Source organism: Pristis pectinata, chromosome 35, assembly GCF_009764475.1.
Source record: "Pristis pectinata isolate sPriPec2 chromosome 35, sPriPec2.1.pri, whole genome shotgun sequence".
In the NCBI taxonomy this organism is placed as follows: Eukaryota; Metazoa; Chordata; class Chondrichthyes; order Rhinopristiformes; family Pristidae; genus Pristis; species Pristis pectinata.
Window position 1 is genome coordinate 11,017,147 of NC_067439.1, and position 63,627 is coordinate 11,080,773.

The following is a 63,627-nucleotide window of genomic DNA, read 5'->3' on the forward strand; positions in this document are numbered from 1 at the left end:
GTAGATTCCTAGATCAGTATATTGCAGGACAGACTAGGTAACAGGCTATTTTTGATCTAGTATTGTGCAATGAGAAAGAGTTAATGAATAATCTTGTTGCGAAGAGGCTCACATAATATGTTCAAAAGTAATACAGTTCAATCTGAAGCCGAGATTTTAAATTAAAACAAAGGAAAGTATGAAGTTATGAGGGGCAGTTTGGCTGGGGTAGGTCAGGAAATGGCAGGACAGTAGAGAGATAATGGTAGCATTTGTAGAAATAACTGGAGCATCGGAGGCTGAAGGGAGACCCGATAGAAGTTCATAAAATTATGAGAAATGTCAAATACTAGAGGCCCTACCTTTAAGATGTGAGGGGGAAAGTTTAAAGGAGATTTATGAGGCAATTTCTTTTTTACACAGAGGGTGGTAGGTGCCTGAAATGGCTGCCAAGGGTAGTGGTGGAAGAGGTTACGACAGCAACGTTTAAGATGCATTAAGACAGACACATGAACAAGCTTGGAACTGAGGGATATACGCACCATGTGCAGGCAGGTGTGCAGTTTAAATTGGCATCAAGGTTGGCACAGACACCGTGGGCCGAAAGGCCTGTTCCTGTGCTATACCGTTCTATATTCTAACACATGGTCTGTAACAAATATACATAATTTTAAGGCTCAAAAATGCAACAGGAAGAGCCAAACTTGGATTAGAGGAAAAATTACAGATAATATTAAATCTTGGAAATGGCTTTGAAAGTGCCAGAGAAAGCTGCGAGCTTGGGGTTTGGGAGCATCTTAGAAGCAAAGAAATTATCAAAGAGATGAAAACTATGTAAGAACAGAATGCAGCAGCTTCTGGAGTTGTGTGAAAAGGTTAAAAAAAAAACAGGGTCAAATATGAGTCCCTTACAGGCAGATGGGAGACGTTATAACAAGCAATAAGGAAATGACAGAGGAATCAAGCACATACTTTTCATCTGACTTCATGGAAGACACAAATAACCTCCCGGGAGTACTGGAAAATCGAGGGTGCAGCGCAAATGAGGAAGTAAAAGAAATGATTTCTGGTGAAGAAATGTTACCACAGAAGTTAGAACCATAGAACCATAGAACAATACGGCACAATACAGGCCCTTCGGCCCACCATGTTGTGCCGCCCTTCAAACCACACCTAAGACTATCTAACCCCTTCCTCCCACATATCCCTCTAACTTAAATTCCTCCATATGCTTATCTAACAATCTCTTGAACTTGTCCATGTATCAGCCACCACCACCACCCCAGGCAGCGCATTCCATGCACCAACCACTCTCTGGGTGAAAAACCTCCTTCTGACATCTCCCTTGAACTTCCCACCCATTACCTTAAAGCCATGTCCTCTTGTTTTGAGCATTGGTGCCCTGGGAAAGAGGCGCTGGCTGTCCACTCTATTTATTCCTCTCAATATCTTGTACACCTCTATCATGTCTCCCCTCATCCTCCTTCTCTCCAATGAGTAAAGCCCTAGCTCCTTTAGTCTCTCCTCATAATCCATACTCTCTCATCCAGGCAGCATCCTGGTAAATCTCCTCTGCACCCTTTCCAATGCCTCCACATTCTTCCCATAATGAGGCGACCAGAACTGGACACAGTACTCCAAGTGTGGCCTAACCAGAGTTTTGTAAAGCTGCATTATCACTTTGGGGCTCTTAAACTCGATCTCACGACTTATGAAAGCTAACATCCCATAAGCTTTCTTAACTACCCTATCCACATGTGAGGCAACTTTCAATGATCTGTGGATATGAACCCCCAGATCCCTCTGCTCCTCTACACTGCCCAGAATCCTTCCATTTACCTTGTACTCCGCCTTGGAGTTTGTCCTTCCAAAGTGTACCACCTCACACTTCTCTGGATTGAACTCCATCTGCCACTTGTCAGCCCAGATCTGCATCCTATCAATATCCCTCTGTAAGCTTCGACAGCCCTCCACACTATCCACAACACCACCGACCTTTGTGTCATCTGCAAACTTACTAACCCAGCCTTCCACCCCCTCATCTAAGTCGCTATTAAATATCACAAAAAGTAGAGGTCCCAGAACCAATCCCTGCGGGACACCACTAGTCACAGCCCTCCAATCTGAATGCACTCCCTCCACCACAACACTCTGCTTTCTACAGGCAAGCCAATTCCTAATCCACACGGCCAAGCTTCCCCGGATCCCTTGGCCTCTGACCTTCTGAAGAAGCCTACCATGCGGAACCTTGTCAAACGCCTTACTGAAATCCATGTAGACCACATCCACCGCACTACCCTCATCAATCTTCCTGGTCACCTCCTCAAAGAACCCTATCAGGCTTGTGAGGCAAGATCTTCCCCTCACAAAGCCATGCTGGCTGTCCCTAATCAGTCCATGATTCTCCAAATACTCATAGATCCTATCTCTTAGAATCCTTTCCAACAGCTTGCCCACCAGACGTAAGGCTCACTGGTCTGTAATTCCCTGGACTATCCCTACTACCTTTTTTGAATAATGGGATAACATTCACCACCCTCCAATCCTCTGGTACCATCCCCGTGGACAACGAGGACTCAAAGATCCTAACCAACGGTTCCGCAATCTCCTCATTCGCCTCACGAAGCAGCCTGGGGAATATTCTGTCAGGCCCTGGGGACTTATCTGTCCTAATATTTTCTAACAACTCCAACACATCCTCTCTACATACTGTGGAACATTACCCTCACCTACACTGTTCTCAGAATCATCAAGACCCCTCTCCTTGGTGAATACTGAAGAGAAGTATTCATTGAGAACCTCACCCACTTCCACAGCTTCCAGGCACATCCTCCCACCTTTATCTTTAATCGGACTTACCTTTACCCTAGCCATCCTTCTGCTCTTTACGTACAAGTAAAAAGCCTTGGGATTGTCCTTAACCCTACTCGCCAAAGCCTTTTCATGTCCCTTTCTCGCTCTCCTCAGCCCCTTCTTGTTCCTTCCTTGCTACTCTATATTCCTCACGAGCCCTGTCAGATCCTTGCTGCTTACACCTTATGTATGCTGCCCTCTTCTTCCTAACTAGTTGCTCCACCTCTCTCGTCACCCACGGTTCCTTCACCCTGCCATTCCTTCTCTGCCTCACCGGGACAAATTTATCCCTAACATCCTGCAAAAGATCCCTGAACATCGACCACATCTCCATAGTACATTTCCCTTCAAAAATGTCACCCCAATTTACACTCCCAAGTTCTCGCCTTATAGCCTCATAATTTGCCTTTCCTCAATTAAATATCTTCCTGTCCTCTTTGCTCCTATCCCTGTCCATGACAATGCTAAAGGTTATGGAGCAATGGTCACTGTCCCCCAAATGCTCACCCACCGATAGATCTGTCACCTGACCCGGTTCATTACCTAAAACTAGATCTAATGTGGCATTCCCTCTAGTCGGCCTGTCAACATACTGCGTCAGGAATCCATCCTGGACACACTTAACAAACTTAACACTTTTCAATTTTACACACTTAACAATTTTCAACAACCTCTCGCTCAACGCCAGTAAAACTAAAGAGCTGATTGTTGAGTTCAGGAAGGGGAAGGAGGGCAAACATGCCGAGTCTACATTGGGGGATCGGCGGTGGAGAGAGTCAACAGCTTGAAATTCCTGGGCATTGACATATCGGATGACATGAAACAGGCCCAGCACATGGATGCAATCACAAGGAAGGCGTGCCAGCGTCTTTACTTTCTTAGAAGGTTAAGGAGGTTCAGCTTGTCACCGAACACTTGAACAAACTTCTACAGATGTACTGTTCAAAGTATCCTGACTGGTTGCATCATGGTCTGGGACGGCAATTCAAATGTGCAGGAACGTAGGAAGCTGCAGAGAATAGTGGACTCAGCCCAGTTGATATTGGTATTGGTTTATTATTGTCACTTGTACTGAGGTACAGTGAAAAACTTGTCTTGCATACCGATCGTACAGGTCAATTCATTGCACAGTGCAGTTACATTGAGTTAGTACAGAGTGCATTGAGGTAGTACAGGTAAAAACAATAACAGTACAGAGTAAAGTGTCACAGCTACAGAGAAATTGCAGTGCAGGTGGACAATAAGGTGCAAGGTCACAACAAAGCAGATTGTGAGGTCACAGGTAGACAGGGTTGTAAAGAAGGCTTTTGGCATCCTGACATTCAAAAATCAAAGTATTGAGTATAGGAGTTGGGATGTTATGGTGAGGTTGTATGAGACATTGGTGAGGCCAAATTTGGAGTATTGTGTGCAGTTCTGGTCACCTGACTATAGGAAGGATATCAGTAAGATTGAAAGAGTGCAGAGAAGATTTACTTGAATGTTGCCGGGTCTTCAGGAGTTGAGTTATAGGGAAAGATTGAACAGGTTAGGACTTTATTCCTTGGAGCGTAGAAGAATGGGGGGAGATTTGATAGAGGTTTACAAAATTATGAGGGGTATAGACAGAGTAAATGCGAGTAGGTTCTTTCCACCTAGATTAGGAGAGATAAGTACAAGAGGACATGGCTTTAGGGTGAAAGGGGAAAGGTTTAGGGGGAACATTAGGGGGAACTTCTTCACAGAGAGTGGTGGGAGTGTGGAATGAGCTGCCATCTGACATGGTAAATGTGGGCTTAAAACTTAAGAATAAATTGGATAGATACATGGATGGGAGAGGTCTGGAGGGTTATGGACCGAGTACAGGTCAATGGGACTAGCGGAATAAAGTTTCAGCACAGACTAGAAGGGCCGAATGGCCTGTTTTCTGTGCTGCAGTATTCTATGGTTCTATGAGTCCATCTCATCGTTCTAGGGAACTGTTCAATAGTCTTATCACAGTGGGATAGAAGCTGTCCTTAAGCCTGGTGGTACGTGCCCTCAGGCTCCTGTATCTTCTGCCTGATGGGAGTGTGGAGATGACCCGGGTGGGTGGGGTCTTTGATTATGCTGGCTGCTTCACCAAGGCAGCGAGAGGTATAGACAAGAGTCCAGGGAGGAGAGGCTGGTTTCCATGACGTGCTGGGCTGTGTCCACAACTCTCTGAAGTTTCTTGCAGTCCTGGGCAGAGCAGTTGCCGTACCAAGCCGTGATGTATCCTGATAGGATGCTTTCTATCGTGCGTCGATAAAATTTGGTGAGTGTCAAAGGAGATATGCCAAATTTCTTTAGCCTCCTGAGGAAGTAGAGGTGCTGGTGAGCTTTCTCAGCCATGGCATCTACGTGATGTATCTATGTAGATGTCTACGTGTCTATGATCAATAGATCATAGACACATCCCTCCCCACCATCGGTAGAATCGCCAGGAGGCGATGCCTCAAGAAGGCAACATACATCATCAAAGATCCCCACCATCTGGGCCATGCCATCTTCTCACAGCTCCCATCGGGCAGGAGGTACAGAAGCCTGAAGTCCCACACCACCAGGTTCAGGAACAGCTACTTCCCTTCAACCATTCGGTTCTTGAACCAACCTGCACAACCCTAATCACTGCCTCAGTATAGCAACACTGTGATCATTTTGATCACTTTTTTGTTCTAATTGTGTTCTTTCTTGTAAAAATTGTGCATAATTTATGTTTAATTTATGATTTTCTTGTGAATGCTGCTTATCTGATGCCATGTGCCTGTGATGCTGCTGCAAGTAAGTTTTTTCATTGCATCTGTGCACACATGGACTTGTGCATCTGACAACAAACTCGACTTTGACTTTACATCACAGAGTTTTGAAAGAGGTGGTTATAGAGACGGTGGATCTCTGGTTATCATCTTCCAACATTCTATTCATTCCTCAAATGGTTCCTCAAATTGAAGGGGAGCTAATATGTCCCCAGTATTTCAGAAAAACTGGAAAGAAAATGCAGGGAACTACCAAAGTGTTAGTCTGATGTTGATAGCTGGGAAATTGTTGGATATGTTATCAAGACACTTGGAAAACAATTTGATTGTACAGAGTTCCCATGGATACAGGGTGTCTCCGGGTAAGGAAGCTGTTCAGTTTTTATCAAGTTGATTTTGTCTGTAAGTCGGAAAATACACAAAAATCACTCCATACCTCCACTGTGTTGTAATGAGAGGCATCGAAAGCACATAAGACTGATAAGAAAGAACAATTACTAAAAGTGGAGAGAGAGAGAGGAAGCTAGTTCTGTCGTTCATAGCAACGAGCATATGTACATACCAGACTTTTGAATGTAATAATATTATGAGGGGGAAGCAGTGGATGTGGTGTGTTTGAATCTTCACAAGTTTCCAGTAAGGTCTCACACAGAACGGTGGGAAATTTCTTCACTCAGACGGTGGAACCTCTTTGGAATTCTCTATGGTGAGGGCTGTGGAGGGTCCCTCATTGGTTATGTTCAAAGGACGTTGATAGGTTTCTGGATACTAGAGGAATAAAGGGAGGTGAGCTAGGGTAGGAACGCAGTGTTGAGGAAGGAGATTAGCCATGATGTTGTGAAAAGCCGAGGTTAAAGGGGCTGAGTGCCCTACTCCTGCTCCCATTCCCCATGTCCTTATGGAAGGCTCCACGCATATGGAATATAATTGGCTGGACATAGAACACTTCCAATGCATCCCCCTTCCAAAGAGGCACCATCATGGAGCCGTCGCCTTTAACTAGATGTTCTGCGGCACTGCATAGATGTCAGACCCGGGCCACAAAATGTGACCGGAGTCCAATCACACGCAGAGGCCTGAGGTATTTGCGACTTACCTCAATGCCTTTTCCGAGTCAAGAAAGGCAACCAACAGAAACGTTGTCTTGGAACGATGGATCAGGTCCAGCAGACGATCATGCGTGATTGGTATCTGTGGCCTCACGTATGTTCTCAGGGCCTCATTTGGCTGGCGGTGAGAGGGGTCCTCCCTGTCTGATCCTCCTACACAGTTGGTGTCTCACTCCCAATACACACTGCCCTTAGATGAGATGGTTGTTCACCTCTTTGTGGACCATGGATTTACAAAGAATAGGAATTGGAATTGGTTTATTATTGTCACATGTACCGTGATAGTTTTGCAAGTCATTCATACAGATCATTTCAAAAGATAAGTACATTGAGACAGTACAAGGAAAAAGCAGCAACAGAATGCAGAATAAAGTGTTACAGCTGCAGAGAAAGTGCAGTGCAGGCAGACAATAAGGTGACAAGGTAGATGGTGAGGTCAAGAGTTCATCTTTAACGTACAAGATGTCTGTCCAAGAGCCTTGTAACAGAAGGTCTGGAGAAGGATACAACAGTCCTTGTTGAGGTTCATCCCCAGCAGCTGCGTGACAGAGGACTCTCTGATCTACGGGCTGTTCCCGGGGACACACACTGAGACAGACATCACGTGCTGCTGGAAGGTCATCAACTTGGTGAAGGTCGCCCTTTGGTCTGCCCGAAACTTGTTGGTCTCCCAACACAGCGAGATGTCTGTGAGGGAACATGTCTACCTCTATCGGGTCCCCCTTCAGTCTCCTCTGCTCCATGGAAGACAGACCCAACCTCTCCAGTGTCTCCTCTCCAATAAATATCCTGCTGAATCTCCTCTGTATTCACTTCCTTCCTCTTGTGTGGTGACCAGAACTGCAGCTCCAGTCACTCAAAACCATCCTCGACCTCAGCAACCCAGTTGAACACCTTGAATCAGTACCATAGAGTCATACAGTGCAGAAACAGGCCCTTCGGCCCACCGAGTCCATGCTGACCATCAAGTACCCATCTATATGAATCCCATTTGCCAGCAACTGGCCACTCAGTAGAGGACACGTTGGTGTTCTTTGCCCTCTTTGACACGTCCCATGAGCAGATCCAGTTCTGACCATCAGTCAAAGTCCAGATGGACCTTATCGCAGTGACTCCTAGTCTTTTCCAGGAACTCTCGGAACTCCCCCCACCCGTGGAGTGAACGGACACTTGGCAGGGATGGGGGTCTACCTCACACCCCACACTCCCCCCTCTCCCATCTCATATCCCACTCTGAGCCCAGATTCTCCTCTGGGTAGTTACCACCAGCAGTTTTACTGAAGGGCAAATGTGCAAATGTCTCCATCACACAAGAACACAATAAGAGCAGGAGTAGGCCACTCGACCCCTTGAACCTATCCTGCCATTCAATATGATCATGGATCATCTACCCCAGGGCCTCAACTCCTCCTCTGTGACCGTTCCCCATGGCCCTCAATCCCTCAATCTCTCAAAAATGTATCTACCCCCTCTTAATGATCCGGCCTCCACAACCCTGTGGGGCAGAGAATCACAGAGGGAATTTCTACATACCTCAAGTTTAAATGACCGGCCCCTTATCTTGAACTGATGTCCCCTCATTCGAGATTCTCCCGCTAGTGAGAACCTCTGGACATCTTGTCTGGATTCCACCTTCAAACCAAAGGTGGAGCAGCCCTCTCTGAGCTAGTCCAGGAAATTTGGGCGGGAGGTTGGAATCTCTCCCCAGTCCTGCATTTGAAGGGTGGCCCCAGTACTGGCAGCTCCTTAACCCAGCAGGATCCAGGTCCTGAGGCCAAGAGACGATTCTCCCCTACACCGACAATGCAGGAAGGACGGGGGCTGCTTACGATGTTAATATTTACTCCACTGTGTTGGCAGCTCCGGGGTGACGCTGGGCTTAGATCTGACCTCTGCCGGCCCTGCCGTCTTCCACGCCTGACTTGCAGGAGTTCACAGCCTTCCCTAGCACAGGAACCCGTTCCCACCCATCTGTGGGAGGGATTGCCCTCACTGGAGATTTCCCAGACTGCTCCCACATCCCACGGGGGAGAGGACCCCTGCCCACTCTGCTGGTCCTCAAGGTGGTGGTGATTGGTGTGTGCAGAGTTGCTATTCTCCAGTAGATGGGCCCTGCTCTCCCTTTAGGCCGCACCCTCGCCTTTAGGGCCGCAGCGGGTAGAGCCGCTGCCTCACGGCTCCAGTGAGCCCGGTTCGATCCCAACCTCTGACGCTGTCTGTGTGGAGTTTGCACATTCTCCCTGTGACTGTGTGGGTTTCCCCCCACATCCCAAAGATGTGCGGGTCGGTGGGTTAATTGGCCGCTGTAAATTACACCCAGTGCATGGGTGAGGGGTAAAATCTGGAGGGGATGTTGTTGGGATGTGGGGAGAATAAAATGGGATTGGTGTAGATGGACGGTTAATGGTTGGCACGGACTCAATGGGCCAAACGGCCTATTTCTGTGCTGGATGATCCCTAACTCTTTAGGGATGGAACCTCTTCCTCTGTTACCTAGAGGTGTACAGAGGCTTGGAGACCACCATCACCAGTGGTCTCCACCTCTGCCTCCACACCCCCCTTGTGACCGGCTCCCTCAAGCCCTCGCTCAGCCAGGCTGCAGGGGAATCCCAGGGTCGGCCCAAGAGGTAACCCAGGGCCCCGGCTATCTCTCAGTCTGCAGGGGATGTGTTTTGTCTTCCACTGCACCTTCCTTCCACTCAGACCATCCCTCCCCTCCTTGTCAACCCCAGGCTCAACCCTCCACCTGCAGCTTGGGGCAGCTCTCTCCAAGTGTGTCCTCCCTCCTTGCGTGCATGGCACACGGATACCAGTCTCCTTCTGTGTCGTCCTCCTGTGCCAGCAGCATAAACCTCTGGCAGTGGAAGGCGAATACACGCCAGAGGCTGATCTCTCAAAGACCGAGCAGGACAGGAATGACCCCTGACCTCACCCCTCCTGGGTGATAGAGGTGACGGAGGGAATGAAGGACGGGTCATTTAACAGAATAACCCAGTGGACGCTGGCCTCTAGGGGGTCCACCAGTGGGATGGTCCCAACCACGGTGACCCCTTGCTCAGGGTCAGGTCAATCACCCGGTGTTCTCTCAGAATGAAGACAGAGCACTCGTACACTTCAGAGGCTGCACCCATGGATGGGAGACCTCGATGACCATGTTCATGGCTCTGAAACTCTCTGCCCCAGAGGGTTGTAGAGGCTGGATCATTAGAAGTATTTGGAGTGGAGGTGGATAAGTGCTCGAAAGGTCAGGGATTGAGGGTGCACAAGAGAGATTCTGCAGATGCTGGACTCTGGAACAACACACAAAAAGCTGGAGGAACTCAGCAGGTCAGGCAGCATCTGTGGAGGGAAACAGACAGTCGATATTTTGGGTCGAGACCCTTCTTCAGGACTGGGGATTCCTTCTTGAGGGATTGGGGAGGTGTAGGTCTTGAGTCCTGTTCAACTGGCCTTGTTGTTGGAGCTATGGGAGAAATGGAAACCATTGCTGCTGCATGTCAAGAGGGCCCAGCACTGGAGAAGGGCCCTGAGGTCCAAGGGCCGTGGCTACCTCTGGTTGAATTGATAACAAAAATAAGGTTGAGGAGAGATCGTAGAAGGCAAAGAAAGGAAGGGGAGGCGAATGACAATGGCTCCGGCTCTGACATTAACCCCCAAAGTTCTCGTGGTGGTTCTTCCACAGGGAGAGGCATCTTCCCAGGAAGACTGGAATCTGTCACGGTATAAGGAAAGATCTAGTTCACCCAGATAGTGCCGGGTGACCAGGCAATAAAAGAGGTGGTAAGTGGGTTCATGTTTGACAAGATGGAAAAAGAACAGGACACGCATCCCAACGAGAGTCAGGCAGACTCGTCTTCCTCCCTCAGTTGTCCGTACCCAACCACCAACCAAAGGATTTATATAAAGCTCTTCTCTAATCTGGAAATAAACTCTTCCCCTCTTTCCCTCAGCAAAGGGAGATGAAACCAAATGAATTTACTCTCTTCAGCTCCAGATTCCCCCACATTCTGCAGTGTGGCTTCTCCTCACTGACTGGAGTCAGGCATCTCCATTCACCTAACCCATGCAGGGAGTGTGTGATGGGACAGTGTAGAGGGAGCTTTAGTTGTTATATAAGCCATTTTGCTTCGGCTCTGGGAGTGCCTATTGGGACAGCGTAGAGGGAACTTTCTCTTTATCTGACCTATGTTGCCTTGATCCCTGAGTTGTAAAACATTCTTGCTACCTCTCCATATTAATGAGGAGAATGTTGTTATAAAAGTCACAGAGTTATAGAGTCATAGGCCCACCATGTCTATGCTGCCTGTTGTACCTATCTACACTAATCCCATTTCCCCTCATTAGGTCTGCAGCCTTCAAAACAAGTGCAGTTGACTCTCTTGTTCCTGTTAGTTTGAGTGTTCTCCATACTCTGAGGTTGCTGAAGTGCAGCCCTATCAATCACACACGATGGAGATCTGTACCACCTGTCAATCACACACAATGAATGTCTGTACTGCCTGTCGAGTGGCCCTTATCCTGATGGCTACCTGTGTGTGTGTCTGCATGGAACCTGGGTTTGCAAACACCAAGTGTCACTCCATACTGAGGTCCCACTTGTCCCCAGTGTTGCAAAGGGCAGGTCTGACCATGTTTGCCACAGAACATTCCTTTCAGTTGGACTGTACAATGCCTCCTGTTCCTTGTAGAAAGGTTTGCGCAGAAGAACACCTTTGTCAATCAGAATGTTCTCAAGGCCCTGTGGGAAGAAGAGCTGGATCCTGCTGGATATTTGCCAAGCAGACCATCAAAGTCATTTGACAGAATGTCCCACCACCAGAACTCCCAAACAAGCACCAAAACATCACCTTGTGGTGAGAAGGACCCTCCCTGTCAGATCCTTCACTCACAGCCAGACTCAGGACCACCGTTCACCTTCCTCGAGGCAGCTGCGCTGGGGATGGAGGGTTATTCGTCTCCTTCTGGGACGTCCGTTTGCCCGGAAGGGGATGCAGGGGTCTTGGTCGAGGTTCGTCCCGAGCAGCTGCGTAACACGAGACTCTCTGCTCTATGGGCTGCGCCCAGGGACGCACGCCGAGACAGACACCGACCACCACTGGGAGATTGTCAGCTCCGGGGGTGGGGTTGGGGGAAATGCTGTCGGGTCTTCCCATGTCAGGAGCTGCCCGCGAGTGAACGTCACAGGTGGGACGTTGCAAGGCCCAGGACCGCGCGCTGAGGGACGCACTGAAACTCCACGGGGAAAGGTGGTGGTTTAAGGCCCTCCCCCCCATCACACACTGAAAGGGGAGCGGAACCCGTGTAAAAACCTCTGGGACATTACCCCTAGAAAGGAAAGTCGATGTCCCACTGATATAATGTAAATTATGTACGCAAGCGGAACGGCATGTCTTGCGTTGTGGCACACACTGATGTAATGTGGTAGATATTTGCAAATTTTATGATTTAAGGAATTTCTTTGGAAAGGAAACAGTTAGGAGCTGTTTAGTGAGTGCCAGTTCCTGCCAAGGCTTCCAGTAAATTCCGTCACTGACAGGGAGTGGTTCTGCACTGGGTGGAGTCCTCACTGTTATAAAGACTTCAAATAGTGCAATGACTGGAGAGAGGCAGGCTGGTTATCTACATTGGAAGATCAGGCTGCAGTTAACTCAGCAGGTGCGACCTAGGCTGACTCAACACACTGTGGCTGGGGTCTCAGCTGAGTCAGTGGTGTAGAACCTGCCTCTACCTCTCCAGCTGAGACGGGACACTGTCTCAGTAACGTTTCAGTAACGCTCAATGCAAGCAGAAGGAGCAGTCCCTCACCTTCGGACTGGGCATGCTGCACCCTTTCAGACACAGGAGAGCCGCTGCCTCACAGTTTGCCTGAATCCCAGGTTCAATCCTGACCTCGGTCGCTGTCTGTGCAGGGTTTGCACGTCCTCCCTGTGACGGTGTGGGTTTCCCCCGGGTGCTCCGGTTTCCTCCCACATGTAAAGATGTGCTGGTTGGTTGATTAAATGGCCACTGTAAGTGTAGGTGAGGGGTAGAATTTCGGGGGAGTTGATGGGAATATGGGGAGAATAAAATATAGGATTAATCTAGGATTAGTGTAAATGGGTGGATGATGGTCAGCAGGAACTTGATGGGCTGAAGGACCTGTTTCCATGCTGTGTAACTCTATTTGTGAGCTGCAGAAATTCAGTTAATCAACATTTCTGGTACTTCAACATCACTTTGCCAGCAGTCACTCCGCATCGCTCTGTAACTTCAGGTAAACTCTCCTCATGGGTCCCTTTTGCTTCCTGATAACACATGCTTCACATGTAATCTCTCCCAACTCCCACTCCATCACAGACCTTCACCTTAGTTTATCCCCCCTTCTGGAGAGCTGGTTGACAGTCAGCGGGCACGGAGAAGAATTAACTGGGTCTTTTGCCAGGTGACAGGCAGTGACCAGCGGGGTGCTGCAGGGAGCAGTGCTTGGACCCAACTGCTCACAATATTCAGCTACGATTCCGATGAGGGAAGTAAATGCAACGTTTCTACATTTGAAGGCAACATATAAGTTGGGGGAGAGTGTGAGCAGTGGCGAGGATGCAGAGGTTCCAATGTAACTTGGACAAATTGGATGATGCTGTATGCAGATGCAGCTTAATGTAGATAAGCGTGAGGTTATTCACCCCGATTCTAAAATTCGAAGGACAAATATCTGCATGGTGATAGATTAGTAAAAGAAATGCAATGAGATCCTTGTGCACCATAGAGTCATAGAGTACAGAAACAGGCCCTTTGCCCCAACTCGTCTGTGCCAACCAAGATCCTCATCCAAGCTAGTCCCATTTGCCTGTGTTTCACCCGTATCCCTCTAAACCTTTCCCATCCATGTACCTGTCCAAGTGCCTTTTAAATGCTGTTATTGTACCTACCTCAACCACTTCCTCTGACAGCTTGTTTCACCTACATACCCTCTGCTTGAAGAAGTTGCCCCTCAGGTTTCTATTAAATCTTTCCCCTCTCACGTTAAACCTATGCCCTCTAGTTCTTGATTCTCCAACCCTGGGAAAAAGACTGTGTGCATTCACACTATCTATGCCCCTTATGATTTACCCCTCAGTCTCCTACACTCCAAGGAATAAAATCCTAGCCTGCCCAACCTCTCCCTATAACTTAGTCCCCCAAGTCTTGGCAAAATCCTTGTAAACCTTTTCTGCACTGTCTCCAGTTTAATGGCATCTTTCCTATAACAGGGGTAACCAAAACTGAACACGATACTCCCAGTGCGGCCTCACCAATGTCTTGTACAACTGCAATGTAACATCCCAGCTCTATACTTAATGCCCTGACTGATAAACGCCAACATGCCAAAAGCCTTCTTCACCACCCTGTCTACCTATGATGCCACTTTCGGGGAACCACGTACTTGTGCCCCTAGGTCCCTCTGTTCTACAACACTCCCCATGGACCTACCGTTCACTGTGAAAATCAGTCTTGAAAGCAAGTGTTCAGGTGCAACAAGCAGTTGGAAAAGCAAGTGATATTTGGGCCTTCATTGACCACTCAGCAGGTCAGGCAGCATCTGTGGGGAGAGAAACAGAGTCGTTGTTTCAGGTTAAAGACCCATCAGTGTTCTGAGAAAGGATCTTTGAGTTGAAACATTGATTGTTTTTCTTCCCCCAGATGCGGTCTGACCTGCTGAGAGGTTCAAGCATTTTCTGTTTTTCTGTTAGATTTCCAGCATCTGCAGGTTTTTTTTTTGATTTTTCACCTCATTGCAAGAGGATTTGAGTACAGGAGCAAGGATGTCCTGATGCTGTAATGGACCTTGGTGAGATCCCATCCGAAGGTATGGTCTCCTTATCTGAGGACGGATATCCTTAGCTTGGTCAGAGTATGCTACTGGTTCACCCACTGGTTCCTGAGATGGCAGGATTGATGAACGATAAGATATTGCATTGGTGAAGCCAATGTTCTCTGAGATCTCACAGAAACCTATAAAATTCTAACAGGTCTACACAGACTGGATACAGGGAGGATGTTCCCAATGGCTGGAGAGTCCAGAACCAGGGCTAACCGACTCAGGATGCAGGGAGGATGTTCCCAATGGCTGGAGAGTCCAGAACCAGGGCTCACCGACTCAGGATACAGGATACGGATTTAGAACTGGGATGAGGAGCAAGTTCTTTATCCGGAGGACACTGAAGGCCAAGTCGTTAAACATGTTATAAGGCTTGAGTTATACGGAGAGATTGGATAGGCTGGGACAGTTTCGTCTGGAGCGAAGGGGGTTGAGGGGTGACCTTGTAGAGGTTTATAAAATGACCAGGGGCATAGATAAGATAGAAAGTCACAGTCTATTTCCAGGGTAGGGGAGTCTTAAGACTAGAAGGCGTAGGTTTAAGGTGAAAGGGGAAAGATTTCAAAGGGATTTTTTTCACACAGAGGGTGGTGGTTACCTAGAACGAGCTGCCAGAGGAGGTGGTTGAGGCAGGTACAATTACAATGTTCGATAAACATTTGGGCAGGTACACGGATAGGAAAGGTTTAGAGGGATATGGGCCAAACACATGGAAATGGGACCAGCTTAGAAAGGCATCTTGGTTAGGATGGGCAAGTAGGGCTAGTGGGCCTGATTCCATGCTGTATAACTGTATGAACCTATGAATCTCAACGTTCAAGAAGAAGATGGATATATTTCGGAATGCTGGGGAGACAAAGGACATGGGGGGAGAGTGGGGGCATAATACTGAAGTGGGTGATCAGTTGTGAACATATAGATTGGTGGAGATGCTCACAGGCCGATGACCAACAACCTGCCCCTATTTGCTGGTTCTATGTTTCCTTACTCTCTCTGCCACCAGTTTGCCTCTCACCATATCCTGTTCTATTGAAAGGGTAACATGATGGGACGAGGGGGCGCCACAGCAGTGCAGCAGTTAGTTCTGCTGCCTCACAGCTTCAGGGCCCCGGATTCAATCCTGACGTCTGCTGCTGTCCGCGTGGAGTTTGTGGAGCAATCCCAACATTCCCATTCCAATCCTCCTTACTTCCCTGTATCCCTGCAATCTATTCCCTCTCACACATTTCCATTAATCCTCCTTCGATTTTTTTTAGTGTTTACCTACACTAAGAGATAACTTACTGTAGCCGATAAACTCACCCGCAGGTGTTTGGGATGTGGGAAGAGACCAGGGCACTCGGGGGAAATCCACACAGTCACAGGGAGAATGTGCAAACTCCACCCAAACAGCACCAGAGGTCATGGTCGAACCCAGGTTATAGGATCTGAATAGATGGACTCTGACCTCACAATCTACCTTACCGTGACCTTGCACCTTATTGTCTACCTGCACTGCACTTCCTCTGTAGCTGTGACACTTTACTCTGTATTGCTATTGTTTTTACCCTGTACTACCTCAAAGCACTCTATACTAACTCAATGTAACTGCACTGTGTAATGAATTGACCTGTACGATCAGTATGCAAGACAAGCTTTTCACTGTACCTCAGTTCAAGTGACAATAATAAACCAATACCAATACCAATACCTCTCTGAATATGAACTTAGACAGTGTACAAAGCGGTCTCTCACACCTCCAATCCTGGACGTGACTGCCCTGCCCATCAGTAGCTCTGCCCAGTCCCCATTACTGACCCTCAACCTGATGCCGTGTGGGGCTTTATGGGTCTTAGTTACAGCCCATCTACTCCCAAGGATAAAGACCACAGCAAGACATTGGAGGAGACACCTCACCTGCCCCATGAAGAACCCTCACATGTGAAACCTCAGTTGGGAGTTGCTCTGAGATCGTTCTGGACTGCAGGTTCTAAGATATTCCCAGCAACTCAAGGGGACTGACCATGGGTTTGAACTTCCTGCCTTTATCCAACCTTCTTTGTCCTGTGTGGGAACCCGATGCAGAACTTTTGATGCTGTAAGTGCTTGAGGCTGGAGGAGCTTTGGCTCAGAATTGATGAGCTGGAGTCACAGCTTCAAACACTGCAAAGCATCAGGGAGGGAGAGAGCTATGTAGATACTGTGCATCGGGAGACAGTCCCCCCCCCCCTTAGAGCAGGTACTTCTGGGGTCCAGGAAGTAGACAGACGGGTGACTGTCAGGGGAGGGAAAAGGAAAAAGAAAACGAACAGGCAGATCGAGCAGAGGAGCCCGGAGGCTGTTCCCCTGAATAACAAATTTTCCACTTTGGAAGCTGTTGAGGGGGATGACCTGCAGACATCAAGCAGCAGTAGCCAGGTCTCTGGCATTGGGACTTGTCCTGCTGCTCAGAAGGGAAGGGAGGAGAAGAGGATGGTAGTAGTGATAGGGGACTCGATAGTCAGAGAAACAAGTAGGAGGTTCTGTGGCAGTGAGCATGAATCCCGGATGGTTTGTTGCCTCCCAGGTGCCAGGGTCCGGGATATCTCTGATCGGGTCCACAGGATTCTTGACCGGGAGGGAGAACAGCCAGAAGTCGTGGCTCATGTTGGTACCAATGACAGAGGTAGGAAGAGGGATGAGGTCCTGAAAAGTGAGTTTAGGGAGCTAGGCAGAAGGCTGAAGAACAGGACCTCAAGGGTAGCGATCTCGGGATTGCTGCCAGTGCCACGTAATAGTGAAGGTAGGAATAGGAGGAGATGCAAAATGAATGCGTGGCTGAGAAGTTGATGCAGGAGGGAAGGTTTTAGATTTTTGGATCATTGGGATCTCTTCTGGGGAAGGTGGGACCTGTACAGAGAGGACGGGTTACACCTGAACCCAAGGGAGGCCAATATCCTTGCAGGCAGGTTTGCTAGGGTAGTTCGGGAGGGTTTAAACTAGTTTGCAAGGAGGATGGGAACCAGAGGGGTAGGTCAGAGGAAGAAGAGGATGGGGAAAAGTCAGATCTAACATGCAGAGAGGCTTTGAGGAAGGAGAAGCAGAGTACAGGGTACAAAAGTAGAAAGGTGGATGGGCTAAAGTGCATTTACTTAAATGCAAGAAGTATCAGGAATAAGGGTGATGAACTGAGAGCTTGGATAAGTACATGGGACTATGATATTGTGGCTCTTGAGAGACTTGGCTGTCACCAGGGCAGGAATGGATATTGAATATTCCTGGTTTTCAGTGTTTTAAAAGGGATGGGGGGGGGGGGGGAATTAGAGGGGGAGGGGTGGGGATACTGGTCAGGGACACTGTTACAGCTGCAGAAAGGGTGGATAACGTAGAAGGATCCTCTCTAGAGTCAGTATGGGTGGAAGTTAGGAACAAGAAAGGAGCAGTTACTCTACTGGGAGTATTCTATAGGCCCCCCCGGAAGCAGCAGGGATACTGAGGAGCAGATTGGGAGGCAGATTTTGGGAAGATGAAAGAATAACAGGGTTGTTATCATGGGAGACTTCAACTTCCCAAATATTGATTGGCACCTGCTTAGTGCCAAAGGTTTAGATGGCGCAGTTTGTTAAGTGTGTCCAGGACGGATTCCTGTCACAGTATGTTGACAGGCCGACTAGAGGGAATGCCATATTAGATCTAGTATTAGGTAATGAACCGAGTCAGGTGACAGATCTCTCGGTGGGTGAGCATTTGGGGGACAGTGACCACTGCACCATAACCTTTAGCATTGTCATGGACAGGGATAGGAGCAAAGGGGACGGGAAGATATTTAATTGGGGAAAGGCAAATTATGAGGCTATAAGGCGAGAACTTGGGAGTGTAAATTGGGATGATATTTTCGAAGGGAAATGTACTATGGAGATGTGGTCGATGTTCAGGGATCTCTTGCAGGATGTTAGGGATAAATTTGTCCCGGTGAGGCAGAGAAAGAATGGCAGGGTGAAGGAACCGTGGGTGACAAGAGAGGTGGAACAACTAGTTAGGAAGAAGGCAGCATACATAAGGTGTAAGCAGCAAGGATCAGATAGGGGTCATGAGGAATATAGAGTAGCAAGGAAGGAACTTAAGAAGGGGCTGAGGAGAGCAAGAAGGGGACATGAAAAGGCTTTGGCGAGTAGGGTTAAGGACAATCCCAAGGCTTTCTTCTCATACGTTAGGAGCAGAAGGATGACAAGAGTAAAGGTAGGTCCGACTAGAGACTAAAGGTAGGTCCGATTGAGGACCTCACTCACTTCCACAGCTTCCAGGCACATCATCCCACAAAGGTGGGAGGATGTGCCTCGAAGCTGTGGAAGTGGGTGAGGTCCTCAATGAATACTTGTCTTCAGTATTCACCAAGAGGAGGGGTCTTGATGATGCTGAGGACAGTGTTGGTAATGTTAATGTTCTAGAGCATGTAGATATCAATAGAGAGGATGTGTTGGAGCTGTTAGAAAATATTAGAACAGATAAGTCCCTGGGGCCTGATGGAATATTCCCCAGGCTGCTTCACGAGGCGAGGGAGGAGATTGCTGAACTGTTGGCTAGGATCTTTGGGTCCTCGTTGTCCATGGGAATGGTACCAGAGGATCGGAGGGTGGCGAATGTAGCCCCCTTATTCAAAAAAGGTAGTAGAGATAGTCCAGGGAATTACAGACCAGTGAGCCTTACGTCTGTGGTGGGCAAGCTGTTAGAAAGGATTCTAAGAGATAGGATCTATGAGCATTTAGAGAGTCATGGACTAATTAGGGACAGCCAGCATGGCTTTGTGAGGAGAAGATCTTGCCTCACAAGTCTGATAGGGTTCTTTGAGGAGGTGACCAGGAAGATTGATGAGTATAGTGCAGTGGATGCGGTCTACGTGTTTTTTAGTAAGGCATTTGACAAGGTTCCACGGTAGGCTTCTTCAGAAGGTCAAGAGGGCAAGGGATCCAGGGAGGCTTGGCTGTGTAGATTCAGAATTGGCTTGCCTGTAGAAAGCAGAGTGTTGTGGTGGAGGGAGTGCATTCGGATTGGAGGGCTGTGATTAGTGGTGTCCCACAAGGATCGGTTCTGGGACCTCTACTTTTTGTGATATTTATTAATGACTTGGATGAGGGGTTGGAAGGGTGGGTTAGCAAGTTTGCAGATGACACAAAGGTCTGTGGTGTTGTGGATAGTGTGGAGGGCTGTCGAAGCTTACAGAGGGATATTGATAGGATGAAGAGCTGGGCTGACAAGTGGCAGATGGAGTTCAATCCGGAGAAGTGTGAGGTGGTACACTTTGGAAGGACAAACTCCAAGGCGGAGTACAAGGTTAATGGCAGGATTCTGGGTAGTGTGGAGGAGTAGAGGGATCTGGGGGTTCATATCCACAGATCACTGAAATTTGCTTCACAGTTGGATAGGGTAGTTAAGAAAGCTTATGGGACGTTAGCTTTCATAAATCGTGGGATCGAGTTTAAGAGCCACGAGGTAATGATGCAGCTCTACAAAACTCTGGTTAGACCACTCTGTCCAGTTCTGTTCACTTCATTATAGGAAGGATGTGAAGGTGTTGGAAAGGGTGCAGAGGAGATTTACCAGGATGCTGCTTGGATTGGAGAGTATGGATTATGAGGAGAGACTAAGGGAGCTAGGGCTTTACTCTTTGGAGAGAAGGACGATGAGGGGAGACATGATAGAGGTATACAAAATATTGAGAGGAATAGAGAGAGTGGACAGCCAGTGCCTCTCTCCCAGGGCACCAATGCTCAAGACAAGAGGGCACGGCTTTAAAGTAATGGGTGGGAAGTTCAAGGGAGATATCAGAGGGAGGTTTTTCACCCAGAGAGTGGTTGGGGCATGGAATGCGCTGCCTGGGGCGGTGGTGGAGGCAGGTACATTGGTCAAGTTCAAGAGATTGTTAGATAAGCATATGTGGGAGGAAGGGGTTAGATAGTCATAGGTGTGGTTTGAAGATCGGCACAACATGGTGGGCCGAAGGGCCTGTATTGTGCCGTATTGTTCTATGGTTCTATAAAACAAATAAAAATCAAGAGCCAGCTAAGTATTTATTATCTTCTTGTTGCCATGCTTGGGGCTTCAAACCTGGGCCTCTCACTTACTCACCGTCCCCCATGTTCAGTAATCACCTTACTTAACAAAAACCTATCAATCTCAGATTAAAAATTAACAATTAACCCAGCATGAGTTAGCATTTGGGAGAGAGGGTTTCACATTTCTGTCAGCCACCAGCTGTGTTCACCAACTTCACTCCCTGTCCCAATTGTTAAACTTCCCACTAGTCCCAGACCTGTTCACACTTCTCTCTCTCTCTACCATCTTGGTTTCCCGCAACATCTTGAAAATTTCAATCACATCATGCCTTAACCTTCCAAACCCCAGGCGATGTGATTGTACAACCTCTCCTGATAATCGAGAAACAAAGAACTGCAGATGCTGGAATCTAGATGAAAGACACTACGATGCTGGAGGAACTCAGCAGGCCAGGCAGCATCCGTGGAGAAAAGCAGGTGATCAACTTTTTAGGTCAGAAGGGTTGTGTTTTTCATCTCTCCTGACAATTTAACCCTGGCATTCCAGGTGTCATTCTGTTAAACCTACACATGACTTCCTCGAAGGCCAATATCTCCTCCCTGAGGTGTGTGCCCGGGACTGCTTGCAGTGATTTGAGTGTGGTTTTGAAGCTTGGTTCTTTCTTTCTCAGATCTGCTGAAGGACCCCTCATCTGAAACATCAACTGTTTCTCTTTCCACAGTTGCTGTACAAACTCCACACACCTAAGATATATCTCTGTCATTACAGTGTTGAGAGATGGCTCCCTGAATATGCAACAGCCAGAATATTGACAAAACAGACCTGTCCTGACCAGCACATTAAGTGGCAGGGATATGTCTTTAACAATGTGTTAATACAGGAGATGGCCACCTAATGCCCTCCCTGATCTCATCCTGAGGTTTTCAATGAGCACCAATTAACATGAAAATTCATCTCTTGTCTTCCCCTGCGTAGCTTCAATGGGATGAAATCAGAATGTCCTACACCCAATCATTGGTTTCAATACCCTTAAAGTATCAGTTGAAGCTGAGCAACACAGAAAAAATGCTGGAGGAACTCAGCAGGTCAGGCAGCATCTATGGAGGGAAATAAACAGTCGACGTTTTGGGCCGAGACCCTTCATCAGGACTGGAGAGGAAGAGGACAGAAGCCGGAATAAAAAGATCAGGGGAGAGGGAGGAGCACACGCAGGCAGATGAGAGGTGAGTTCAGGTGAGAGGTGAGTCCAGGTGAGAGGTGAGAGGGGGAAGGTCGGTGGGTGGGGGAAGATGTAAGAAGCTGAGAGGTGATAGGTAGAAGAGCCAAAGGGCTAAAGAAGAAGGAATCCGGTAGGAGAGGGCAGTGGACCATGGAATAAAAGATGGGGGAGAGGAGATGGGCAGGTCATCAAGGCAGGGGAAGGGAGCCACAGGAATAAGGGAAGTTAAAGTTAAATTGTGAACAGGTTTTATTTCCTGAAGCCTGGTTCTCATTTTAATTAATATCTGCTATCCATAATTTCATAACTCCAGAATAAACCCTAAGATACTCGCTTCCATTTTTTGTTTTTTCCTTATCCTGCACACATAATTCTAGCCCGCTGGGCAAGTCCCACCACCTGACCTTCGACAACTCATTACACAGGCCCAGTAGCTTAATGTTCTGGTTTCCACATTAAACCCCTTCAACTCATCCTATCACAGACATTCCCTTTGTTCCACACATCCCTCCCCCATCTTCTCTCCTACTGAAAATCTGTTTGCATCTCTCTCCTTCCCAGTTCTGACAAACGCTCTTTGGTCTGAAACATTAACTGTTTCTCTTTCCAGCAGGTGGAAAGAGCTGCCTGACCTGCTGAGTTTTCCCAGCGTTCCCATTGTGTCAATTGATTTGTAGATGTTGAAACCTTTTAAGACCTCCTCTTTACCTCATTTAGAAAGTACTCTGATTTTAGATTGATAGTTGATGGTCTCACGTGTGCCTGGAATGTAATCAATTTGTCCCCCATCTGTTAGTATTTGTGTTCCAACGCTTAGCATCCGCACTGATATCTTTGTGTCATCAGCAAACTTGGATACGTAGCTTTCTGTGGACATGGTTACCAGCTTTGCAACACATAGCAAGCAAAGAATGCTTTCCCTCCCATCCACCTTATCTTTACTCCCACACCTATTTCCTTCTTATGCAATAGATTTTTGGGTTTCGGGGCCAGTGCAGGGATGGAGTGTTTATCTGGGCCAACGTCTGAATTTAGGATTTAGATACAACCAGTACAGGAAGTGGCGACAACCAACCGAGGCACTCAGGAGGTGGGTGGGAGACTCAGACCAAACTGCCTCGGTAGACATCCTCTTGATTCATTGCAAATGAAACGATTTAAAAGGTTTCTCTCTCTGGATATCTGAAGTTGTGGTTTCTTGCTGCAGGAGAGACTGAAGGGAGTGTCCGCGTGCTTAATTGCAGCATTTATGATTTTATCTGCTATGTTACCCTTTCCCAAGGCACAGCAGAAGGTCAACACACCCAAGTCAGCCAGATTCAGTTTTTCTTGAGGTCAGGACCAGGGATGAGGGACGTTGGTTGGGGAGAGGCTGGGGTTGTTCTCTTCAGAACAGGGGAGGTTTAAGGGGAGATTTAATTTGGCTGTTTAAAATTTACAACTGGTTTCCATGGAGGAATTGTTTCCAATGAGATTTAAGATACTTTGACAAAAGAGCTGGAGGGATAAAGGGAAGAATTTTATTTCTTGTGTGGAGATTTGTGCTCGGGAAGACATTGGCTGATAGGGTGGTGGATGCAGATCCAATGCTGACTTCCAAAAGAGGTCTTGAAGTGGAGCCAGCTGGAGGGCTAAATGGGCCACTCTTTCACAGAGCCAGCATCAGTAGAATGAGCCGAATGGCCCGCAGTGTACGACTTTGCAGTCAAAGCTCTGGAGATGTGCGGGACGAGGGGAAGTGAGGAGCATTGGCGCGAGCGCCACCAGTCAACAAGGGAGACTGGGCCCACCGACTGACCCGCGTGCGGTAAACCGACATGTATGGGGAAGGTCAATGACATGCCCCCGGGGGTTACACAAATGTGCATTTCACAAGGGCCCCAGCCGGTGAGACAATGGACACCTCAGTCAGTTCTGTGACTCACTGAGACTGATCCTGACATTTAACTTCTGCATTTTCACCGTGACATGCGCCCAATATCCTGGAAACAGTTTAATTATTAACTCGTAGATTTGATCAACAAACAGATCATGTTTCAATCAATCAAGAAAAAGCAGCATGCCTGACACACTGGACTAATGAGGGAGAATTAATATTTCTGTCCATCTCTCTCTAGCAACCATCTCTCTTCACTATAATTCTGACCATTTGTCCAACTGTGTCCTGTCAGTGGTGTCTTCAGCTTCTTACTGTCTCTCCTTAACTTACTGCCTTGTTGGCTGATGGTCTGTTATCTATCTGTAGTCCTGCACTCTCTATCCACCTGCCTCTCTATCCAACCATCTCTCTCCTGATTACCTCTCCATCTGACGCTCTCATTTCTCATTTGACAATCTCCCTTCTCTGACTGGAGTCACAAGAGACTGCAGGTGGAGGGATCTGGAGCAACACACAATCTGCTGGAGGAACTCAGCGGGTCGAGCAGCATCTGTGGGGGGAGAGGAATTGTCGACGTTTCAGGTGGAGACCCTGCACTGAGTGGAGAGAGGGGATGACCGGTATAAAGAGAAGGGGTGTGGTGGGGCAGGTGATTGGTGGACTGAGGAGGGGTGAAAGATGACGGGCAGGTTGTACGAGGTAGAGGACGGGAGGAGGCGGGGTTGGGAGACAGTGGCAGAGGTGGATGATAGATGGAAGCAGTCAAAGAGGAAATAGAGGCAGATGGAGCGAGGTGAGGAGAGGGGAGAGTTGAAGGTGGAGACAGCTGCTGAAGGGAGATGAGAACACAAAGGCTATTGGAATCTGACAGGTAAAGGAGGTGAGAATCTGAACAATTAGGGGTGAGGTGTACAGCAGATGGAACCACGACCAGGTGGGGAGGTAAGTAGCTGTGGAAGTCAGTGGGGTTACAGTAAGAGTCAGTGGATAGTTTGTCTCTTGAGATGGAGACAGGGAGATCGACAAAAGGGCAGGCACAGTAGTGCAGCGGTTAGCGTAACGCTATTACAGCACCAGTGACCCGGGTTCAATTCCGGCCGCTGTCTGTAAGGGGTTTGTACGTTCTCCCCGTGTCTGCGTGGGTTTCCCCCGGGTGCTCCGGTTTCCTCCCACATTCCAAAGACATACGGGTTAGGAAGTTGTGGGCATGCTATGTTGGCGCCGGAAGCGTGGCGACACTTGCGGGCTGCCCCCAGAACACTCTACGCAAAAGGTGCATTTCACTGTGTGTTTCGATGCACATGTGACTAATAAAGATCTTATCTTAGAAGTGGTTCACGTGAATTTGAGAGCAGGGTGGAAGTTAGTGCTGAAGGTGATAAAATTGATGAGTTCTGCACGGCTGCAGGAAGCAGCACCAATGCAGTCATCGAGGTATCGGAGAAACGTCCTTTCTCTAACTACCCCCCTTTGTCTCCTTCAACCTGTCTGCTCATTCCTCACCCTGACTTTCTCACCCACTGCGAATGTCTCCTCCCTCTGTTTCTCTCTCCAGTGTCTCTGCGTTGTCTCTCTGCCTGACCATTCTATCTGACTGTCTCGTTCCCAGTCTATCTCGCTCTCTGTCTGACTCTCTCATTCCCCGTATAATTCTTGTGGGTGAAAAGCACCTCATGACAATGAGTGAAAGGTTGTGGAATGAAAACAAGCAAATCAGACAGTAGTACTGAAAATAATTTCATTTTTTTAATATAATTGTCATGGCAAATTTAACATGGAGTCGGAAGCATCAGATGACCTGCCAGAGACAAGACTCTCCACTGATATTCTTCTTCATCCTCACTTGCTCGAAACAGGGAAGGGAACAAAACCCACTGGGGGACAGAGCAACGTTTCACCTCCTGTGGAGCACAGCTGGGCATGAGGCTGGAACGGTGGTGGCTTCCCTGTGGAGGCCATTCATCGCCAGACAACGGTCTGAGCTGGCAAACCCGGCAGTATCTGCCTGAGGACCGGGGCTGTAACCAGCGGTTTGTGGTGTGTGGGACACTGGGTCCAGGCACAGCATCTCCATTAGCAGGCCCCTGATAGTGCCTGTGGTCTGAGGCCTAGTCATAGTGGGCCCAGGTACAGCACCTACAAAACTAGGCCCAGTTACAGTACCTGTGGCGTTAGGTCTGGTTACAGCACCTGTGGTGTTAGGCCTGGTTACGGTACCGCAGTGCCAGGCCTGATCACATCTGGCTCTCACTTTAGACTCACATGCTGTTGGCTCCAGTTAAAGTGCGTGCGGCGTAGGGACTGGTCAGAGGGAGGTTGCTCTGATACTGCTTGGGTTTTTATTGTGGCCTCCTTTCCCCTCTCTCAATGTGTAATTAAATAAAACGTTCAACCAACTATTCTAAGATACATTAAAGATACAAAGAAAGAAAAACATTGCTAACACAAGCATGTTGAATACAGCAACTAATCTCAAGGACCCAGACCCATTCTGTAAAGATTTACAATATGCTTAATAAAATTAAATTCAATCTGTTTTACACATTTAGGCCGAAAGACAATATCTACATACACCTCACAAACCAATTACTAAAAGATACAAAATCCTGTCTATTCTACGTTCAAACTGCAGAGGTGATACCAACACGGTGGCCCTGCCCCTTCTCGTTCTCTTACAGCTGAAATGAATTTGAAAATATATGTGATTGGGTTGCTCACAACCACCCTCCATTCGCTGTCCAATCTCCCCCCCACCAGGCTCCCTCTCTGCCTGTCCTGAACTTCACCCGACTTTCGGTACAGTTCCAGAGATGCCGACTGTTGCCAGGATACAGTTCCTGAGGTGCTGCCTGTTTCCAGGATACAGTTCCTAAAATGCCGACTGTTGATAGAATACAGTTCCTGAGGTCCGACTGTTGCCAGGATACAGTTCCAGAGATGCTGACGGTTGCTGGGATACAGTTCCTGAGGTCCCGGCTTGTTGCCAGGATACAGTTTCAGAGATGCTGACGGTTGCTGGGATACAGTTCCTGAGGTCCCGACTGTTGCCAGGATACAGTTCCAGAGTTGCTGATGGTTGCTGGGATACAGTTCCTGAGGTCCCGGCTGTTGCCAGGATACAGTTCCAATGCTGCTTCCTGTTATTAGGGTACAGTTTCATTGTTGACTGTTCCTTGAGTGCTGTTCCAGAGGTACCTGCTGTGGCTGAGAAACAGTTTGACAATTGCCGGGGGTACAGTTCCAGAGAGGCAGCCTGTTACTGAGGTACAGTTGTAAAATATTACCAGGGTACATTTCCAGGAATATTGACTGTTGCCATGATACAGTCCCAGAGGTGCTGACCGAGACTCGGAGACGATTCCAGGGAAGTTAAATATTACCAGAATACACTTTGAGAAATATTGACTATTACTGGGATACAATTTCAGGGGTTACAGCTTCAGGGACATTCTTTGAAGCTGGGATACAGTTCAAGGGGTCCCAGGAATTTTATTCTTTGCTTGTTGGCGAACGGTTGTGTTATGTGTAACAATGGGGACAAATAAGCAGAACCCAAATAAATATTATTATAATGCATATAATATTATTAAAAACTGCGTGTCAGGCTGACTTTCACCTCCAAACCCAAAGCCAACAAAGCATCCTAACCAGTAACCCTCAACATCCACAGTACTCTGGGATGGAAAATTCCAGAGATTCTCAACCCTCCTCATCTTTAAGTTTAAATGGAAAATCCTTTATTCTGAAGTTATGTGCCCCGGTTCTGGATTCCCCAAGCTATCATTGCTGATTTATCTAAACAATATCTCCAGTGTGAGATCCAACCTCAGGAAATTCCTGCTGGTAGGATTAGGGGCAGTGGCCTTGATGGGGTGAGGAACACAATGGGATGGGAATATTGGACCTGTTGGATTCACTGAGCAATCTCCATTCAGGAGGAAGCTTACTCATTGGGGGGTCTGCCTGGAGCGGGTCGATTACAAGGTAATGAATTGGTGTTGGGGGTGGTGAGAGGGTGCCCTCACAGCTGAAGCACCCTCCAATCCACCCAAAGGTTCATAGAGAGCATCCCTCAACAATCGTTTCCCAGCCACAGTTTGGGGGAGGGGTCACCTGGGCCAGTACATCCTTCTTGAAGACACTTGAAGGTTTTCTTGCTGATAAATCCCAGGATTTATTGATATCTGAATCTCAGGAGCATTTTACTGGTTAGTCAAGGGTTATGGGGAACTGGGGCTCGGATGAGCTCTGAGCTTACTGATCAGCAGAGCAGGTTTGAGGACCTGTGTGGTCAACTCCCACCGCTACTTCTTGTATCATTTCCAAGTCAGTATTTGAGCAGTGGGAGGGACAGATCTTGTCAACGGCTCTTCCCAATCTGTTCCCAACCTTCCTCCCCAGAAGTGCACTCAGGAAGACAAGTCTGACCCCAATCTCACTACCGGGTTTGAAATCCCAATGTGTGTCAGCCAATCAAAAGGTGACCCCGCCGCAGAGATCCAGTCTCATGAACCATGCCTCTGGCATTCCAATCCCAAGGATCCTTCTCCTGGGGATTGTGCCTTTGAGGATCTGCCCTAAGTCAGGGATCCTGCCTCAAAGTTGCCGTCCTGTAAATTCAGGAATGGGAATCCTGTTGTATGGACCCGCTCCCTTCCATCAGTGGGAGAGTCACAAACAAGGGGACCTGGTTACAAGGGCTGGACATTTAAGACTGTGGTGTGTAGAAATTTCTTCTCTCTGCAGATGGTGAATCTCTGGAATTCTCTGCCCGAGTGTAATGGAGGCAAAGCATTTAAGGTGGAGACAGATGAATATTATGAAGTTCAGGGAATTGAGGGTTATGGGGAACTGAAACACAGGAGTTGAGAGCGGGAGATCAACCATGAGCCTATTGAATAACAGGGACAGGATTGAGGGGCCGAGTGGCCTCCTCCCATTTTCTTGTGTTCTTGTCAGGGAGGGATGGGTGGAGGGACGGTGGCGTTAGTGACTCCCTGGTGAACAGAAAGCGGGTAAAGAGTTCTAGAGGTTTAGTACAGGGAATGGATGGCACTTCCAGGCTCTGGGCCATGTGCAAGCTGCCATTATGATGTGTTGAGGACAGACCTGTTGTACATCACCTGATAATAGGAACCGGAGTCGTTGATTGGACCGGGAGTTTCGAAGCCGGTCTTGCCCAACAGCGAGTTGTACGTGTTACTGTAGTGAAGAGGCTGCTCGTAGAGCTTCAGGTCCATCTTGTGGGACTGTTCAGAGGACATCAGGTTAGTGATTGAGAAGGGGTGGTTGAAGCTGTAGTGAGGGTCCATCTTCAGCTCACTCTGGAGGTCGGGCAGGTGCTGCATGGAGGGTGACAGGAGGGGGTGGCTCATGGTTTGGGGCAAGGAGGCTGGAGAGTTTGCACCCGCCGAGTTTGTGTTCTCCACCCGTTGGCACCGCAGCTCGGTCAGAGTCCTCTGCTCTTCCGATCCCGGGGAGGTGTCCGATTGACTGGATTCAGCGTCCTCCGAGCTGGGACTTGGGGTCTTGCCGTCTTGCCCTCCCTCCAGCCCCTTGGAACCCGGCTCGAGACCCGGGCGAGAAGCGAGCTTCTCCTTCTGACACTTGAAGCGCTTCTGACGGCGCAGGTAGCAGCCGTTCTCGAACATGTTGCCCGAATCCGGGTGCAGGGCCCAGTAGGAGCCCTTCCCCGGCTTATCCGGAGAGCGGGGCACTTTGACAAAGCAGTCATTGAAGGAGAGCGAGTGGCGGATGGAATTTTGCCACCGCTGCTGGTTGTCCCTGTAGTATGGGAAGAGGTCCATAATCCACTGATAGATCTCGTTGAGGGTCAGCATCTTGCTGGGGGCTTGTTGAATGGCCATGGTGATCAGAGAGATGTAGGAGTAGGGAGGCTTGGCATGACTGAAATTCCTCCTGTAGGGCTTGGCTTCTTTACCCCTGCTCAACCCTGGAGAGTATGCCAAGGAGGCCAGAGGCTGGTTCACGGTCTGGTAAGGGGAGACTGAGTTGATGGGGGCAGTCTGCCCTCCAGGAGGCCCGACGCCCGGGCTGATGGAGCTCTGCACCGACGAGAGCCCGTTGGTTATCGGGCTGACTGTGGACGGCAGGACCGAGAGCGGGGGGCTCAGGTTGGTGTAGGACATGTTGAGTGAGGCAGGTGACAGGTTCCCAACCGACCCCATGGAGTTCATGCTCATGTAACTGTTCATTGAGCCCAGGCCGGGATTCACGTTGCTCGCCGCAGGGTAGATCTTTGGGAAGAAACAGAGATTCCAGTTAAATGCAAGTGAAACACGGGGGTTTTGTGCAGTGAAGTCTCTGCAACACCTTCCACAATCCCATGAGCTCGCATCTCGACAGAAATCACTTGGAGATGTGCTTCCTACTGACATGCGATAACCAGTTTGCACTCAGCAGGCTCCCATGTACAGAAGGAAATAAGAGCAGGATAGTAGACCACTCGGCCCCTCTATCCTGCCCCGCCATCCAATATGATCATGGCTGATCTATGCTGGCCTCAACTCCTCTTCTGTGCCAGTTCCCCATCACCTCAATTCCTCCATTTTTCCAATATTTATCTATCTCCACCTTAAATATATCTAATGATCTGACCTCCACCCCCTGCGGGGGCAGGGAATTCCAGAGATTCACTCTCCTCTGAGGGAAGAACTTTCGACCTATCTCAGTTTTCAACAACTGCCCCCTTATCTTGAAACTATGTCCCCCTTTTTCAAGACTCTCCCTCTGGTGAAAACATCTCAACATCTACCCTGTCAAGCTTCCTCGGGATCTTACACATTTGAATAAGGTCATCCCCTAATTCTTCTAAACTCCAAAGAATGCAGATTCTTCTCTTGATAGGACAATGATGATATGTGATGCAGCACTCTGACGGTTCGCAGATAGTTCCTTTCAATCAAAAACTTGGTGTGAGGGGGCAGAGATCTCCTGGGCTTGTGGACCAGGTAGAATTCTCCTGCTCTTCTTCTGAGCCACGGGACCTTCTTTATATCTACCCAAAGGGCAGAACATAGGCCTAGATAGCGTGCTCAAGCCTGCAGAGTGGGTCAGAAACCCACTGCCTTCTTTCTAGGAGTCTCACCAGACCAAGTCAGGCAAGTACGTACTGCGGTTCTTAGAGTGAAGGCAGTAGATGGCTCTAGTTGATCGGGATGTCTACAGAGGAAGGGTTGGACGGGCTGGGGTTGGATCCCCGGGTGTTTAGAAGACTGAGAGGGGACTTGATTGGAACATAAGATCCTTAGGGCACTTGGCAGGATGGATGTGGAGAGGGTGTTTCCTTTTCTGGGAAAACTTGGTGTGTCTGTTTAAAAGCAAAGAGTCACCCAGTTGTGGAAGAGACGAGATGCTCTTTTTTTCACAGAATCATAGAAAAATACAGCCCAGAAACAGGGCCTTACAGCCCACCGCATCCATGCTGAATGTGTTGATTACCTAGGCTAACCCCACTTGCCCACATTAGGCCGCTATCCCTCTGCACCCTTCCTATCCAGTACCTGTCCAAACACCTTTTAAATGTTGTAATTGTATCTGCCTCCACCACCCCCTCTGGCAGCTTGTTCCAGGTATTCACCTCCCTCTGTGTCAAAAACTTGCCCCTCAGATCTCCATTAAATTTCTCCCCTCTCACCTTAAACCTGTGCCCTCTAGTTTTAGACTCCCCGGCCCCAGGAAAAAGATTTTAATTATCTATCTTATCACTGCCCTTCAGAATCTTGTAAACCTCTGTAGGGTCATCCCTCAGCTTCCTATGTTCCAGTGAGAATAAACCCCTGCAATCTCTCCTCATCTGCCATAATCTTGTGCTTGTGCTATCTCAGGTTTACAGTCATTCCTAACACCTGTTGGTGCTATAAATGCAGAGGGTGTGTTGCAATGATTACTGCATGTCAACACATGCAATAAATATTGCAATAATGTTGCAGTAATCATGGCTGAGTCATGAATGAATATTTCAGTGATCATTGCAGTAAAGCTCCACACATCTTGAACAATGAAGATAAAATGACTGTTTAACCTGCCAACAGTATATTGAACCACACCAAACCCTGTTTAAGGTATCAAATACTCCTGTTTGTTGGATCAGGCCATGCAACAAACTGTTTAGTCCAACTGATGTCTTTCAGTTTTAGTTATTACGTTAAAGGCGCAAACTGATCCAGTTTGAGATTCCTTAATCCCTACTGACATTAACATATCAGTTCCCATGGAGAGAATAATCAACCCATCTGGATATTCCATTGTTCCCATCCACCAACAGTACAAATCTGCAGCCTGCCTCCTGGTTTGGGAGGTGTGGAGGTGTCAACAGAAGCAAACAGGTACACACTAATAGAAATAAACACAAAGGTTACTCACAGAGACATCCAATTATCAGTACACCACAATATAAACCAATATAGTGACTCATTGATGTTAATGTGTAGAGGCTGGTTTCCTGATGAGGTCCAGCTCCATGTGCTGGGCTGGGCTGGGTTGGGTTGGGTTGGGCTGGACTGATGGAATGTTTGGGCTTGGGTAGGGTAGGGCTGTGCTGTGCCAGCCTGACCCAGTACCTTACCCAGGTCAGGATGATTTACTCAGTCTTCCCGCACGTGTCCTCTGCTCCAGATCAACGTCTGTGCAGCAGAGTGAGTGTATTCTGTAAATGCCTCCAGTTCAGCTCAAGTGTGGACACAGAATATGTGTTTGGGTGGGATTTAATATCTGAGCATATCTCTGGTTATGCACACTATCAAGCCAGTTTTATACACACACACGCTGGCACACCACACCTATCACCAAGCTAAGACTGACAGAAGCCTACACAGGTAGACACTGATACAGGCGTTCTCAGTGACGTGATAGTCTGTGGGATTGAGTTGCCTGTCATTCATTCTCAAAGTTTGTCAAAGAGTCTTACAGCACAGAAACAGGACCTTTGGCCCATCTTGTCCATGCTGCTCATCAAGTACCTATCTGAACTAATCCTGTTTACCAGCACTTGGTCCATAACTTTCCTAGTCTAGACACTTGAATGCTGTGAGAGTCTCTGCCTCCAGCACTCACTCAGACATCCACGCACACTTGGCCAAAGGTGGAAGGCCAAGAGGAACAGGAGGTCAGATGCACCAACCTCTCCCCTCAGTTGTTACAATCAGTGAGCCCAGTAGTGGTGCGGAGACTGTGGAGGAGAGAGGCTGCATACAATGGGGTTGCTAACACAGTGTCTGGGTTATGTTGTTTTATTTCAATATTTTAAATTATCTGTTACTATAATAAAGTTTAAGTATTTTAATTATCTGTTACTGAAGTTTTTAAAACTAAATTTGCCTTTTTATGTTTAAAAAATTAAATCCATTTCAACAATTTTTTTAAATATTCTTTATCAGAAACATTTTCTTTAAAAAAATTCAAAAGCCCCAGACAGCTGGAAGCTGTTAGATGATAGAACATTTACAACGGCACATGAGTACTGATGATATTTGCACATTGTTTCACATAAGTTGTAATGATACTTGCGTGCTGTGTTGTATAAGTACGAGCAAACTCGTCACTTGGAGCCTGCTTTGCCTCTCTGGAGTGAGGGTACACACATCTGGCTTCCACCTCCTGCAATGGCTAAACTGGGGAGGATTGACAGTGATTCCAGGAGGTCCAGTTCAACCCGTCCCACAAGTGCCAAGAAATAAGCCATGGGTACTGGCGGAAGAGCAAGCTGATGGCAATGTTCACAACAAATGATCTTAAGACGCACACTGACACCTCATAAACACACAGCCTAATTGATAGAACTCATATGGCAACACAGTGCTAATAATTCATACAGCGCAGCGACTGTTAAAATTCAGAGAAGCATATTGCTACACAGCTGCTCTGTACCATCAACAGGAATAATGTCACAAAGACCCAGATTTTGTGGGGAACTTTTGGCTGTTGTCTGCGCAACTCTCAGTAACTGCAGGAGTACCGTTCAGGGGCCGCCTGTTGCTCCGGTACAGTTCACGAAGTGGAACCAAGCGACAGAACGGAAGTCAAGGCAATTCCCCAGCTCCTGGGCAAGGAGATCTGCTAAACAAACCGGGCCAGATTTAATGGGTGCAGATACAGAGTTGCTATTCACTCCAATGGAGAATAGCAGCTGCTGAGGATAAAGTGAAGTTTCACATCATTTACGTTCACGGTTTTAGTTTGTTTATTTTTCTTCTGACTGGGTTCTAACGTTGCCTGTGTGGTTTGGTGATTCCAATTATTTTTGAAGAAAATCATATTTTAATTTTGTTAATAGTTGCAATATTTTTAATAGTCTTGGAATGATGCCCAACATCAGAGAAATTCTTCGGTACATCATTTTGACAGGTTTAAGTGACGGTGAGGGGTTTGTTCGACAGATTGCCTGCACTTTAGTGGGTCTTGTTCTGCATCTCACCCAACCCCACAATGGGACGGTATTTAAATGCAAATTTCATAGAAGGGGCGGCGTCTAAACACTGACTCCAACATCCAGGCCCGTGAGAGAGACAAACTCACTGACACACTGACGTGCATGGATACAGCGACACAATGAAGGAGCTGTGTAAACATTCACACAGAGACAAACACAGTGACAGAGAAGGCACAAGAGACTGCAGATGCTGGAATCTGGAGCAACAAACAATCTGCTGGAGGGACTCAGCGGGTCGAGCAGCATCTGTGGGGGGGAGAGGAATTTTCCTTTCCACTCGCCTGTCCACTCTCAGCCCTGATGCCAGGTTTTGACCTGAAATGTCCACAGTTTCCTTCTTCCCACAGATGCTACTCGACCCGCTGAGTTCCTCCAGCAGATTGTTACAGTGACACCCTGATGTAAAAATATAAACTATAACCCAGTAATTAGCTCCAGGTTATAATGAAAATAGCAGGACACCAATTTTACTGTTACCACATACACACAGACTAATAGTAATAACATTGAAACAGAGCGACAATCTATTAGTGACGGCATCAGTACCTTACAGGCTGCCACTAATGGGGATTAAATTCCATGCACTACCATGGACTTTTGAGTGTGTCTTTTTTAATGTCCTGTTTTTGCACAGTCTTCTCTTTCTCTCTCTTCACTGTCTTGTAAAATTTATGTATAATTTATAGTCTGTGTGTTGTCTGTACCTACGTGCCTGTGATGCCGCTGCAAGTTTTTCATTGTACCTGTGCCTCACCGTACTTGTGCACATGGCAATAAACTCTGACTTGAAGCACAAACAGTGTTATTTGCACATATATTATACAAGTACTAAAGACTTTCAGTACCATAGTGACGTATTATATTATTGATAACACACACACACACACACACACACACACACACACACACACACACACAGAAACACATGAATAATGATATTTGCACAAACAGAACCACATAAATGGCAAAGATAATGACACACAGTATCCCGTAAACACACACATCCAGTGACACATTAATAGGAATGATATGAACACAGAACGATGACCTTTTGCCGATGATTTAGTACATACACAGCAGCACACTAAGAGTAATGTTCCATTTAGACACTATTGGGAATGGCATTCACAAAGATATTAATAATCATAATACACAGCAAGATGTTAATTGAAATAATATTAGCACACGCAAGATGACACATTAAAGGAATAACAGGAACACATGCACAGTGACAATAGCACACAGAGTGACATACTCAAAGTAACGATAAAAACTCACACAGTGACACTCAAATATTAACACTGGAACACACATTGTGACATGCTATATATGAATGATATCAGCACACACTGAGAGATACAGTGTTACTAATGTTATTAGTATGTACAAAGTGATACACTAATGGTGATGATATTGGAACACAGCAACAATCTAACAGTGATGGCGTTAGTACGTTGCCAGGTGACAGTAACAGCAGTGGCAATAGCACACAGTGACATTCTAATAGCAATGATATTGGCACCTACACATTGACACACAACTAGTAATGATATTAGAACACAGTGAATTGCATAGTAAAAGCAATATGTTAGCATGCACAGTAATCCGAATCACACACACAGATATATTAATAGTTACAATGCACAGAAGAACACTGCAATTGTTCTATCAATATCACACACACACAGTGAGGCACTCAAAGTGACAACACTAGCACATGTGTAGATATTGTCACTATACGCCAATAGAATTGGTTATCTTCTTCACAGGCTGAGGGTACTTGCTTCCATTTCTCTGGGTGCTGAGATAGCGAGGGTCCTATGTGGGATCTGTACACTCCTCCCCAGCTGGGTCAAGTGGTAGATTATTGCTTGCTCCTTCTGCTTTGCCTCCACGTGGACATGTCAGAGAGTCAAAGGCTTGGTCCCTTCCCGTATGATTCTCTGATCATTTGAGCAGTGACAGGGGTTCCGGTGAGTCAATGACAACAACTCACCTACTCAAGGAGGCTGTGAGGATGCCTTCAAATTGATACAGTACGTACCTAGTGACACACTACCGTTAGTGATTGGAGCATGCACACAGAAATGACCTCAGAACTCACACCATGATACGTAATCATAACCCTATCAGCACGCACACGCGCGCACGCACACACACACACACACACACACACACACACACACACACACACACACAAAGTGACACAATATAAAGCATTCGCACAGTAACATACTAATTGGCTAACGGTATCACTAACAGTAATGATATAAGCACACACATTCTCACACGAATAGCAATGTTATTAGGAGACACAGCAATTCATCAATATTAATAATATTATCACACACAGAGGAACACTCTAATAGTCATCATGCCAGCACACAAACCATGACAGATTATATTCACACATAGTGGCACACTAATGGAAATGACTTGAGTGCTCACAGCTGCTCTGAGTGTGATGATATGTTTACTACAGTAATCATACCATCACACTCAGAGAGACACATTAATAGTAATGACCTTAGCACGTTCACAATGAAACACTTTTAGGAATAACATTATCACAAACAGGATGGTGCATTAATAGTAACGATATCACACACAGTGACATGCTTCTGGTAATGGTATTCGTGCACATGGTGAAACACTGAGAATAATATTAACATATCATATTAAGGCAGAGATTGATCAGTATCTGAGTAGCCAGGGCATCAAAGGTTACGGTGAGAAGGTGGGGGAGTGGGGCTAAATGGGAGAATGGATCAGCTCCTGATAGAATGGCAGAGCAGACTCGATGGGCCGAATTCTGCTCCTTTGTCTTCTGGTCTTATATACTAATAATGTTTGCACACATTCATTGTCATGCTGATTGTAAATGGCACTTACAAAGTAACAAACTAACAGTAATGATATTAGCACCAACATAATCCTGAAAAATATAGGAAATAAAGCAGAAATAGTAATGATGTTACTGCACACAAGGTGATACACTAATAGTATTTTACCAGCACACACAATGCCTGTATATTAATGATCTTAGCATCCATTTTGTGACAAACCAACAGCAATTACATTACGTGCTCCACTTATAGTGGTTACATTAGCAGACACGGTGCCACACAGCAAAATTAGAGAAGTACACACATAGAGGAACATGTACATATATTAATCATATTAGCACATGCACGGTGACTCACCAGTATATTAGCAGACGCACAGCGAATGACATTATCACAAATATCACGGTCTGTTAATGGTAACGATCTTAGTGCACACAGTGACACATTAGTAAAATGGTATCAGCATACAGTCAAAAATGAATATTAGCACACACACAGTGATACTCTAATTGTAATGATACACACACACTTGTAACAGTAATGCTATTAGTACAATGATATCAGTGGCAGAGTACTAGTAATCATATTCGCACACATACATTGCCACACCAAAAGTAATGATAGCAGCACACATATTGTCAGATTAATAATTATATTAGTGCACACACACATACACGCACACACAAAATGACACAAATAATGACACAAACCTGGGACTCAACACCTCCCTTTGCATCTGGTTCCTTGGCTTCCTAACCAACAGACCGCAATCAGTGAGGATAGGCAGCAATACCTCTGGCACGATTATTCTCAACATCGGTGCCCCACAAGGCTGCGTCCTCAGCCCCTTACTCTACTCCTTATAGACTCACAACTGCGTGGCCAGATTCTGATCTAACTCCATCTGCAAGTTTGCAGATGATACCACCACAGTGGGCTGATTCACAAATAACGATAAGTCGGAGTACAGGAAGGAGGTAGAGAGCCTAGTGACGTGGTGTCATGACAACAACCTTTCCCTCAATGTCAGCAAAACAAAAGAGCTGGTCATTGACTTCAGAAAGGGGGTCAGTGCACATACATCTGTCTACATCAACGGTGCTGAGGTCAAGAGGGTTGAGAGTTTCAAGTTCCTAGGAGTGAACATCACCAACAGCCTGTCCTGGTCCAACTACATAGACGCCACAGCCAAGAAAGCTCACCAGTGCTTCTACTTCCTCGGGAGGCTAAAGAAATTTGACATGTTTCTTTTGAGCTTCACCAATTTTTATCGATGAACCATAGAAAGCATCCAATCAGGATGCATCACGGCTTGGTATGGCAACTGCTCTGCCCATGACAGCAAGAAACTGCAGAGAGTTGTGGACACAGCTCAGCACATCACGGAAACCAGCCTCCCCTCCATGGACTCTGTCTATACTTCTCGCTGCCTTGGTAAAGCAGCCAGCATAATCAAATACCCCACCCACCCCGGACATTCTCTCTTCTTCCCCCTCCCATCGGGCAGAAGATACAAAAGCTTGAAAGCACTCTGTTATTGTTTTACCTTGTATTACTTCAATGCACTGTTGTAACGAATGGATCAGTATGGACGGTATGCAAGATAAGTTTTTCACTGCACCTCGGTACATGTGGCAATAACAAACCAATCTACCAATGTAATCTACTAATTAATAAGATTAGTACAAAAGAGACACAATAATAGTAGTGACATCAGACATGGTGACGTTTGAATAGTAATTACTAGCACATACCCAGTGACACATGAATAGTAACAGTATTAGTACTGACATTGTGAAACACTACCGGTAATGATACTTGCAAACACAATGACACAGCAATAATTTTACTGGCATTCCCTGTAATGCCAGTACACACCAACATTAATAGTAGTGATATAACCACACACACAGTGACACACTAACAGCAGTGAGATAATTACACACACAAAGCAGCACACCACTACTAATATAATCTAAAAAGTAAATCCTGATACTAATGATGCTGGAACACTGACACACTAATAATATCGACACAAACTGATATTAATAGTAATATCATCACATGAAGTGACACACTATTACTAATGACATTAGCTCACACATTATGGCATAATGACACACTGATATCAATGATAAAAGCACACACCACTGGGTAAAGTTGCTTAGTCAAAGGGAACACCCTGATATAAACACGCAATGATACTTTGATATGTACATCCAGAAGATGAGAAATATATGGAACTGGACAATAGCTCTCTGATATAAACACACTGATACATGAAATATAAATGAAAAGACAGAGCCACACTCTTATAAACACATAGTGCACTCTCAATTGAACAAAGCAAAGAAACAACTAGACACAATGGCCGAGCCATTATAGTGCACAGTGGTAGATACACCAGCTTGCCAGAGTCGTACCATGGTAACTAGTTCTCCAGTCAAGGACCAACTGGTGTTAAATTCAGTAGCAGCCATGGCGGGGTACAGTAATGCGGCACATTTTTACACACTGCCTGGGACCCAGGTTAGGTGGGGGGGTGTTGGTGCTGGGCAGAGAAAGGGTTGGCAGTCCTGGGGCAAATCGGAGCCCGGGGTTGGGTCAGTGGTCAGGTATCCGGCAGGAGTTTGGGGAGGTCGACTGAGGGTCATGGCCTCCACTGAGTGGGAGAGAAGGAGGCGGGGTGGGTGTTGGATCCAGGCGTGATAACTGTGGAGGAGATAGTTGTGTGGGAGGGGTTCAGAGGGTTGTGGTGAGACCAGTGGCTGGGGGTTGGATCAGGACTTGGGCTGACAGGTGGGTTAGGGGTTTGGGACGTTGGCTGATTGAGGGGGTGGGGTAGGGGGGTTGTTGTCAGGAATTTGGAACCTGGGATGAACTGTTGTTGGTGGGGGAGGCCTCATTTTGGAGAGAAGAGCTGGGACCATGGGATCAGAAGGTTAAAAGGTAACTCACCTCAGTGGGCTGCAGACCGGCACTGTGTGTGAAAACATAACCGTTCAGCGATGGTCACTCCCAGGACAACCTGATCTAATTTCCCTGGAATGCTGCAAAAGGCGCGTTCCGTGGGGAATGTGTAATCCATGCGTACCTAGCACGGACAGCACATCAGTTGCACGAGTGTGTCCCACATCGGGAATTGTGTGGTGTCATTTCTGGAGTGACGCAGGACAATCTGGAAACGGTTGACAGTGCGTTCCAGTCCGTGACATATACATTTCAGTCCCGAAATCCTAAAATAGGCAGCACTGCGCACCTCCTGAGCTGTTCACACTGCGACGTGAACACAGACTGTAACGCACCAACATACACTGCTTAAACCCACAATGTGTCAGGTAATTCAAACAGCAACACAGACAGACTGATCAACTAGCTCAAGCACAGACTGACAAAAGTGATATAGCTGACATGACATGTCAGTGACATGAACACAAAATGATATAAAACCAAGTGACACAGATACAGCACACCGATATAGTGCCACAGCAGGTAGTGCAGCTGCCTCACAGCTCCAGAGACCCAGGTTCGAGCCTGACCTCCGGTGCTGTCTGTGAGGAGTTTGCATGTTCTCCCTGTGATCGTGTGGGTTTCCCCTGGGTGCTTCCATTTCCTCCCACATCCCAAAGATGTGCTGGTGGGTTAGTTGGCTGCTGCAACTTTGGGTTACTTTGCGGGGGGGGCAGGGGGGGCAGGAGATGGGTATATGTGAAAGACTAAGTCACAGGGAAATAACTGGGTGGGTGGGATTGCTCTGAGACTAGCATAAACAGGATGGGCCAAATGGCCTCCTCCTACCTCATAAGAAAAGATGGAAAATTAACACAAACAAGGATGTCATTAAACTGGAGGGTGCAACAAAAGATTATTGAAGATGTTGCCGGGACTGGAGGGCTTGGCTTACAAGGAGGGACTGGATAGGCCGGGACTGTTTTCCCTGGAACAAAGGAGGCTGAGGGGTGACATTATAGAGGTTTATAAAACCATGAGGGTGTAGATAAGGTGAATGGTCACAGTGTCTTTCCCCAGGGTAGAGGAATCCAAAACTAGAGGGAATAGGTTTACCGTAAGAGGGGAAAGATTTGAAAGGGATCTGAGAGGCAGCTCTTTTACACAGAGGGTGGTGGGTACATGGAGCGAGCTGCCAGAGGGAGCTGTAGAGGTGGGTACAATTACTATGTTTAAAAGGCATTTGGATAGGTCCATGGATACAAAGATTTAGAGGGATATGGGCCAAACGCAGGCAAATGGAACTAGCTCAGATAGGCAACTTGGTCAGCATGTACGAGTTGGGCTGAAGGGACTGTTTCCACGCCATGACTCTAAGCACTGACACAGTGACTTACTCAAATTCACTGATGTACTGGTACACACACTAATCTTTACAGACTGAGTCACACTCTAATTAAAATCTCTACAGTAAGGGAATTTTTCGAGGATAGTGTTACACTGCCAGACACTCACACAACACATACTGGCACACCGTCAAAACACATAAATTCACACAGTGATAAAAATGTACACACAATGACACACTGCTTGAGAATGCTCAGTGTTCTTTTTGCATCTTTAGAGCATCACATAGAATCTTACATCCAGCCAGATAATTGGTGGAGTGCATTGCATCGATACCCCCTTCGTGACTGTAACTGGGCAATGAGTCACTTGGTGTCCATAGACTGTCCCTGAGGGTCACAGCTGCACACTGCAGGAGTGCTTCTGTGCAGCAGATGTTCACATCTGCCTGGCCGAAGCACCTCAGAGATTCCTGTGACCTCCGTCCTTCTGCGTAGGAAACGTTACTAAATGTTTGTTAATTTTCCTTAATTCACTGACTTGCAAAGAGGGTGACGGCATCCCGACAGATAGATTGGGGTCCTGTTGACCCCTAGAGGCAGCCAAATTGTTGGAGTGGACCCATCAATGAACTTCAGCATTTAGTGGAACATGGGTCAGCTAGGAGGCTGGAGATTCATCTCGGATATCTGTAGCACTATAACTTTATAAAATTAATGTATATTAAATTGTGAGAGGCAGAGATAGGATAGAGAGTCAGAGTCTTTTCCTCAGGGTGGAAATATCAAATACTAAAGGGCATAGCTTTAAAGCAGGAGGGGAGAAGGTTTGAAGGAGATTTATGAGGCAAGTCTTTTACATAGAGAGCGTTAGGTGCCTGGAAGGCACTGCCAGAGGTAGTGGCAGAAGCAGATACAATAGCAACGTTTAAGAGCCATTTCGACAGGCATGTGAACAGGCAGGGAAGGGAGGGATACGGACCATGTGCAGGCAGATGGGATTAGTTTAAATTGTCATCATGGTTGGCACAGACAATGTGGGTTGAAGGGCCTGTTCCTTTGCTGTACTGCTTGATGTTCTATGTTCTATTGCAGGTGATCCCAAGTTGTGTTTACCATAAAATGATGACTTTGATGAGGGAATCAAATGTAATATCTCTGAGTCTGCAGTCAAGATGAGGACATCCATGTTTGCGATTCTGCGTGACTTTGAGAGTCCATGGCTGTAGGTCACGTGGGTACATGTTGAAGGGCAGTGGGGCGCAGTGTGCAACTGGAATTGGGGGGGGGGGGCAGTCACAAACTGTGTGCGAAACTCAGGAGTTTGATTCTTGTGAGTTCATGCAGAGGGGGAAGGAGATGTCACTTCAGTACCTCAGACTGACCCACCTGGGTAACAACTTATTGTTCCGCATGTTTGAGAAGGAAAATGAATCAAAGACCAGCACCTGTAGTCAGCAGGAGGCCAGTTGATAACAAGCACCATGGCTTTTATTTCGGGTGGTTTCAATTTTTGATTCCTGCGCTAGTTAACTGAGGCAGTCAGCACCTTCTGATTGGTCCTGTCGAATACACATCTTCTGCCCACGCAGGAAGTACAGGATGCTCCTGGTGTCCCGGACAACCACGTCCACAGGAAGTAGCATCAACTGGAAGAGACCAAGATCTGGATCTCGGAACTTGAACAACAGCTGGTAGCACCACGGAGCGTCCATGCCTGTTACAGGGAGAGCACATTCCGGGAGATAATCACCCCGCAGCTGAGGTCCTACACAGAGAGAGGGTTCGGGCAACCTTTGGACAGACCTGCCTCAGGCAGCAGATCTGTGAGGGCATCAAACTCTGGCAGGAGTGTTCCTCGATTTACAGACCTTTCATTTACAAGGCTGTGCTACAGCACCATTAACTCTTTGGGGTTTGTCTTTGATTCACGAGTCCACCTCGTTGTAACGAATGGCTTGCCCCTCTCCACGCACAGCAATACAAGCCTTGGAAAGGCAAAATACATTTCACCCAGCCTTTTAGGTTTATGGAGTCTTGCTTAGCAAAACTCTTTCTAGGAACAAATTCTGAGGGCTGCCTCTTAATACTGGAGAAGGTGGTGCTTCCTCAAGGGAATATGACCAGATTGAAGACCATGGAACAATGGGAGGCTCAATGATATGTGGGGTAGGGGATTCAAATAGTCAAAGGGTGCCTAGAGATGATTGAGGTCACAGCTGTGATTCCAGGATAGTATGTTGCCTCCCTGGTGCGAAGGACATCACTGTGTAGACAGAGCATTCTGATTAGTGGGTTGGGGAGGAGAATGAGAGAGGGGAAACAGTTGGAGATCATGGTGCATGTTGGTACCAATGCTGTAGCAGCAAGTAGGATGGTATCCTTAAGGAACATTGGAAGGTGCCAGAGAGGAGATCAAACAGCATGACCTAAATCAGTTCCATTATGGGTACAGCTCTCCCCACCATCGGGGACATCTACAAGGGGCGATGGCTCAGGAAGGCGACGTCCATCATCAGGGACCCCCCACCATCCGGGCCGTGCCGTCTTCTCGATGCTGCCATCAGGCAGGAGGTACAGGAGACTGAAGACCCACACCTCAAGGTTCAACCACAGCTTCTCCCCCACTGCCATCAGATTCTTGAACCCACCTGAAAAACCCTAATTCTACCTTGGACTGTATTTTCCTCTCTCTGAACTTGCTCCAGTGTCATTATATTTATTTTGTCATGTAAGTTATGTATAATTTATGTTAATTTAAGTTTATATTAACTTACTTTTGTCATGTTTGTAATATACTGTGTTGCTAATCTTCATGGCATTTATGCCCATGACAATAAACGTGAACTTGAAATGATAAGATTACTCCCAGTGCGACATGCCAGTGAGTACAGAACTAGAAGAGGATAATGCAGGTGAGTATGAGGCTGTAGGACAGAGGGAACTAAGTTCCTGCAACACTGGGACCAGTTCTGTGGAAGGTGGGATCTGTACAAGGCAGACTCTCCACAGAGGCGTGCGGGGAGGTTTGCTGGGGAGATGGTTAACATTAGGGTGGAGGTGAGAATGGGATTCACTCCCACTGCCAATGGTTTGAAAAGTAAGAAAAGGGAGGGAGGGAGGGGTTCAGAAAGTGATGGAAATGAAAAAAACTTGGTTATGCCGCAATCCAAGGAATCTGGGGAATAAAGGTGATGAATTGAGGACTTGAGTTGGAGTGCAATATCAGGGCTGCTGCTGGCGCGTGGTTGAGCATGGGCTGTGTGCGCAGCTTAACATTCTTGGTTACAGAGGTTTCAGACAGATAGACTGGGGAGTGTTGGTTAAGAACAAGTATCTACGAGCAGAGGTGATACACAGAAAGGTCAATAGCTAAGAGCAGACTAAAGAGCATAACCAGGGCAATCAAATTGCCGGAAACATACCACAGGCCTCAAAGGGTAAGAGTGAGATAGAAGGGCAAATACTTGGGCAAGTTTCTGAGAAATACAAAGCGTTGTAATAAGGGGTTTCTTCACGTTGATTGGGAAGGTAACAAGGACTTAACGGGTGCGGCATTCTTCATGTTCACTTGTGGGAACGCTTCTCATCAGCATGTAGCATTCAACAAGAGGGGTGGAAGCACTCCGCTGAGGTTCAAGGAATGAGACTGGGAAAGTGGTAAGAGAGGGCATTTTGGCAATCATTATTCAGTTAGATTTATCCCAGGTATAGAAATGAACAAAGAAAGAGCAGGAGAAAAGGTCTTCTCAAATTTAAGATAAGGGCGCGTTTACAAGGCTGAGATCCAGCTGGGAAAGAACATTTGAAGGTAAATCAGTGGCAGAGCAGTGGGAGGTAGTGGGGAGGAGATAGTGAGGGTTCAGATCAAATATGCTCCTAAAACAAAGGAAGAGGGTAAATTTACATTTATGGGAAGACACTGCAGAAAAGGAAAGCTTTATAAGAAATACCAGAGATCAAAATAGCACAAAGGCTACAGAATGTGCAGGGGTGAAATTAAAAAGGAAATCTGAAAATCAAAGAGAGGACAGGAATAAACACCAGCAGGAAAATTAACGGAAAACCCAAAGACAAGTTCTAAATAGTTGAAGCTTAAAAGTATAAGAAAGGAAGAGGAAGAGGTTGAGGCAGGTACATTACCATTATTTAAAAGGCACTTGGACAGGTACATGGAGAGGAAAGGTTGAGAGGGACTTGGGCCAAATGCAGGCAAATGGGAAGGACATTTTGGTTGGCGAGGACCAGTTGGGCTGAAGGGCCGGTTTCCGTGCTGCGGGACTTTAAGACTCAATGACAGGAGAAGGCAGGAGAAATCAAAAGAGTGAAGGCATGTCAAGTTCATAGAACATAGAACAGTACAGCACAGAACAGGCCCTTCTGCCCACAATGTTGTGCCGACCTAGCTATTCCCTCCTGCCTACAGAATGCCCATATTCCTCTATTCTCCTCCCATTCATGTGCCCATCTAAGCCTTTCTTGAAAGCCTCCAATGAGCTTGCCACCACCACCCTATCATGCCATGCATTCCAGGCATCTGCCACTCTCTCAATAAAAAACGTGCCCCTCACATCTGTTCTGAACCTACTACCTCCTATTGAACACAAAATCCAACCTCTTTATTTTCAAAATGAATATTTTGTGTCTGTCTTCACAGAAGATCGGGAAGATATCGACATTGACATTAAAGAGGAATAATGTATTAGAAATGATAAACATGGAAAGAGAGAACATAATAGGAGGTGAGGCACCTTTAAAAGTTGGTAGGTTGCCAGGCCTGGATGAGATGTATCTCAGAAGCATAGGGAGAAAATAGCACAGGCTCCGACTACAGGTTTCCTCTTCTGGTGCATTGCTGGAGGATTGGAAGGCTGTGGATGAGGTGCAATTATGTTAAGGACAGCAGTACAGGCCAAGAAACTATGAGCTAGTCAACCAAACAGCAGGGACTGTTAGTGATTTACCCAATGTATAGTGTAATCCTATCTGGATGCATCACTGCATCATACTTGGTATCGCAACTGCTTTGCCTGGGACCGCAAGAAACTGCAGAGAGTTGTAGACGCAGCCCAGCGCATCATGGAAACCAGCCTCCCCTCCACGGACTCTATCTTTACCTCTCGCTGCCTTGGTGAAGCAGCCAGCATAATTAACCCGGGTCATTCTCTCTTCTCCCCTCTCCCATCAGGTAGAAGATACAGGAGCCTGAGGGCACGTACCACCAGGCTCAAGGACAGCTTCTATCCCACTGTGATAAGACTATTGAACCGTTCCCTTATACAATGAGATGGACTCTTGACCTCACCATCTGCCTTGTTATGACCTTGCACCTTATTGTCTACCTGTACTGCACTTCCTCTGTAGCTGTGACACTTTGTTCTGTTATTGTTTTTACCTGTACTACCTCAATACACTCTGTACTAACTCAATGTAACTGCACTGTGTAATGAATTGACCTGTACAATCGGTATGCAACACAGGTTTTTCACTGTACCTCGGTACAAGTGACAATAATAAACCAATACCAATACCAATACCAATAAATCAACAGTTCGAGGCATCAGGGTCAATCAGCATGCATTTGTTGAAGGAAGATCATGTTCACCAAACTTGATTGATTTTTTTTTGAGGAAGTCAGAAAGATTATCAATGAGGGCAGCGTATTTGTTGTGGTCTATGCGGATTTTAGTGAAGTGTTTGACAAAGTCTCATGTGGTAGCTTGACCAGGAAACTAAAAGCTCCTGGGATTCAAAAGAAAGTGGCAAACTGAATGAAGATTTGGTTCAGTGGAAGAAAGCTAAGGCTTATGGCCAACGGGAAGTTTGGTGATTGAAGAGCCGTGTGCTGAGCTCAGTTCTGAGTCTCCTGCCTCTCACGGTATATGTTCATGATGTGAAGTTAAATGCGCCGTGATTAAGAACTTTGTCGATCATACCAAGATCTATAGTGAAGACAGTCCAAGGCTGCAGGAAAACATAATTTGCCTGGTTAGTTCAGCGCAGAAGTGCACATGGAATTCAATATGCAGACGTGTGAAGTAACACATCCAGAGAGGGAAAAAATGCGAGAAAAATCACCATGAATTGTAGAATACCAGAGGAACAGAGAGATCTTGGAGGGAGTACGCACAGATCTCTGAGAACAACAGGTGGTGTAAAAAGTATATGGAACACCTGCCTTCATCAGAATGTAAGAACAAAGACGTTATTCTAGAACTGTATAAAACATTAGTTTAGCCACAGCACTGTGAACAGTTCTGGTCACCACACTCCAGGAAGGATGTGCCAGTACTGGAGAGAGTGCAGAGCAAATTTGCAAGGATCCTGCCTGAGTGGGGGAATTATAGTAATGAAGGGGGACTGACAAGGCTGGGGTTGTTTCTTGGGAACAAAGGAGACCAAAGGGAGATTTAATTATGGTGTAAAATTATGAGAGGCCTAGACTAGCTTTCAGCAGAACAGGTAAAAGAGTGGAACAACTTCAAGTTTACTGTCAAGACCAAAACGCCAGTGTACAAAGCTTACACAAAACTTGCACACTTACAGTCTCATGTATGGTGAGAAAACGTGAACAGCCAGAGCAGATGTTAAGTAACTGCTTACAGGGAATACTCAGTCTCAAAAGACAAGATAATGTCCCCATTGCAGAGGTTTTTAATTGACCAAGTGTGATAGCTCTACACAAGTAGAGATAACCGCACTGCTTCGACCATCTGTGCAGATGGGAGGGGATCTATACCCAAAGACATGTTACACAGAGTCATACAGCACAGAAACAGGCCCTTCAGCCCATTTAGTCCATGCCAGCCTGGTTTCCTGCCTAGTCCCATCTACCCGTGCCTGGACCATAGCCCTCCATTCCTCTCTCATCCATGCACCTATCCAAACTTCTCTTAAATGTTACAATTGAATCCGCATCCACCACTTCCGCTGGCAGTTCGCTCCACACTCGCACCACCCTCTGAGTGAAGTAGTTCCCCCTCAGATTCCCCTTAAATATTTCACCTTTCACCCTAAATCTATGTCCTCTAGCTCTAGTCTCACCCAACCGGAGGGGAAAAAGCCTGCATGCATTCACCCTATCTAAACCCCTCATAATTTAGTATACTTCTATAAGATCTTCCCTCATTCTCCTGTGCTCCAGGGAATAAAGTTCTAACCTATTCCGCCTTTCCCTGTAACTCAGGTCCTCAAGTCCTGGCAACATCCTTGTAAATTTTCTCTGCACTCTTTCAAGCTTATTGATATCTTTCCTGTAGGTAGGTGACCAGAACTGCACACAATACTCTTAAGTTTGGCCTCACCAAAGTCTTATACAACTTCAACATAATATCCCAACTCCTGTACTCAGTGCCCTGATTTATGAAGGCCAGTGTGCCAAAAGCTCTCTTTGTGACCCTACCTACCTGTGTTGCCACTTTCAAGGAACCATGGACCTGTATTCCCAGGTCCCTTAGTTCTACTGCACACCGCAGAGCCCTACCATTCACTGTTTAAGTCTTACGTTGGTTTGTCCTCCCAAAGTGCAGCACCTCACACTTGTCTGCATTAAATTCCACCTGCTATTTTTCAGCCCATTTTCCCAGCTGGTCCAGATCGCTTTGTAAGCTTTGATAACCTTCCTCGCAGTCCACTACACCCCCAGTCTTAGTGTCATTCACAATTTTGCTGATCCAGTTCACCACATTATCATCTAAATCATTAATATAGATGATAAACAACAACAGACCCAGCACCAATCCCTGCGGCACACCACCAGTCACCGGCCTCCAATCAGAGAGACAACCATCTACTACCACTCTCTGGCTTCTCCCACTAAGCCAACGTTGAATCCAATTGACTATTTCATCCTGAATGCCAAGCGACTTAACTTTCTGGACCAGCCTCCCCTGCGGGACTTTGTCAAAGGCCTTGCTAAAGTCCATGCAGACAACGTCCAGCACCTTCCCTTCATCAGCCTTCCTGGTAACCTCCTCGAAAAACTCTATAAGATTGGTTAGACATGACCTACCACGCACAAAGCCACGTTGACTATCCCCGATCAGGTTCTGTCTATCCAGATACTTATATATCCTGTCCCTCAGAATACCTTCCAATATATGAGAACTTAACAGAGGGAAGACAGGACAACCCAAGGTTCTATATTAAAGATGTAGGCAAGCAACAAATGAAGAAATTTGGAACTGATCCTGACCAATGGGAACCCCTGATAAGTGGTTTGAACAAATGGCGCCATTACCTTGAGCAGGGGCATCAAAATCCATGACAGGAATTAGCTCTGACTGCTTGAAGAGCCCATAAGAAGCATGGAGCTTCCAGACTTTCCAATTACAACACCTTCACTTGCAACCACTGCCACATATCATCAAATCCTGGACTGGATTACTTAGTCGCATGGCATACTGGCAGCTACCTATGTCTTAGGCTGCAATATCCACTGCCTCCCACAGACAGAAAGAATGAATAGAAAGGACAGTGTGATCAATTACCAGGACCTATTGGTCTAAGCTCACTGGATTGGTAGGAGGATTAGAGAAGATTTCAGGGAGGGCTTCTTGATCCAAAGAATAATGCAGCATTGACCTCGGCTTCCTGCCACACCTTTGTGCACCCAGGTTCTGTGGATTTGCTCTACAATTTCACCAGGCGTGATCTTTTGCTGCTCAGCTGTTGGAGAAGGATCAGTCAGGGGCTTCCTTTGATGGTCACTTTCTTTTTCTTCATTGAAGCTAATCCATCATTTCCACTTTGCTGAACGAAGTCTGTGTTCCAACCTCTTGCTTGGAACTTCTGGTGAGAGTTCCTTTTGTGTTCTTCAAACAGTTGGAGTTGGACTTTGAAGAGACAGTGTTCTGTTGGTCTAAACAGCTTTGAGGTGTCCGGGAAGAGCCCAGGACAGTAACAGCACAGTCCTTCAACAACTCGATATACTGCTGAAACAGACCATCTAGGGACTGCAGCTATGCCATCCAACCTGTGGTTGACTCAATATGTTGTTGGAAATGACATCTGGTCTCTTTTGCCCACAAGGAGTTCACTCTTCCCTGTAGCCCAGAGGGATTCTCTTTCCTGGAAGTGGCCAACAAAACTGTGGCTTCACAGGGATTTGAGTCGCTACTTTATCAATGGCTTCCCTATAACATTTCAGTCGTTTCAGCCAGGTTCCACATGGGATTCACTTTGACTAAGTCACTGGAATTCAATGTCATTGTGGGTGGTGATGGTTCTCTGTTGACTGTTGGGGAAGCAATGGTGTCCGGAGTTCATGGGAAGACCTGAGATGCAATCAGACTGTCAACGAGCGGGTTGAGGTTAAGGCCAGGGGCAGGTCCTGCGAGGTATGCAGACTGGGATGCCTTTGCTATCTCTTCCTTTGTATCATAGTTCCACATAATATGATGGCTGTAACGATGCCAATGCACAGAGTTGGTGTCGGTGCTTAGAGGCAGTTGGTTGGGCCATTTCAAGTTACATTTCATGTTGGTGATGTACAGCTCTCATATTTTAATACTCGTGTGGGGATAGATTGTTCCTCAGTTGGAGGGAAGATTTTGAGTGGTGATGGTGTTCCTCGCTATATTTTGGCTAACTGTTGCCAATTGTGGGATTGTAGATTGTTGGGTATTGGAGACATTGGCTTCTTCAAGCACAAGTGCTCTTCTGCATGTTCACAGGATTCACACCACAGCCAGGGAAGTCCCTCAGGGTTAAAGCTACAGGATCGCAGTTCCAGGACCGATTCGGTGCACTGGGTGGTGGATTGAGTCTTTGTTCTGGGAACCAGCAGATCGCTAATCAATGTTGGGTCGATGGCATTTGTCGAGGCTCTCACTCAACAAGTGAGGGCCCCCGACTTCCATCATAGAATGGATATAAGAACACACATTGACACCAGGGCTAGGCACACACTATTGCACTGATACACACACACACCCACAATGACACACTAACAAAATACACACAGTCACAGAGATAAAGTGACATACTTATATAAACTAGTACAGATCACTATAAACACAATCCTAATGCACATCAGCAGAGACAATAGCACATTGATATAGCTAACTTTAACAGTGACTGCAACGTTGCTGATACAAACACAATGTGGCACACTACAATTAACAGATTACATTAGCAGATTATGTAAACCAATAGACAGATGAAAGCAGATGCCTAGAACTGCGTCTCCAGTCTGTAACACTAAACATGCTCTGTAGCTGTGTCAGTGGGCCATACTTTGCCCGGTGAACTTGGAGAACTGAATGCAACACCCTGTTGTGACTATAAAGCATGTTTAGTGCTACTGAGCTGGGGCAAATTTCTATTCAAGACTATTGGGAAAGGTTCAGCAGGTCAGGCAACAGCAGATATTCCGGGGAATGGTCTTTCATCAAAACTGGAGAGACTGGAGATGAACAGGTTTTAAGATGCAGAGAAAGGGGTGGGTTGGATAGGAGAGGACAACAGGGGAGGTGTCTGTAATGGGATGGAAGAGTGAATCAGTGTCAAGAGGAAGGATGGTACAGGACCCAAGGAGGTGATATTGGGACACATAAAGGAACAATAGATGAGTCTAGAGCAGGTTAAGCACAGAGCTTAGTCCAAAAAATGTCACAACACAAAAGGCGCTGGAGGAACTCAGTGGCTCAGGGAACATCTAAGGAGGGAAATAGACAGTAAACGTTCATCTGCACTGGAAAGAAAGGGGGAGATAGCCAGACGAAGGGCCTCAACCCGAAACGTCAACTGCCCATCTTCCTCCACGGATGCTGCCTGATGCACTGAGTTCCTCCAGAGTTTTGTGCGTTGCTCCAGATTCCAGCATCTGCAGTCTTCCGTGTCTCCAGAAAGTGTCAGATCAGAAGTTGTTCGTCGAGCGCATGTTGCAGTGTAAAAGGCCATGGGCAGAGAGGTTGGAGAGGAAATGGTGTGGAGAATTAAAGTGACAGGTGACCAGAGACCTTGGATCATGCCTGCAGTCTGAGCAGCGGTGCTCACCAATCTGCTTTTGGTCTCCTCCAGGTAGAGGAGATAACACGGAGGCCAGCAAATGCAGCACACTAACTGCACATGGGTGCAGAGGGAGCATGGAGCCCAGGGCAGTGGGAAGGGAGGAGGTCGGAAAAATGGCAAGGCAAAGAGGAGGTGATTGAGGAATAAAGCAGGATGTTGGAGAAGGAGTGGAGTGTTGACGATGTGTTTGATGGGGGAATCACACTCGAAGTTTTGGAAATGGCCGCAGGTGATCCACTGAAATGGGAAGTGGGTGGGAGGTGAGGGAACGGGAACACCATCATGTTTCTGGGAGAGGAGGGACGGAACAAGGGCTCAAGTGCAGGAAATGGAAGGGAATTGTTTGGGCTCCGATCAGCTACAGGGGAAGGGAACCTTAGGCTGAGGAGAAAGGCAGGCACGTCAGAAATACTTGGGTGCAACAGAAAGGCAGAAACGGAGAGAATGTAAATAGAGTGGGTGCAAATGTAGGCAAGGTGCTCAGGGGTCAGTACCCAGGGTATCCGGGGGTCAGTACCCAGGATACTCAGGGGTCAGTACCCAGGGTATCCGGGGGTCAGTACCCAGGATACTCAGGGGTCAGTACCCAGGGTATCAGGGGGTCAGTACCCAGGATACTCAGGGGTCAGTACCCAGGGTATCTGAGGGTCAGTACACAGGGCACCCAGGGGTCAGTACACAGGGCACTCAGGGGTCATCACCCAGGATACCTGGGGGTCAGTACCCAGGGTACCCAGGGTCAGTACCCAGAGTGCTCAGGGGTCAGTACCCAGGGTATCCGGGGGTCAGTACCCAGGATACTCAGGGATCAGTACCCAGGGTATCTGAGGGTCAGTACCCAGGGTACCCAGGGGTCAGTACACAGGGCACCTGGGGGTCATCACCCAGGATACCTGGGGGTCAGTACCCAGGGTATCTAGGGGTCAGTACCCAGGGTACCTAGGGGTTAGTACCCGGGGTGCCAAGGGGTCAGTACCTGGGGTGCCAAGGGTCAGTACCCAGAGTGCTCAGGGGTCAGTACCCAGGGTATCCAGGGGTCAGAACCCAGGGTGCCCAGGGGTCAGTACCCAGGGTACCCAGGGGTCAGTAACCAGAGTGCCCAGGGGTCAGTACCCTGGATACCCGGGGGTCAGTACCCAGGGTATCTGGGGGTTAGTGCCCAGAGTATCCGGGGGTCAGAACCCAGCGTATCCAGGGGTCAGTACCCAGCATATCCGGGATTTAGTGCCCAGGGTATCTGGGGGTCAGAATCCAGGGTATCCGGAGTCAGTACCCAGGGTGTCCGGGCGTCAGTACCCAGGGTGCCCGGGGGTCAGTACCTAGGGCGCCTGGGGGTCAGTACCCAGGGTGCCCGGGGGTCAGTGCCCTGGGTGCCTGGGGGTCAGTACCCAGGGTGTCTGGGGGTCAGTACCCTGGGTGCCTGGGGGTCAGTACCCAGGGTGTCCAGGGGTCAGTGCCCAGGGTGCCTGGGGTCAGTACCCAGGGTGCCCAGGGGTCAGTCGGCTTTCAGAGGACATTGGTCACAAACCTCTCGCAGAAACAGAGGAAGAGGAGCTGAGGAAGGGACGAGCCGGTGATGGATAAGGTGAGGATTGAGGATACATCAGTGCTGTGATATTCCACACACTGGGATAAAGAAGCAGACTGACACACACACGTAGAAGAACTAGTGCAAATGTAGTGAGACAATGAGATAAAGCACGAGCATTGTACCGTGATATAAGCAGGCACTCTGAATCAGTGACATAAACTGATATGAACATGTGTGAAGCACTGACAGGAACATGCTGTGTCACGCATGTAAACATACCAGTTCGGTGATATAAAACATGCAGAGTCACACTGATGTAACCATCCAATGATACAGGGATGTGGAATGATTCACCGATTTCAACAAACACATAGACACACTTTCACTTTTACATGCACTGTTACACTGATATAAACAGGAACTCTGAAACAATGTACAAGACGCACTGATATGAATGCACTGACATAGTAATTATACACACAAATACAAAACAATAAAAGAACAGTGATTCAATAATAAACAGATGCGGACGACGCACTTTGGTGGTTATACAGTGACGCGCCCATGTAACAAGTCACTGACACCCGTCCTTGCACCATCATAAATACACTGACACTCTGAGTAGATACTTGCTGTAACACTGATGTAAAGCTGTCACATAACCCAGAAACATGAACATTTTCGATAACACACATATAAATGTACACAATGATATACTGATGTAAGACAATTCATGGACACACAAATATTACTGCACAGTGTAAGGTAGTCACATGTACGTCGAAACACAATGAAATGCATCTTTTACATAGAGTGTGCTGGGGGCAGCCCGCAAGTGTCGCCACGCTTCCGGTCCCAACATAGCACGCCCACAACTTCCTAACCCGTACATCTTTGGAATATGGGAGGAAACCGGAACACCCGGAGGAAACCCACGCAGACACGGGGAGAACGTACAACCTCCTTACAGACAGCGGCTGGAATTGAACCCGGGTCGCTGGCGCTGTGATAGCATTACACTAACTGCTACACTAAATTGTAGGGCTGAAGGGAAATAAGAAGACGGGGAAGTAGACTGATGGAATCACTCCACTGGGAGCAAGCATGGACCCAACGGGCTGAATGACCTTGTATAAGATTATAAGATAGAGACACAGTGATAAACAGTCAAACGAACAGAATGACTACTGAGATAAGGACCCATACTGACACCAATATAAAAATGCACAGTGACGTAAATGTGTGAGCACATGACACCCTAATTTAAATACAAACAGACACACTTTGTACAAGCAGACAGCTACCCACAGATAGGAACGTACATGGTCACACTGAGATTTAACTGTGCAACTGATGCTGATATGAAGTTGTAACAGGGCACAATGATTTAAATACACCCACTGTGACACAAGTGTGTCAAACACACACACGTAAACAGGCACACCAACACGCTGCTGCAAACAAGAACACATGATATAATGAAGCACACTGATATAAGAGGACAAAGTGACACAGTACATGAACATGCACAGTGACACACTGACATAAACACACACCACTCACACTGCTTCACTGAAGTGACCACACACAGGAACTTTCTGATACATATACCTGAACATTTAGGTACAGACATACACAATGATACTCCACTGACAAACTCCTGTACATAAACACACATACCAACACACTATCTTGAACACACAGACAATAACTTTCATTTTATCTGGCACTCTAATGTGACAGAATATCTCAAGCACCTTGGCAGGAGTGCCGCCAGACAAAATTGACACAGAGCTGCACGAGAGGGGATGAAATGGCCGGAGGTTTGGCCAAGTGGTAGATTTTAAGCAGCATGAAAGCTATAGGGAGGGAGAGAGGCCAAGGGGTTAAGGCAGAGAATTCCAGATCCCAAGCCTGACTCTCAGTGGTAGAAATATTAAGATTTAGCAGAAGGTCAGACGGTGCTGGTACCTCTGAGGGTACAGACTTAAGAGGCCCAAAGCCTTGGAGGTAGGGCAGTCTAAAACCAGAGGGCAAAGGTTTAAGGTGGGAGGGGAAAGATTTAAAGGGGACCTGAGGGCCAACTTCTTCACACAGAGGGTGGTGGGTATATGGACTGAGCTACCAGAGGAAGTGGCAGAGGTGGGTACAGTTACAACATTTAAAAGACATTCGGATGGGTCCATGGATAGGAAAGGTTTAGAGGGATATGGGTCAAATGCAGGCAAATGGGACTAGCTCCGGAAGGCACCTTGGTCAGCACAGACGAGTCGGGCTGAAGGGCCATTTTCCTTGCCATGTAACTCTATAAGTCATGAAGAGGTTTCAGAATTAAGGATGAGAATTTTAGAGTCAAGACTTGGCTAAACTGGGAGTCAATGTTGGTCGATGGACTCAGGGTGGTAGCTGACCGGGACCACAGTGTGAGTTACGACGCAGTCTGCAGATGGTCTCAAGTTTAGGGAACAAAGCAGCCCAGTGATGAAGGTATTGGGATGGCTGTCAGAAAGGACGGCGAGTGTTTCAGTGGGCAGGCAGATGCAGGTGTGGAGTTGGTCGGTGTTACACAGGTGACGCTGAGGGGAAGTGGCCCAAGCTGGGCTCTGGGTCAATGCGATGGTGCTTGAAAACAGTCTGGTCCAGGCCCTGACCATTGTCAGGCAGACGGTTGGCATGGAGATACACAAATGATACAGTGATAGGAAGATACAAACACACAGTGAAATGGATTTGTTCAGTAACATACTGAAATAAACACACTGCAACACACTGAAGCTCAGATGATCACACACAGTAACACACTGTTGATACACACAGCGGAAGAAACACATAATTAAACAGAATAACACATTGATATAACCACACACTGGCACACGCACATAAATACACAGAAATGTTGATATAAACACAAAAACTAACACACACATTGACAGACACATAAACACACACATTGACACACTAATATTAGCACACAGATGCACTTTAATATAAATGTACACACAATGACACAGTGATAGAAACAAAAAATGATCATCTGATATAAACACTCAAATATTGATCTATAAACAGACATTCCATTGTAGACGCACATACTGACACAGACACACTCACAGACACACTCACACACATGTATACACAAACACACAAGGGAACAGATGGATTAACACTTTGATATCAACACGAGTAATCCTCCAGTAAGAACCTGAAGGGTTTAGGCAGGAATCCTGGAGCAAGGAACCTTGGCAGCTGAAGGAACGGCTACCGATGGTGGAACGATTAAATTTGGGATTAGCAAGAGCCCATGATTCGAAGAGCACCAATATCTCAGTGATTTGTCAGAGGAAAGGAGGTGCTGCATCGATGTCAAAAACGGAGGCAAGTGTTTTAAAACCAAGGTGTTGCTTAACTGAAAGAGTGTAAAACTGAAAAGATAGCGTTGATGGGTGGAGGGGTGTTACAGTGTGTGTTACAGAACGAAGTTTTGGATGGCAAGTCCAGGCCGGTCGAATGAATGGGGTCACCCAAGAAGAGTTGAAAAAGACAAGTCAAGATGTCAACTTCAAGGATGAGTCAAGTCAAGAATGACGGCTTGAACAGCTGAGCTGGGGCATGTGTAGAAGTGGCCAGTGTTACAGGGCTGGAAGGAGACAACCTTCGCGATGCTGTAGGGTGGGGGGGGTGGGGGATCTGAAGCTCAATCCTGGGTCAAATATAACAATGTTTGGAAAAGGCCTGGTTTACTTCAGATACCAGGGAGGGGATGGCATAAAGGCACACTCTCAAACACAGAGTGAAACACTGATATGAAGATGCAAAGTGATAAAGCAAATGGGACATGTGCACAAACATATTGAAATCAACACACTCTCCAGTAATGTGTAGCAGATGTACCCATGGATGGAAATAACCACACACAGCAACACACTATAACTGCAGATGGTGACAGGCTGGAGTCAATACACAGAGAAACACATTGATATACACAGAACCTGACACAAACACATACTACGGCACATTGACTTTAGCAGAGACACTTTGTTATAAATGCACTGACACTTCCTCGATAATCTGATAGATACACACAGACTGATGCATTGGTTGAAACACACTGCACTCCATCATAGACACACACACAGACACACACACACTGGAATAAGGACGTGTGAGACCCTGGTTAAAACTCACTACACTTTGAAATAAACTCATGCACTGACACACTAATAGAAACACAAACAATGAAATGACACTGAGTTTGAAAACCCTCCTTTAAATACACACGCTGACATACTGAAAAGACACACATAGGAACATAGAAATAAAAGACAGACACACAGGACATTGAAGTAGACAGAATGATGCGTGGATTGAAATGCACACTCTGGAACAGAGTCAGACATTGACTCAGGAACAGATACAGACACTGACTCACACAAACACACACACACACACACACACACACACACACACACACACACACACACACACACACACACACACGCACACAATTATGTACAGTGCCAAGCAGATAGAAACACACCCTGACAGTGCTATAGACTGACATATGAACACATTGGTATGAACACCCACCGATACACTGATAGAAACACAACCACTAACTCTATTTTAGAAGGGCTGACACATGGATACGAAGACATACACAGACACTATTATAGACACAGACACAATGACACATTGATGTGGCTAGAGGAATTCAGACTAACAAACTGTTATAGACCCCCAATACAGTATAATATAGGCATATGCTGGTACACTGGAGCATGCAGATTGATACTGATACACAGACATACTGATTAAATACACACACACACTCATACACACTGACACTGTTACAGGCACACAGTGACATTGTAGATACACACACTGGCACATTGTTACAGATACACATAGACACACAGATATAAAGACACTCAGACACAGTTATAGTTAAAGACAGACCTACTTTGACACTGTAACAGACAGACACACGGACACAATGATATGCTGGTATAAACACTGACACTTTGAAGTGGGCAAACACACTGATTTATAGTCAAACACTGGCACAGTTATAGACAAACACTGGCACACTTATAGTCAAACACTGGTGCACTGTTATAGTCAAACACTGGCACACTGTTATAGTCAAACACTGGCATAGTTATAGTCAGACACTGGTGCACTTATAGTCAAACACTGGTGCACTGTTATAGTCAAACACTGGCACACTTATAGTCAAACACGGGTGCACTGTTATAGTCAAACACTGGCGCATTGTTATAATCAAACACTGACACAGTCAAACACTGGCACACTTATAGTCAAACACTGGTGCACTGTTATAGTCAAACACTGGCACACTTATAGTCAAACACTGGTGCACTGTTATAGTCAAACACTGGCACACTTATAGTCAAACACTGGCACACATAGTCAAACACTGGCACACTGTTACAGCCAAACACTGGTGCACTGTTATAGCCAACTACTGGTGCATTGTTACAGACACACACACACACACACACACACACATCAAGCACGCTGTTATAAACACACGCACTCAGTGTAGTGTAGGCACAATGACACACTGAGCAGATCCAACCATGCAATGAAACAATCACCGCCCAACTGACTTTTCATTTCAACCAGTGCCAAGCCCTGAACGTGAAACAATCGGGTTCAGTCGGTGAGGGAGCTGCAGTACACGACTGAAATCATTGTGAACCTGACACACGAGCAGTGCATTCCAACTCTTCCGCGCTCCTCGCTTTGGTCCCACTTTCAGTCCCAAGCTCCATCTTCACTGGACCGATTACTGTCCAGAGAAAGCACAAACTAGAACCAGTGAGGCCTTAAACTGAGCGCCCACACAGACAAAAGTCTCCTTCTGGAACAGAGACCAGCAACCCGCTTCTTCTTGGATTCGGTGTCCTAGAAAGACTCTAAATGGGAATACAGCATTTAGCAAAAGTGGTCAGTGTCTGCACACTGACTGCAAGGGGTGATCACCGATGATGTGTATTATACTGACCTCACCAGGGTCTGAATATAAACTGGTCCACTCAGGAATTTCGTGTGATTCCATTTTCACAGATCCCAACATATCCCTTCCTTAAAATAAAATCGACCAAGGCAGGAGCAGGAGAAGGTTGTGAATAAACTTCTGGCTCCAAATTGTATTCCAGTGCCAAAGTCTCGGAAATTTGGGAGACACCTTGAGATCCAGGTCCTCTGCGCAGCGGGGAGAGGGGCTCGGGGTTGGGTGGGGTATGTTTGCGAGGAAGTCCGCTTCCAAAGGATCCACTTCTGAATTCCAGCACCTCGCCCAGTGAATGCACAGTCCAAAAGTTTCAAGAGTTGCCCAGAAATGCGTTGCAGATCGGAGAACTCCCCCACCTCAGCGCACAGCAGCTGTACCTGCCTCTGCAGATCCCTCTCTCTCTGGGACTGGGAGCTCTGGGATACAAGTGTGTGACTGTTGGGGGAAGTTACTGATTAACTGATGCCTTTGAGGTGTGTGGCCAGTGTGGCTGAACTGGTTGCGGAGCAGACAACTGGGCGCTCGCTGCGCCCTCAGGCGCCCGTCGCGGCGAATTGCACCCTTCGCTCGTCCAGTGACAAGCAGCCCAGACTGGGAATGTTTGCCAGCATTGCATGGTCTATGTGCTGCTACCTGGCAGCTTTATACAAAACCGTGCAGTGCATTTAACCGTTTAAAACATGCATTGAAGCCCTCTCTGCTATCATTTACCCTCCTTCCAACTGTTCCGCCGCAACACGCACTATCTCCCTCGATTCGCTCCCGAAATGGATGTGTGTGTTTGCCTTGCGAAAATCTCCTCACCCGACCGCGGGGTCTTTCCATTCCTCTTCAACTGGTTGCATTGCAGCCAGCATTTTCCCCGCCCACCCCGCTTCGGAGCGCACAGCCGGTGTGCAACGTGTGAGTGTGCAAGGGGCGAGTGGGCAGATAGTGAATGGACTGTGTAAGCTGCGAGTGCGTACCTTGAGTGTGTACAGCTGAGCTGTGTAAACAGTGTAAGTGATTACAGTGTGTCCCTAGATGTGCAAAGTGTGAGAACTAAGGGGGTTGAAACTGGAGTGTGTGAACGGCCTGCGCAAAGTGAACATAGAACAACACAGGAACAGGCCCTTCGGCCCACAATGTCTGTGCCGACCACTGTGCCAAATGAAACTATTCCCATCTGCCTGCACCTGATCCATATCCCTCCATCCCCCGCCTGTTCATGTGTCTGTCTAAATGCCTCTCAAACACCTCTATCCTATCTGCTTCTAACACCTCCCTGGCACCTACCACTTCCTGTGTTAAAACTGCCCTGCACATCTCCCTTAAACTTTCATCCTCTCACCTTAAAGATATGCCCTTCAGTATTTGACATTTCTACCCTAGGAAAAAGACTACTCTATCTGTGCCTCTCATAATTGTATAAACATCTATCAGGTCTCCTCTCAGCCTCTGAAACTCCAGAGAAAACAATCTGTCTGTCCAACCTCTCCTTATAGCTAATACTCTCTAATCCAGGCAGCGTCCTGGTGAACCTCTCTTGCACCCTCTCCAAAGCCTCCACATCCTTCCTGTAATGGGGTGACCAGAACTGCACACAATACTCCAAGTGCAGTCAAACCAAAGTTTTATGCAGCTGCAAGATGACTTCCTAACTTTTATACTCAGTGCCCCAAGTGATGCCTTCTTTACCTCCCTATCTACTTGTGTGGCCACTTTCGGGGAGTTAGAACTTGGACCCCAAGGTCCCTCTGGACATCAGTACATGCATCAAGTGTTCACGTAAGTTATTAATGAATTAGCTGAGTGTGCTTGGTGAGTGTATAAACTGTGTGTGTGTGTGTGTGTGTGTGTGTGTGTGTGTGTCTGTCTGTGTGCATAAAACTACACAATCAGTAGAATAGGTAGTCCGCTGAGGTACAGTTTCATAACTCATTTCGGGACACATCAATACAACAGCAAAAGAAGAAAATGCCAGAAATACTCAGCAGGTCAGCCAGCATCTGTCAAGAGAGAAACTGAGTTAGAGACACAAGGATCTGATGATGCTGGAATCTCATGAAGTCACAGTTATACAGCACAGAAACAGGCCCTTTGGCCCAACTCGTCTGTGCCGACCAAGTTGTCTACCTGAGCTAGTCACATTTGTTTGCGTTTGGCCCATATCCCTCGAAACCTTTCCTATCCATGTACCTGTCCAAGTGACCTTTCAACCCACCTCTTGCAGCTCATTCCATATCCCCACCACCCTCTGTGTGAAAAAGTTGCCCCTTGGGTATTTTGCAAATCTTCCTCCTCTCACCTTAAACCTTCAAGTTTAGACTCCCCAACCTTGGGCAAAAGACTGTCACCATCCACCTTATCTGTGATCCTCGTGATTTTAGAAACCTCTATAAGGTCACCCCTCGGTCTCCCATTATCCAGGGAAAACAGTCCCAGCCTCTCCTTATAGCTCAAGCCCTCCAGTCCTGGTAACATCCCCCCAAATCTTTTCTGAACCCTTTCCGTCTGGAACAAAGAACAAAGTGCTGGAGGAACTCAACAGGTCAGGCAGCATCTGTGGAGGCAGAGGGACCGAGTTCATTCAGGGCAAACGGCTGAAGCGTTAACTCTGTTGCTATGCCTGCTGCAACGTTGAATCTTCTTGACTGGCAGCTGTACCCCAGCTGATTTCACCCCTTGAACCCAGGGGACTGATGTCAGTTTACACTCCGTTGAGCAGGGCAAGTATCTAATCTCACACCAGTCTGCACACAAAAGAGTCCACAGTTGCTGGAACCTGGAGTAAAAATCAAATTGCTGGAAGAACTCAGTGGGTAAGGCAGCATAGAACATAGAACGGTACAGCACAGGAAAAGGCCCTTCAGCCCACAATGTCTCACCTTAAATGCATGTCCTCTAGTATTGACATTTGTATCCTGGGAAAAAGATTCTGTCTACCCTTTCTATGTCTCTCATGATTTTATAAACCTCTATCAGGTCTCTCCTCAGCCTTCAACACTCCAGAGAAAACAACCCAAGATTGTCCAACCTCTCCTTATAGCTCATGCCCTCGAATCCAGGCAGCATCCTTGTGAACTTCTTCTGCACCCTCTCCAAAGCCTCCACATACTTCCTGTAATGGGGCGACCAGAACTGCACACAAGTGCGTCCTAACCTAAAATGTTTCAGGTCATGACCCTTCATCTGGACTCCATTTCCCTCCACAGATGCTGCCTGACCCGCTGAGTTCCTCCAACAGTTTGTTCTTTGCTCACTGTCAGTTTCCTGAACTCAAGGACCACACAGATGATTTTGTTGATGAGTCAGGTGAACTGGATGTTAGGCAGAGTTAAGGCCAAGATCCCAGTAGCATAGGGCGTTGTCAAAAACAACAGTGAAAGAGAAAAGTTTTCCCAACAGGAGTGAGTTCTGAGAACTAAAGGTGGAAAAAATCCCTGAAAACCTTGACTGGAAATATGCACAGATCTCCTCCCAACATTACTCACCCATCCGCAGCCCCCAGTACCCCCAGTTAGGATTCCCCAGTAGCCCCTTGAATCCCAGTAGCCTCCTGCAGTTCCAGCAGCCCTTTTGTGTCTTAATTTAAAGGACACTTGGACAGGTACATAGATAGAAAAGATCGAGGGGGATATGGGCCACATGCGGGCAAATGGGACTAGCTTAGATGGGAATCTTGGTTAGCATGGACTGGTTGGACCAAAAGGCCTGTTTCCGTGCTGTAAGACTCTATGAAGCTAACTTTTTTACGTAAGAGGCTGTTGACAGAAGTTTGGCCCCTGCGTGTGGTGACACGCCTGCGTAACAGCATCGGAAGAGAAATTGG

The 63,627-nt window shown here is 47.0% G+C and overlaps 1 protein-coding gene across 2 annotated transcripts; it reads right to left on the reverse strand.

Annotated features, from left to right (window-relative positions):
- Positions 1-25,412: 25,412 nt before the first annotated feature.
- On the reverse strand, positions 25,413-60,197 carry LOC127586230 (forkhead box protein A2-like). Of its 2 annotated transcripts, XM_052044032.1 has the most exons (3): positions 59,808-60,197; positions 28,768-29,901; positions 25,413-26,848 (listed from the first exon to the last, which is right to left on the reverse strand). In XM_052044032.1, exons 1-3 carry the CDS (start codon positions 59,877-59,879, stop codon positions 26,801-26,803), a joined length of 1,254 nt encoding a protein of 417 aa, XP_051899992.1. In that variant the 5' UTR covers positions 59,880-60,197; the 3' UTR covers positions 25,413-26,800. The 2 variants fall into 2 exon arrangements, with proteins under 2 accessions (XP_051899992.1, XP_051899994.1); XM_052044034.1 differs by having other exon boundaries at positions 25,413-29,901.
- Between the last annotated feature and the right edge of the window lie 3,430 nt (positions 60,198-63,627).

Coding starts and splice junctions, on each gene's coding strand:
- LOC127586230 (XM_052044032.1), bottom strand. CDS start 59,879: ATGTTGGGATCTGTGAAAATGGAATCACACGAAATTCCTGAGTGGACC. Junction 29,902..59,807: donor TATATTCAGACCCTGGTGAG/GTCAGTATAATA, acceptor TTCTTCCCAAAG/ATCTACCCTGCGGCGAGCAA. Junction 26,849..28,767: donor ACTCCGGTTCCTATTATCAG/GTGATGTACAAC, acceptor ACTGTTTCTCAG/CCACAGCAGGTACCTCTGGA.